The 72,089-nt window shown below is 37.1% G+C and overlaps 2 protein-coding genes across 2 annotated transcripts; both read right to left on the bottom strand.

Moving 5' to 3' along the window:
* Positions 1 to 28,700: 28,700 nt before the first annotated feature.
* On the bottom strand, positions 28,701 to 55,294 carry LOC142349323 (uncharacterized). Its single transcript, XM_075400798.1, has 10 exons — positions 55,020 to 55,294; positions 49,719 to 49,883; positions 38,609 to 38,877; positions 37,807 to 37,916; positions 34,468 to 34,605; positions 34,083 to 34,207; positions 31,179 to 31,298; positions 30,495 to 30,827; positions 29,832 to 30,034; positions 28,701 to 29,455 (listed from the first exon to the last, which is right to left on the bottom strand). Exons 1-10 carry the CDS (start codon positions 55,211 to 55,213, stop codon positions 29,031 to 29,033), a joined length of 2,082 nt encoding a protein of 693 aa, XP_075256913.1. The 5' UTR covers positions 55,214 to 55,294; the 3' UTR covers positions 28,701 to 29,030.
* Positions 55,295 to 55,738: 444 nt separating this feature from the next.
* On the bottom strand, positions 55,739 to 59,098 carry LOC142349322 (calcium homeostasis endoplasmic reticulum protein-like). The gene is made up of 2 exons (XM_075400797.1): positions 58,177 to 59,098; positions 55,739 to 57,562 (listed from the first exon to the last, which is right to left on the bottom strand). Exons 1-2 carry the CDS (start codon positions 59,063 to 59,065, stop codon positions 55,890 to 55,892), a joined length of 2,562 nt encoding a protein of 853 aa, XP_075256912.1. The 5' UTR covers positions 59,066 to 59,098; the 3' UTR covers positions 55,739 to 55,889.
* Between the last annotated feature and the right edge of the window lie 12,991 nt (positions 59,099 to 72,089).

The following is a 72,089-nucleotide window of genomic DNA, read 5'->3' as shown; positions in this document are numbered from 1 at the left end:
GGAAAATTCAGAAAGCAAAAATCACGGTCGTAGCTGATGGTTTTCGACAAATTCTCGGACGAGACCTCTTTGATCAATTAGGCATAACAATATCACAAAAACCTTGCCCGAATACGGAAGTCAGTAATATAGAACCACCTTGTGCAATTAAAAAATCGCTAGCAAAGGAATTTCAAGAATTAATCTCCTGAATAGGTAAATCTAAACATCACACGGTCAATTCAAAATTCCACAAAAATTATCGAGTTACACATCAAAAAGGAAGAAAAGTGCCAATTCAAGTCCAACAGAAAGTGAAAATTGAACTTGAAAAATTGCTAAACGAAGGATATGTTGAAAAACTAACTTACTGCTCTGATCAATTTTTTATTTCTCCAATAGTCATTACGGTCAAAAAGGATCAATCAATCAAAATAGCATTAGATTCCAAAATCCTGAATAAAGCCATTCACAAAAACAAGTATCAAATGCCGAATATAGACTCGCTAATTCAAAAGATTTCTCAAAAACTGTCAACCGCGCAGCAAGAGACGGCTTATTTTATGACTCTTGATTTGCAGTAAGCATACAGCCAGCTCAATTTACACAGTGATACGGCCCGCCATTGTAACTTCAACCTCGTATGCGGAGATATGACCGGCACATATCGTTTTAAAACTGGATTTTACGGCCTTACAGATATGCCGACTGAATTTCAAAAAGCGATTGATTGTATTCTCGCAGGCCTGGATAACACTTTCTGTGTTTTGGACGATATATTAATAGTGAGCAGAAGAGGAATAGAAAAACATCTCGATTTAGTACGAAAATGTCTGATAAAGTTAGATCAAGAAAATCTCCAAATCTTGCTAAATGTCATTTCGCAAAAGATAAAATTGAATGGCTCGGACATAATATTACACAAACAGGTATAACACCATTGTCGAATAAAACGAATGCAATCGGAAAATTATCAGCGCCTTCCAATCTCAAAAAACTCAGATCCTTTATGGGCTCAGTTCATCACTTGGGAAAATTCATTCCAAACTTGTCGCAATTATGTTACCCACTTCGACCTCTGCTTAAGAAAAAAAAAACAAAATTTATTTGGACGGATGAACATGAAAAACAGTTCACATTGATTAAAGAGAAGATTGCAGAAACAACCGAAAATAAGCATTTTAACCTGGACTTAGAAACACGTATAAAATGCGACGCTTCACGTAAAGGTTTGGGGTGTGCATTATAACAACGAACCCCAAATGATTGGCATACTGTGGCATTCGCATCGCGATTTTTGAATTCTGTGGAGGACAGATATAGCATTAATGAGCTCGAAATGTTGGGTGTTGTCTGGTCCGTTGAACATTTTAAATATTATTTATACGGCAAACCAGTTACCGTAATAACTGATCATAGGGCTCTTCTTTCAATCATGAGAGAAAATAGAGCTAACAAATCCTACAATATTCGATTGACACGTTGGGTAGATCGACTACTGCCATCTGATTTTACAATTGATCATCTCCCTGGCTCAAAAATGGGATTAGTAGATTATATCTCTCGCGACCCGCAAAGAAAAGCTGTTAATATATCTGCATATGACGAGCAGTTTTTAGTAGCAAAATTTGATGTGATTAAACGCAGCGCGAAATGCTTCTTATTAAATGCGGAAAATTACGTCGATTTCGCAGCCCGAAATCCGCTTACAGTACAAGCCTCAAATACTCCACATTCTACTAACACATTATGCAGTGAATTCGCACCGCGAAATACAGAATATTCTTCAATTACGGATAGTGATAACTCGATTAACAAACTAACACCAAATAACTAAAATTCTAATATCCAAATCGAGACAGCTAACATTCCTCATTCAATTTTTGCCTTAAATCGCCCTACCGATAAGTTGCTATCTCAATTGAACAATTTTCAACGAATTGCCAATAAATTTAAATTAGTCTACATGATGTCACACTCGAACTCAGATGAAGAAACTTTAATGCAAGTCAAGCAATCGACGCCCTCCAAAGTGAGATTTGCGGACGAGGCAGGACCATTGACAGCTCCAGCGGTACCAGCAACGCCAGTCATCCCTAATACAGACACAACGACAGTAACGTCACCCTCAGTAGACGACCTCTACCTGGATTCATTTAACTTCGCCCTTTCGAAGATCTTTTCTTGCACGCTAATGGCCAGCCTCACCACCAAAGATGCGATTTTAAAGGAGGTACGGGACTGCATCTTAACTGAAAATGAAGATCGCTGCAAACAAAGATCGCCGTACGTACACTCATTCTGGAAAGATCTTCATGACAAGAATGGATGTGTATGCATCGACGACAGGATAGCTCTCCCTCATGCAATCAAAGATGCATACGTCGAAGCCATACCTGCCACTCACCCTGGAACATGGGGGATGACAGATATGGCAACCCATGCATGGTGGCCGTACATGCACAGGGACATAATCACAAAGACGGCAAAGTGCAATCCCTGTGTAAAAATTGATTTGGAGACAGTCAGATAGGAGGAACTAATCTCCGAAGAAAACTGGGACAACGAGGAAAGGAGCGACACAGAACTCGAATTGAAAAGAGATAGATTAAGCAAGGACGCAGCAAAACGGAAGAATGAGGACCCAAACAAAGATTCCAGAGTGATCCCCCACCCAGAAGTCGGACTGTCGGTGCCACGAACTGAAGCCTCGCTGGAAATTAAGCTCGCCAAAAAGAGACCATGAACGAAACGCTCCAAGAAAAACCTAGACGGGCTATATGAAGTGTTAGCGCCCGGTTCTTCGGTGGTGAAGACAGATACTTTTACATCAGTGACAAAAGAGCCTGGAAAAAGAGATGTGACCATCCGTAATTCAAATTTGGCTAAATTTGGCAAAAAGGCCGAACGCCAAACTGAATTACAATTGTATGCGAATCGTCGACCGAATACACCAACGGGTAAGATTACTGAAGATCTTATTAGTCACCATGCAAAAGAGACCAGGAAAAATTTAGAAGGAGGCAAACGAATGAAACACCGAAAACTCGCAGACGATATCAGTGCGGTCTCCTCGATACGTTCAAATGTAACTCGAGCTCTTCAAGTACGAATGCCCACAAAACCAAAACGAACAGTTATAACAGCGCCGCCAAAGCCACCGGAAGAAGAAACAAGTGATTTCGCGGTGCCAATGGAGATGCCGTCGGCATCCATTGTAATCGCGGAGCCCCCTGGTAGACCGAAACGAAAAGCTGCTACCAAGGCTTCAGCGGCACTGAATTCGTTAAAAAGACAACGCTCAACGCCTTCAGTAACTGAGTCAGACGAATCACTTGCATCTGTGCAAACTTGTCCCCCCACAGCTTCAAGTTCCAGTGCACCCTCGCGAAACAAAAGGAGACAAATTTTTAAGCAAACACAGATCAAGAACAAGTCAATAATTTCAGCTATAAAGACGGCCGCAGCTCAGAGTCAGCACAACGAATCATATTTTACAGTCGGCCCATGCTCTCCTGCACAGTCTTACCCCATACAGTACTATATTTCGCCGAACTACGAGGGACCAGAGGCATCAATGATGGTCGGCGAGGCGGAAAGATTTTATGAGAGTGACAGTGATTAAAACTTGCAGAACGTTAAACTGCTTTGACTAAAACTTTCTGAAATTAAAACATTATAGTAGTAATTATGGTAACCAGTACATATGTTATTAATTTTATGATAAATAACTTCGTCATTTATTTTGTCGAGGGGGAAATGTGGTACAGTAGTACATTACATTCATTCTGGGGCTATTGATTTGCTATAGCAAATCAAGTTATTTTAGTTAAATTTAATTTAGTTCACTTTCCTTCGCCATTTAATTTTAATCATAATTTTAGTTCTTGTTTGAAGATCAAATCTTGAATTTTCACGTTTTAACAATTTGTTTATATCCTGTGCCTGATAACTTTGTCTGTTCATATTGTTCATGTCGTCTTGTGATCTTGAGTTGTCGCAATTGCAATTCAATTGTCGTGATCAAATTGTCGATCAATTTCAGTTATTTTAATTTTATTTCATTCTGCTCATTTTTTTAATTCAAATTAGTTGTATCTCTCTTAAACTAGAATTGGCTCCGCCAAAGCATTAATTTGTATCAGATAAAATTGAGTCCTATTTCGCTAAGCGAAATACCAGTCTAACAATAGAATTAACTTTCGCTCCGCCAAATCTACGCATATTCTGCATTCAGAATATTGAATCGTTCAGCTACAAAATTAATAGTAAATTCGCCCCGCGAGTTAACAAATGAATTTGAAATAGTAAATTGAATAAATCGGCACCGCGAATCAACTCAGATTACAGATTGCGAATCTGTATTACAGGAGTGATATGCTGCTCAATGACTATTTGCTTGATTACCCAAGATTCAATTCACCAACTTAGATATTTTTTATCGCTAATGTGTCGGAAGCATAAAATTTGTAATTTAAGTTTTACCAGTTTTAAGCGAAAAGTTCACTTCAAAAGGCCAAATAAAACTACATCAATCATTAGCGAAGCGACAAACTATTCAGGACTTCTCTACTGTTGAATCGTCATCAGTGGCCTAAAACATATTGATATAAAGGAACCGATGCTATTGGAAGATTGATAAAACATCCAGAACATCACAGAAATTTAGAAGGAAATGAACAGCGGAACAACAGACCTCGACCTCTGATTTTGGAAAAGCTGATCGGCTAGTTGAAAATTTGCGTTTTCAACTCATTATTGTCAGGCAGCTAAAATATGAATATCGAGCGTCCCAGACTTTTGATGAAAAAGATTTTAAATTACGCTCGCCAGAGGCAAATAAAAATTACGCCCGTCAGAGCCCGCCAGAGGCAGCTGATGTCTTTTCTAAGGTTTATTTGTTGTCAATGGTCAATTGTATCTTAATTAATAGTAACCGAGGCTATTAGAACCTTTATCAAAAGGTCCAGAAATGGCTAGAAAGTACTAAAATGACTAAAGCTGTGGAATAACAAATTTTGATCTTTGATCTTCGGGAAACTGACCGCCTATAAAAAAATTCTTGCTTCCAGGTGTAATAAGGTCAAGCATCTAAAGTATCAGACTCCACAGAGGTGGAGTCACAAGACAATCGGAACTTCCCTGCTGTTATCGGTGGATAAACGAATCTAAAAAACGATTAAAAAAACTATCAAAAATGACGGACACCATTGGAAGTGTGAAACAGATGTCAACAATGACCAGAAAACAATAAAAACGGATAGAAACCAGGCAGAAAGTTCTAATATTTGTACAAAAACCTGACTGACTACTTTATAAAAAAATGTTTCCAAGTTCACTTTTGCGGGGCGGCTAAATTATCAACATCAGGTGGTCTAAATTTTTGAAGCAGAAAAATAATTTAAAGAGCTCAAAAACGAAACATACTAAAGACGGAGCCACAAGCGAATTGGCTTCTATACTGTTGAATTGTTAATGGCGGTCATATACATTTTTTGAATAAAAAACAACTGAAGTGACTATATGCACAAGCAAATCTTCCAGTAAAAACCAAAAAAACTCAGAATATAGGAATACCAGAATTCATGTTTTGAATTTCAGGAAATTTAGCGGCACTCTAAAAGTTCCCATTTCCAAGTTCAGGTGGCTTGATTATCACCATCCGGTGGCCAAGATTTTTCAAGCCAAAAATTAACTTGAGGAGCTGAAAAAGTCTGCAAACATGAAAATTGGGGCCCAGAAGAGATTAAGTACTTCTTCACTATTGAATTGTTTTCTGGTTCTAAATGCACGTTGAAAATGCAACCGAGGCGATAAGATACATTTGGAAAAGGTCGAGAGATCTCCAGAGAAAACAAGAATGAATGGACAATAGCACGGCCGGGTTTTGATTTTTGATCTCTACAAAAATGATAGGCTCACAAAAATTTCTTATCCGAATCCAGATTTTGTGTTGTGACGCCGTTTCTAAATCAAATCATTATTGGCAGACAGTTTTCTAAATTTTAATATGACTACAACATTGGAATAGCACAATCTGGCTTATAATTGTTGGAGTAATGATCAGCCTGTTAAAAATGCTTGCTTCCGACTTTGTACTGTCAGTTAACTGGGTTATAAAAGGAATTAAGGTAACGGTTTCCAAGTTCTGGGCGCTGCGGTTGGTTAAAAAAGTTTGTCGCTTCCTGTTTGAAGAGGAGAGTTCAAAAAATTTAATCTATGCTGGACAACTTACATCAGCTCAACGAAACTCAATGTGCATTAGGTAACCTTCGTTAATTTTTGGGAAAACCGAAACTAGTATACTCTTTATGAACTAACACTCCATCAAACGAGATGCTCGAAGTAATGAAAAGTTTCGATGAGGGCCAAAAAAAAGTGTTTGCTCAAATTGTTGGCTCACTTATTGGTGGTGACGCATGGAAAAAATCTTTCTTACCTATCAGTTTGTCGGGACTAGGAGTCAGACAGCCAAAAGAGCAATACAAAGTAGCGTTTGTGGGCTCAGTTATAGCCTCAGACGAGATGGTCAACAAAATAACAAGTAGGCGTCCCTCAGAAAGTGACACTTTTAAAGAGTTACACCAGAATCAGAAACCGTTCAATCTACATTCGCACACGCAAAAGAAGATCTAAGAAGCAATTGATACAGATAAACTTGCTGCCCTAAAAAGAAATCAAACGTCAACCAGGGAAAAAGCAAGATTCCAATCACTATACCTGCCAAATTCTGGCGCGTGACTTGCTGCGCCTCCAATTCCCGCTCTAGTTCTACACTTTTCGGCTAAAGAGTTTCAAGCCAATGTCAAGTACTGGCTCGAGATCAAGGTTTATGATCAAGCAAGAAAATGCCTTTATTTCTGGAGAAGTTAATTGGACACATTTGGTAACCATACAGTTGCCTACCATGGAAGGGGAGATGCGAATTCAATTTACGATAAAATTCACGATTGCATAGTTTCCGCCTGTTCAGCAGCTATTTTGAACCCAGTAATTGAAAAACGCAATCTCATTGCAAAAAATAACTCACACCCAGGAAACGTCTATATGCCTATTTGGAGGTCTGGCCAATCTGCTTCTCTAGACATAACCGTGATTTCCTCTCTGCAACCGAACACTATCTCCCAGGCGGCAGAGAACTCTGGCTAAGCAATTGAAGCTGCTGAAGATCGAATATATGCTCAGTAGGAAAATTTTCGTGGTCAACAAGGAATTTTGTTCGTCCCCTTGGCAATCAAAGTTTTGGTTGGTCTGTCGAGGACCCTGAAGAAGGCCTTACTGCGCATGTCGTTGTTAACTGATGGCAGAAACTATCAGTCGGTGGGACATTCCATTACCTTCGATAGAGCCATTCAGTCACTCTCTGTTGTCATTATACAAGGATCAGCTGTTTTCGTGAGCTCTGGAGTTGAACGCAGCAATTAATTGAGCTTGTCTGATAATTAGTGACCCGATTATGTGGGACGCAATATGAAGATAACTTTTCCAAGACGCTTGTGTTGAGCTGAATCAATCTGCTGGTGTGTTAGAAACGGGCTCAAAATCATTATTGAAATCACCCAATGAGAGGGGAGCCTTTTACGCAATGTCTTCCAACAGGAGGGGACTTGTGCTCATTTCAAGTTCATTAACCCGAGAAAAATAAAAAAACGAGGGTTAAAAGGCTAAAGGAGAGAGGAAGAAGCATCAAAGATCGGGGAAAACTTTAAGATTGGCAATACGAAATAATCAGCAAACATTTGAATTTTAGATCAAGATAAACCAAGATTATTTAATAATGGAGACCACGCCGATTGCAATTAAATATTACCGCACTAAAAAACTAGGGTATCAATATCTAGTGGCCTAAATCGCTAAGCAAAAATTTCCTTCAGGAGCACAAAAAACCATACTCACCAGAATCGGAGGCACTTGTTGATAAAGATTTCTTTACCGTTATCGGTGGCCGATAATTTTTTGATTTAAAAATCAGAGACAATAGGAAGCACGAACAAGACCTCCAAAAAAGACCAAAGATAAAACAAACGAATGGAACAATGGAATATCATATTTTAATTTTTGTTCAAAAAAATAAATTGGTTTTCTGAACTATGGTGCTTCCAAATTTAAAACTGTGACGCCGTTAAAGTACCAGAGTCGGGTGACCTGACTTTTGAAGCAGAAAATTAAATTTAAGAGCTTGAAGATCTACACACTTCAGTACTGTTTAGTTGTTGTTTGTAGCCACATAAACCCTAATTAAAGCAATCGATCCTATTAGTAGCATAAAAAAGCGTTCAGTTGAGACCCGAAAAAACAAAAATGAAATTACAGATTTTGATCTTGGAAAAATTGATTGCTTCGTTAAAAGTTTGAGTTTCTTATTTTCAGTATAGTAACGCAAGCAAAGAAACGAAGGCCTACAGATTTTAGTTGAAGAGCTCAAAAAAAGTACAAACATCAGAAACAGTGCCAAAAGCGGTTCAGGACTTCTCAACTCATGCGCACATAATTTCAGCGTAAAACAGTCGTAATTAAGCATCTCAGTTGTTTATCAAATGCGGTCGAGCATGCTCTGTTCGCTGCTAGAAGACAAAAACTGGGTGACCAGTTAACGGGTCATTATTTTGGCCAAAATTAATGTTTTATGTGTGGAAAAAACCGTGCAAACAGGTCGCCTGGCGCCCCGATTTTGAGTTGTTGGTTGCAACAAGACTCTTTCTATTGTGAGAAATTAAAATGTCTACAGACCTCATTTTGAAGTTTTCACGAGTAGAAAATAGTGCTGACTTAAAGACTGACTGTCTAGGTTTTTCTCCAAAAAGATGGAAATCGCAAAGTTTTTGCAAAGTTTTTATAGCGAGACAAAATAGCCCAGTTTCAAACAAGTCTCGTGACTATTTGTCTCTATTTTAAATTTCATTTTCTGTTTCTCGACCCATCACATTGAGGACACAAATTCTGGAATTAAAAAGAAAATGAGATTTAACATACTAGTTGTTGCATATTTTTTTATAGTTTCTTCTGTTCATTCCGACAAGAGATCGCAAAAATCGGAGAAGTTAATTAAACGAACAGGCGTCTTCCATTATAATGGCCAAGGCGATGATTCTGCCAATAACGCAATCATGGATGGACGCAAAAGGGAAGAAAAAAGAATAGGAATTTTTCGAGTTACTGGCCAAGGCGATGATTCTGCCAATAACGGAATCATGGATGGACGCAAAAGGGAAGAAAAAAGAATCGGAATTTTTCGAGTTACTGGCCAAGGCGATGATTCTGCTAATAACGGAATCATGGATGGACGCAAAAGGGAAGAAAAAAGAATAGGAATTTTTCGAGTTACTGGCCAAGGCGATGATTCTGCTAATAACGGAATCATGGATGGACGCAAAAGGGAAGAAAAAAGAATAGGAATTTTTCGAGTTACTGGCCAAGGCGATGATTCTGCTAATAACGGAATCATGGATGGACGCAAAAGGGAAGAAAAAAGAATCGGAATTTTTCGAGCTACTGGCCAAGGCGATGATTCTGCTAATAACGGAATAATGAGCGGACGCGAGTTTGAATGACACATCACAAGAACCGGCATTTATTTTATTCATGGCAACGACCCTTGACGCATACACTCCAATAACATTCTTGAAAACCCTGAGATGAACCTCTACGGTTGAAAACGAATTGTTCTAGATTGGTATATGAGGGGTACTTGATTAATTGATATATCAATTCCCTCTGCTATATCATAAACAGAAAAAAATCTCCATCGTTTTTTGTTTTAAACTTATGATAACCATTATTTAGCTGTTTTTTCCACGTTAGAAGACAAAAAAGACGAAACGCCTTACGTATCTCAGGTTTATACGGAATTTATGAAAAGAAAGCGGATGTATAATTCGGAATTTATAGTTTTCGATTGATAAGACTGGCCACACTGAATCACATTTACTTTTAGAACAGAAATTCTACATATTTATAATTTAAATTTGTTTGCTTTTTTGTTCCGTCGCTTAACTCCGGGAGCCGCAAAGTGTCTATCAAATTTACATTTTTAATAAAGCGACAGCAAAACGGGTCGACAGTGATAAGCTTAAAGGGTTGAAACACCAAACTGGGCAAAATTGCGGACACTGCGAACATGCTTCAGTTGTTTTGACCAATGACGTAATTTACCTTGATAAAATCCATGTTGCCAAAGTCAATGAAACCTTAAAGACCATTAAGATGATTCAAAAAACCGCCAACTATGCAATATGAACTTTGACTCTTTTGTCCAGCAACTTAAAACTCAGACGTGCTCCTAGAATAAAAGAATTGACTAGATAAACGTTTTAAAACACGTTTTGGCGACCATCCGCCTAGATAAAAAAAGGATACAGAAAAACTTCTGAATTCAATTTAATTTTTCTGAAGTCAAGAGGGGGCATGAGCGCACCCCATAACTAAAACCCAAGACTACGACCGTATCCCCCAGGAATTGGGAAACCATTACCAGCAAAATTTGCCCCTCAGCATCAGGAAAACCACTTAGACGTTTTTTTATTGCAGACATCACAACAGAGGAGGAAATTTTTGTTAGCAGACGTCATCAAAGACGAGGCTTTTTTCAGGGGTTCAAGACGTCACCCTATCAAGAAGCCCCGACAATGTTTGGTTCCAGACGTCACCAGAAGAACTTTGCCCGAGGTTTCAGACACCACCTCAGATGTCCCACTCCCGATAAGTCCACAGTCTCAGAAGTTGCCGAAAAAAGTCCCTTTGTCCCCGTCGTTCTCAGTAGTCACCAACCAAAGACAAAAGTTTTTTGGTCTCTGAATAGACAAAGTAAAAAAAGCGATCAATAGTTGGCAGAAGTTACATATTAGAAATCAGAAATACTTTAATGATAGCAGTGGTTTTTAATTTCAAAAAAAAAGTTTAGAGAAACATTATTTTTCATTAAGAGCCTCAAACGAGCGGAAGCATATAAATAATCTTCTCTGCTTGTCTGGAGCTCACGATGCCTTGTCAGTCTGCAATCTAAACTTCCAGATTCAGAAATGTACCAAAAATGGAAGCACTTTATTAGAAAAGTTCTGTTACATTGATTGTGATTAAATAAAAACTAAAACTTAAAGAGGAAGCAATCAGAAGTCATATTTGTAAGAAAAATCGAAAGCAATTATTTAGTCCTGTTCAACAAATCACCGACACACGCGAGCAAAAACTTAGCTTTTCCAAACTTTTTTTTAAAAAACGGGTAGATTTAGCACATTTAGAGCCCTTATTTTGTGAAAAGCTGCGTTGCTAATTTTGAGCAAAAAAGATAGGCTGATTAGCCTACTTAAAGAATGGAAATTTTATTTTAGCAAAAAAATCGTCGCTCCACTAATTTCAAAACGTTTTTAACTTTACTTTATATAAAACAGAAAAGAGCCAAGTCGACTACAACCGGTTTATTAAGATGACAAAGAAAACACCCAAAGTCTACAATACAAGTTCAAATTGAATAAGCTCAACAAGAAAAATCAGCTTCATTCCTCGCAGACACCCCTTTGGCAGTGGAAAAGATTCCATACTTTTTCGTATTTCACCAACAAAATCATGGAGAGAGTTTAAGGGCTAAAGACAAACCTCGACAGAATCATGATGGAAAAAGTTAGCACTAGTAGCATAAACTCAGTCATAAAACCTAACTCAAACTTGATCTCTTGTATGGAGAACTTGGAACTAGATGTCAACAGTCTGAACGATGATTGTTTATTGAGTCAATCATCAAATCGAACACGCCATGACCTTAGCAGCGATTCACAAGATTGACTCCTGTCTCCCAAAATGCAATAAAGGAGACATGACAGTAAAGAACTCCGACAGCGACGTCTCCACGCCAGTGCCACCGATACCGACAAAAACCATATTTTTTTCCTTCCAAAAAAGTAACCAAATCTCAAAACTCCTTTAGAACAAAGAAAAAAGCTCAGGTTATCAGAGAATAGCCTGAAGCAGGAAAACTCTACGACAGTGAAACGCATAAATCAACCAATGTTTTTGTTAACAGACCCCACGCCGAATAAACGATAAATAAACAGAGCAAACAGTTTAGACCGATTTGTTTTGAGTAACCTAAATCCTCAGAACACAAAGTTGTGCGCAGAGTACCTGAGAACACCTTCAAACAGTTTACTTCGTTCCAACAACTCACCATTCTTTTGAAAAAAACTGCGGTCTTACTTCATGTTGAATCCATTGGTAATCAGCCGGAGTTATTCCAATAATCAGTTGGGGAAAAAATTCCGTTTTGTACTTCAAAGCTGATTACGAAACCCAATATGCCAACGCATCAACCAGTAAGTGCCGCAGTTAGATTAAAAAAATCTTTTGTTACATTGATAAACAGCACAGAAGGTCAAAGCATGCAATGTCGCACATACCAAAACACATTTCAAGATAACTGCTCAGCTAACAAAACCAATACAAACTTTAATTGCAGGCAAAGTAAAGGACAAAACACTTCAATCTTAACTTCATTCTGAAATTGGAATAAATATACCGAAAAAAATAACCGTTCCAAATCCACATATTTTTGAAAACAGTGGTCCTATCCCTCAGCATTTTGTCAGTAACCAACTTTCAACTGCTCGAAACGCTTCAAAAGCTCTATTTATAGCTTCTCCAATTGACGAAAACCAGAACAGATTGAAACTTGCCTCAGCAAGGTCATTACCTTCAGTAGTTCAACCAAACAATTCTCAAATTCGAAAACCCCAATATCCAATTGCAGTTCAAATCAACAATGCAAATCAAACCCAAGAACCAAGCGATAACCATTGCTCGCCCTCAAATAAAAAACCGAACAACTGAGGTATCTCTCTTGTTAATCGTACATCATCGCATATACTGCTCTTCCCGCCACCTCCTGAATATTCGTTTACAAACTGCCAGACATTCATCTTCCCCTCCATTGTCCAACAAAGTAGCAAGCCATACGTTTCGGAAAACTTATACCAAATTGATTGTTTCCAATTTGGTTGTTTCTTGGAATCCAGCGGTTTCAGCAATGCACTGAGGTACAAACAAAAAGAACTCTGGTTGCAAACAAATCTAATTTACAAATCACAAAATTATGTACTTATCGTAAAATTCCATTGAACTTCAACCACTAACAATTCCAAAGCATTGTTTTGAATGCGTTCATCAACCAACTGGAAGCCTAGTGTCGATGTCGATAACGAAAACCTTCAACAAATTTTTGTATCATTTGATTTCTTTTTCAAACTGTAAGTGCAAGTCATCAATTATTTAGGCTTCAAAGCTTAATTGCAAAGCTCAACATTGATAAAAAAAAAGCAAACAATCAATAAAAAATTCTGCTAATTTAGACAGGGTATACAATTACATGAATCGGTAATCAATAAAAGAACTTTGATATCACAAAGCTTGGGGTACAAAAACAAGAGCATGACAAAAATCACCAGAAAAAATTTTCGTAAGCTAATTAATAATCCGAACAATTTCGGAAATAACAACGTTAACAATGGCTGCAAAAAACTTCAAGATAAATAGTAGAAACAATAAAGCCCTGAATGAACTTTTCAACAGTGCATCAAACAGTTGGAAACAAATTTCATAGCACTCAAATCATCCCGCAAACCAACATGGTTTATCGCCCTTTCTTCGGCGTAGAGAACAACTCACATACTCGCTACATGCCTTGGATATCAAAACTATTTGCCAGGCCAGCGGAAAATTGTGAGCAAGAACAACCTTTGCTAGAACTGTCAGGTAACAGACATTTTAGGCAGTCCTGTTCGTCCAGGAAACGACGGCGAAAATGTGCAAAACTTCACTACATAATTTCACTGCATGATCCTTCAAAACAAGCTTACGAACAGGACTCTAAAAACAACTACAAATGCAACTAGTTTCATTTGTTAGCGGAAGTAAAAAGTTCAATACCTACGCTTTGATCGATTCGGGAAGTCAAATCACCTTCCTGCTGGGAAAAATTGCAAGCTTTCTTGAACGTCCGTGCAGAGCACAAGCATCAGCAACTCCGAACATGAAATAAAACTGTCAAAAGTAAATAAAACAGTGACGGTAACACTTGACAAAATCAACCAACAATTCAGCGCTATAAGAGCAAACAGCACGCCATTTCTCCACGTATTACCTGCTAACAATCTTGATCTCGATCTTTTATGCAACTCCTTCAAGACATTTAGACATTTATGTCCTTGACATAGCCAGCATTGCAATAGGCGCCTCCTTGGCCTCAAAACGATTGCCTTTACGTTCTCAGAGAATGTATTCTAAGGTTTAAAAAACGCATCCGTTTAGCGTCAAAACAAAGCTTAGTTGTTGGACTCTCGCTGGAGAATACTAGCTTTTTAATTGAACCCTGAACAAAAACAACAATCAAAAAAAACCTTAAACAACCTGTTAAGCATTAGTTTACCAAGTCTCGCTGAAAGATAATGAAAAACCATTTGGCGAATTGTTTCAAAAATTTTTGGAAAATAATGGCTGGACGTACTAAACTCAAATCAAAGGACTCAGCTCAATAGACAAAATAGCAGTGCGAGCAATGCGGGACTCAATCAGCCACCACGGTGAGAGCTAATAAATTGGCCTTCCTTGGAAGCCCGTGAAGAAACTGGAGTTCAATTACTACTTATCAGCAGTAGGTCATTTAAAAGTCCTGCCAAAAAGGTCCGAAAAGGATCCAAGACTCAATCAGAAGTAAAAACAGAGACTCCAAACAGATTTGGACAGAATTTTGTGTCAGGCCAGCCGAAATGCACGAATTATCCCCCAAGTCAAAATGGTACCTACATAATCATCCTTTCACAAAATCAAACAATCCGGAAAAAGTGACAAGATTTGTCAACGCAACATCAAGACATCGTGGGGAATCATCGAACTCAAATCTTCTAACTGGTCTTAAATTGCTGAATTACTCAGTTGGAGTTTTGTTTTGATCCAGATAACACCGGATTGCTGTTCTATCAGATATCGAAAAGATGTTCGAGCAGATCGACGTGAGACAAGTACACCTGCACTTAGGTTCCTTTGGGTGATAGACGACAATATTTGACAATTCCAATTCAATGGATTAACCTTTAGTCCAACTTTTTTTTACCTTTTTGCGCAATCTATCTGCTTCATAAGTGGGCAGAAGATTTTGAAAAACTGAATTTCCAGCGGCCTTGAACGCCACTTAACGCAAATTTGATATAAATGACTACATCATTAATCTGCAAACAACTGAAGAAGCAAAAGATGTCATTTCAGAGACAACAGAGTGTCTAAAAAAAGGTGGCCTCAGTTTGACAAAGTTGGTTTCAAACGAACCAGATGCTCGCTGAAAATCTTGATGATCACAAAGACGAAACAAACGTCCTTGTTCACAAATGGAACATAAGATCCGATGAACTTGCCATGTTTCCACTACACATTTTCCTAAAATTGCAACAGTTTACACAAAGAGGAAATTAATTAGTTTGACATCCTCAATCTTTGATCTTATTGGTTTGTTGTCCCTGAGACAATTAGAATTAAAAGGGTTCGGCAGCAGATTTGGAAACAGGGAAAAACTTCGATGAACTGATATCACTAGAACTACAACTACAAAATGCGCTCCTGAAATTTCTGAAAAGTTACTTTGTCAATCCAAAATGTTGATAATCATGTTTCATAACTTGAGCAAAAACACAACAAGCCAACTTCACATTTTTGTGGATTCGTCAATGGCAGCAAGGATCACCGCTGCTGGCCTCTGTATCAGACAAACTAGTTAGCAACCAGCGCGTTTCAGAAATGATCAGAAGAAAATCACACTGACAATCAAGCATGTTCTTCTCTGGTCCAATAACCATTCAGATTGGAGCTGGATAACTTCAAAAAAGAAGCAAAAATTTTTTGTTTCAAACAGATTGCAAGAAACTCAAAAAATTCTTTCAATCAACCAAGGGCATCACATATCACCGTATTTGAACACCACTGATCAGGGAACTGGTGGTCCTAAAACGATTGAAATTCAGCTGATATGATTGCCAACCCGAAAATTGGTGAGCCAACCCAATTTTTTGCTAATAATGAGTCGTCATGGAATGAGATGGACAAACCACGAGCAACATTTTCCGCGGCAACGAGGAGCTCCAACACGCGTAAACCAGTAGTCCGTTCGAGCCAACTCTCCAAATGGAACAAAGCTCTTCTGACAATTGCAGAAGTGTACAACCTAATTTATCGCGCAACGAAGAAGTGAACAATCAATTAACAGTTCAAAATTGAAGAAATTCAACCATCGAGAAACTATCTCCTGAAACTATCAGAATATTTTGTCTCTCGGCAATTCAATCCTAACGAGGAACAGCACTGAATTTCAAGTGCAAAATATGAAGCTTAAATCCATTTTTAGATAAAAACGGAGTAGTATGCTCCTATGGTTGATTGCGGTATGCACCAGCACAACTGGCGTTGGAAAAACATCCAACAATTAAGCACACCAAGGACAGAATTAATCGTTTATACTTGGAAAACGCTCAACGCTATGTGTTCACCACTCCACAGAAGCTACAACAACCTTGTGATTGCTCTTCGCAAAGCATTAGCAAGGATAAGATTTCATTGTTTCTCATGTCGACATTTTGACACGAAAAATCAACCAGTTTCTGCTTCACTAACCAGTTTCCATTAGCGCAGCTCCATTGTACTAATTCTGCTGTAGATTTCTTTGGACCCGTCTAAATCGATTCTATATAACCAGATTCCAAAAGTAAATTGAGATATCTAAATCCATTGATCGATGCGAACGGATTCCTCCAATCATGTGGTTGATTATTTTATGCACCAACCCACCCTGATTGGGACTCGAATCAAGAAAAAAAATTTGTCAGTACTTCAAATATGCCCAATAAAAACGTTTTCACCAGCCTGGAGAGCTAACGGAAGCCTTCAAGCAATCTTAACAATTTTATCATTGAATTGATCTTCAAAAAGCTTTTGAAAGCGTAAGATTTCACTTATGTCGACGCATTGACACAAAGATAACTCAACCAAACATGGCAAAACCAGACAGTTTTTGCTTTCTAACAGCAAAAACTATTTTATTTCGCTTCTTTTGGAGCAGATTCCTCTGGAACTTAGGTCTCAGATTTCAAAGGCGTTGTAGAAAAACTTTGTGATCAGTTACTTGAATGGTGATGACTGTAATTCACTTATAAACGTGTCCAGAACAAAAATCAGACGAGTTTCCCAATGCCTTCAGAAGACTCTGGCAGTTTTCGACGTCAGCACCGACTTCTTTTAAGCTACAATGGAAAAACCTTCCTTGTGGCGCGCAGGAACTGAAGAAAACATAGCGATGAACACGAATTACAAATCTTAAGCAGTAGCCAATACAACGTGGAAATTCAGTCTACCATTCTTCATTTTGGTGGTGTCCAGGAGTGCTTGATCCGGAGCGCCAAAAAAACGCTGCGCCTCATTATTTGATCAAGAAAACGATCTTTTGACACTTTCGTCACAACCATGGTGGAAACAGAGTCAACCCTCCACTCCAGAGCACTGACTGACATTGTTGCTCAACCCGACAACGAGGAACGCTTGACTTCAAACGAAATTCGTATCCACCTTCCCTTCAATAGCTTGCCAACAGGACAGATTGGAGACCAACAACCTGCAAGCCTGGAGATCTGGAAGAACACGAAGAAGTTGATGAGCCATGTATTGGCGGCGATTGGTGAAAAAGTTTCTGCACGCCTTTTACAGAGAACCAAAATGATCAGATAGCAACAATCCACCCCTTAAAATGTACGATATCGTTTAGGCGTTGATAGACCAAACACCAAGAGGCATTGGGCCCCTAAGAAGAATCAGTTAAACGGCTTAGGGCATGTACGTTTGTCCCGTTTTCGGTCTTGCACGCATTTTCTCTCCGTAGTTTTTTTGATAACTCTCCGTTGTATTTGACTCTGGTTTTAGGCAACGTGAGTTACGAAATGTCCGTTTAAAGCATCAGATCCAATATTAAAGATGATGAAAATTAATTTCAGTGAGCTGATGTCTCTGAACGCCCTTGATGCCACTACGTGATTTTGCAGCATGATGCCAATGTTGTTGCAACATACAAGACTATTCAAAAACCAGCCAAAATTCGAGTTTGAAATTTGACTCTTTTGTCTAGTAACTTAGACGTGCTCCTATAATAAAAACAAATGCTTTTTTGAAGACATTTCTGGTTTTTGTTGATGTTATCGGTTATCATTGTAAGACGCGTGTCTTTCTCGCTTATCGACAAAATATTGTATTCATATCTCTTTTGCTAATTTTGCAAATAAGATAGTCAACTTAAAAACCCATGTGCCGTGAGAAAAATCTTTACTGATGAAATAACGTGTTTTCTCTTGGACTTTCGAGTTTTCTCATATTCCACGCAAAGAGGAACAAATCATCCTGGGTGAAGGCAGTAGGTAGTGGATTAGTAAAAATTCAATGAAAAATTCCAAACTTTTCCCTATTTGCAACCTCCGAATAATTTGATATCTACCGGTTTGTCAAAAACAAATCAGAATATTTTGAAGGGCAAAAACTTTTTTAAGTGGAAGACAAAATTAATTTTATTTTCATTGAGCAAAAATGAGTGATCATAAAACTTGCATAAACGTTGTATGGAGAAAAATTTTAATATTTTCCAGCTAACCAATTGATGAGATTTAATATTTAATGAAGAGTTAGCCAGCAATGGAGCAACGAACTAGATTCAAATATGAAACAAAATCAAAATTTTTTTCTGAGTTTTCAATAAAGTTGAAATTCAGTTAATTCCTATTCAATTTTAAGCTAACTGCTAACCCTAATTCCAGATTGAGAATTCGATCGAACCATACACGTGGAATAGAAGGAGAACGAAGAACGAAATCAGGTTGGTATTTTCATAAGACATTTCAGCAAGTACGATGCCTTCAAAAATTAGAAGAGATTTTATGCCCTTTGTGTTTGGGTGCTAGGTTGGCAACAAAAGAATTTTTGTTTATTTTATTTGGATTTCCCTCAAGATGATGCGGAAAATACCTAACAATGTAGATGTTCTGTCTTTGTCATTTTTTTAAACATTGATTGCGAGTGTTACAATTGACTTATTTGGCATCAATTCGAAATAAAATTTATAGGTTTTGTTTCAACTAAAGATTTTCAAAAGCACCGTATAACTTCCAGGATTGATAGTTTTTTTTTAAATGGGGGGCTTTTATTAAACAAATTACTTGTTTGGTTGATAGCACGCTCGACAATTCAGAGAGCCGTTTTTCCTTGTTTTCACTGGTATCCTATTGTTCAATAACATCACTATGAACTGACCAAAAATGTCGTATGAATTGGTGCAAGGGTTTTCATAACGTCTTCACTCAAAAATGGCACGCATACAATTCAAATCCATCCTCTGTAAAGTTTCAGCACAGCCTTTTTAAGGCGTTCAGAAGTTCTTATGCTAACGGCTAAATTAAGTTTTGTTTCAACTCAAAATGGTCAAATTTCAGTATTCTCTTGTTTCCGCAGAGCGGCTTCAAGCGAAAACATTTACGCCGCTAAAAGAAACAACAATTGCTCCTGTCGGACCAAAAAAATTCGGCTCTTTTATGTTGCAAAACAGAAAATCAAAGCGTACAATGTTCTGCAGCCTTTCTTGCACAACGCATTGAAGAATACTTTTCAACTGTCAAAACCTGTACAAACAACACTTTCAAATTCACATAGTAGAAATGAAGAAACGCCGCTTGTATGGCAATTAAAGATAAGGATGCCCAGCGAAACCTATCACAGCACCAAACGATATCTTTTTGGAAAAACCAAATTAACAGTAAACAGATGTCGAAACTTTGAGCTCTATTTTTCACAGCTCTTCTTTTTATTCGAAATCAGAATACAAACAAAATTGTCCCCATTATCTAAGGTAGCGCCACCAAACAATTTTGAAACGCACAAAACACGACTGCAGTTCATTTCAATGCAAAAACCAAACACAAGTGCCAAAAGATGGGGTTTCATTACTCTCTAAAATAACACTCAACAACCAGGGTAACACCTAAACCAATTTCTAATTTGTTGCTTTCCCGGAAGTTAAAAATTTTAGCCATGAACATAAAGAGTTCCGTTTGCCAACAATTTCAATTCACAACCAACAAACGAAAATTGAATTTAACTTGCACCAAAACCAGTCCAGAATTCAGAGCAATTATACTAAGTACTTTGTGTGGACGAACAATTGTCCAGTCTTCTGCATGACAATACCAGTTTAACGGATACAGGCCGGACATTCTGGTAAAAGTGTTGTACGAGAAGCCATGAAAATATTTGAAGTTGACCCCGCATACTATCCGATTACTAGAAAAACTTGTAAATCTCTTTGGATCCAAACACTCTTGTGAACGCTTTGATCAATCAACTGTAAGCTTAGCTGTTGTCTAAAAACTCCAACTAACAGAACTTTGTATAAAACAAATTGTTGACAAAGACACTGTTTGGTTATCAACCAAAACTTTCTGCATCCCAAAAATGATTTCAAGTAAAAGTACAAGTGTATAATAAAAAGGTTGAAAAAATTCCAGAAGCCGCTCGAAAATTAGAATAAAAAATACTAGAAGCTACAACAGCAAATACTAAAAGTGAAAACTAACTACGAATTCAAACTCCAATAATTCATAAGAGAAATTGGAACCAAACTTCATTGCTCTCAAATGGCCCTTACAGGTTTGAAGGTTTTTTTCTCCTTGCAAAAATGCTGATAAACCACCCAAAACTCGAGAAACGCCAAGGAAGCCCGATGTTCTCTAAAAGTCTTGAGTATCACAATTGTCTGTCAAACCAGCGATATGAAATTGCTAGCAATAACAATTTTTCCTCGCATTGCATGAGCAACAATATTTTTGAGAAGTACTAGTCTGCAAAAAGATGGAAAACGTTTATGAGTTTACATCGAAATATTTTGCAAGATCCTGAAACGAGTTAACTGGCCATTTTTATAACAAGCAACCTTATTAGGCCCAAACGGTAATTATCACCCCAACCAGCCGTTCAACAGCCAAATTAAAAGAAATACCTAAAAGATGATCGATTAAAAGAGCCAACACAAAACATATGGTCAATCGTTGTCCGGTAAACAACAATGCTAGCAAGAAACTAATCAACGTTCTGATTCAAATTATTTGAATGCAACCCTAAACTTTAGTATCAACCAAAACAATTTTTCCTTCTAAATTGTATTAACGACAAGAGTTACTGCCAGTTTCTTCTGCTAGCGGCAGAAAAGCAATCGATACCTTTGCTTAAATTGATCTTGGCGGCCAGTTCACCCTGCTGTTGGACAAAAACTAGCTTTCCTGAATTTCCGTCCAAAGCAACAGCATCACTAATTCTGCATTACCTCAATATGGAACATGAAATGCAATTCCGTGTTAAGACAAGAACAACAATGCAACAAGAGCTTAATGCTACATGTGTTAAGACATCTCCCGAAAACATTCGTGATTTCAACTAAATGAGGCAAGCCTTCAAGGAACATAATCGCATTTGTTTCACTGACAAAGAAAACGATGCAACAGACGCCCTCCTTGGCGTCAATACTTTTACCATTACATTCCCAGTGGATGCAATCCACGCGAGCATATCGCATCCATTTGGCGTTAAAACGAAGATTGGCTGCATTCTGATTGGATAATACGAGCTTTCTCATAAAAACAATTGCAAAAATCAATGAGTGGCAACCACTGCTTTACCATGTGTCGCGAGAAGACATTGAGGAGTAACCGTTTGACGAATTGGTTCAAACATTCCGGATTATAGAAGCTGAAGGCAGTTTACGCGATGGAAATGAAGCACTATACAAGACAGTAGTGCAAACACTGGGAAAATCACTATTTCATAACGGTGAACATCTAGTTGGCTTTCCTTGGAAGCCAGTGAAAAACCTTGTGAATTTTTACTGCTCAGCAGTAAATAGACTTAAAACCCTACAAAAATTTTTCCAAAAAAATCCGAGTTTCAATCAGAAGTAAAACCAGCCACTCTTTAACACTATTGGATATTTTCTTTTGTCAAACCAAATGACATGCGCTGAATGATTGAAAAAAGATCAAACTCTCCGCTGACGCTGAATCACTGATCTTAAAACTTCTAACTGTGCCTGAATTGCTGATTAGTTGTCACATTTTGATGAGAATATTCGGTTGCTGTCTTGTCAGAAATCAAATGAACGTTTATAAAATTCGTGTGCAGAAGATTAAACAAAATAAGTAAATAATAATCAGACTTTAATGCCCTTAAGCACCTTACGCACTCAGTCATAGTGAACAAAAGCAGAAGCGCAATAAATTGATTCACAGAGTAAAAGTAATGAAGAGGTGGTTTTAGGTTGACAAAGCTGCTTTCAACAAACATCTTTTCTCCGAAATCTCAGCTTATTATAAAAAGGAAACAAAAGAGATCATAAGAGTCCTCTGTCACAAACTGAACATAATTGCTAACTAATTCACCTTCTTTCCTCCAAAATTGTTTCCGAAACACGCAACAGTGCACACTTATAAGAAAATTTTAGATTCGTATTCTTACTCGTTGTTTCACTTGGTCTGTTGCCTTCTCTACTAAATAGAAACAAATTTTCATGTTGATTTAGAAGTTTGGAAAAGAATGAGATAAAATGATACCACGAGATCAATACAACGCCCTCCTGAAAGTTTTCATAGCAATTCTGAGCAATTGATCCAGAAATTAATGCTATTAACAAGACGTGACCTGTTCATACTTGAGCAATGGAAAATGCAGCCACTTTTATGTTCTTATGGATATCTCAATAGCAGCTAAGGCATCTGTTGGTATTCTCCGTAAAACTGAATTTGAATCGTCAGCTAAAATCCTCTTTTCTCATGCAAAGCCGCAAATTGCTTCCAATAAGCTAAAAGCGCGTCACACAAAAAGTAGAAGCTTCTGATTTAGAAGTCCTCCTGCTACCAATCAAACAAAGTGAAATTAACCAAAGACAGTCAACTTAATTTTTTCTGTTCCGACAACCAACTAGTTTTTGGCTGAAAAGTTTGTAAAGAGAAGCAAAAAATTTTTGCTTCAAATAGATTGAACCATGTTCAAAAAATTTCTTCTCATTAGCTACGGCATCTCTTCTTATCGATTGTCAACCCAGCCGATCACGGAACTCGGGCTCTTGAAAATTTCAGCGAAAATTATTTCAAGGAAGATGAGTCGTCACCGATTGAACTGAACAGATAGCGAGCAGAATTTTGTACCGACACAAAAATCCAGGACGAATAATCCAGTAAAAGATTCAAGCAAATTCTTTGCATGAAACCAACTTTTCGTTACATTTGCAACAGTATTTAACCTATTTTATTGCACAAAAATCCTAACGAAGAATCACAAGTACACAATGAAGACCTTTAATCACCAAAATATCTGCTATTATCTTACGTCAATTTTCACAATTTTGCAATTTATTCCTCTCAATGTGAAATAAAAATGGATTCCAAATGTAAATAACAATGCCTACATCAATTGTTCGTTAAGAACAGATTCCTCCGATCTTGTGGTCGATTATTTTATGCACCATTACAACTAGATTCGGACGCACACCAGGAATAAAATTTTCTGTCCGTACTTGAAATATACCCAAAAATACGCTTTCACCAGTCTACAGAACCAACGGAATTTTTGATTTGATTGATCTTTAGAAAAATTAGCAGGCGTAAGATTCCAATGCATTTTTTTGTAAGATCGATCAACCAAACGTGGCAAGACCAGTAAAATTTCGCTTCCCAACAGCAGAGTTTTGCTTTGCTCATTCCAGATTTCATTGGAACTCGTCTCAAATTTCAAAGGCTCGGTGAAAAAACGGTATGGTCTGACATTCAGATGCAAAGTGACGCGTGCAATTTATAACGAAACGTTTTCAGACGTAAAGACAGAAGCGTTTCTCAATGCATTCAGGAGAAGTTGCATAGTCAATGCCAGCCTCATTTTTCATACAGCGAAAGTTACAGATACATCACCATTAAGGTAGAAAACCAGTCAATCTTCAATTTCGGGCAGCTGACTAGCTTTGTTGAGGAGCCCAACATCTGGCAAACGTTGACTTCAAACCACTTGCTCATCTAGCGTTCCTTCAAAAACTTCCCAACAGGACAGTTTGAAGAACAGCAAACTGCAAACTTGAAGACATGGAAAAACACGCAGAAGCTGAAGAACTATGTATGCCGGAGCTTGGTGAAAAAGTATCGAACAACCCTTCGCAAGAAATCAGTATGACCAGACAGCAACGATCTGTCAATCAAGGAGAAACACATCAATAGTGCGTTGACAGAGCAAACGCCATGAGGCATTTGGCCACTGGGAAGAGTCATAAAGACAACTTTCGGAATAGATGGAAAAACGAAGATCTTACAGGTAAAATTGCTCATATCACGTATGTTCGCAACGTACGTTCACTTCCTGTCTCGATCAATCTTTTTTCTGCAATTTTCTAATAATTTTCTCGATCAAGATTTAGGCAGCGTGATATATCTTTTTCTCCTGTTGAATGCAGTTATGAGATTGACACAAAATTGAGCTATAAATTTCATGGAGCCACTTTCATAGAAGATGACAAACGACTTCCATCAACTGACACCTCAGAACGCCCTTGATGTGCTTTCGCTCCCTTGACAGCACAATGCTAATGTTTTTTCAACATTCAGGAACATTGTGATAAAGAAGCAAAAAAACCGCCAAATCGCATCAAAAATTTTAAAATTTTTGTTCAGTTACAGAGAACTCATACGTGCTCTTGTAGCAAATTAAAACATGATCTTTACTTGAATTGAACCAAACCGATTTGTAGACTAATCAGAAAAACCTGAACTAAATTAATCATTTTTGCTTCTTGGCTAAAACCCCTGTCGGCCAATAATGCTGGATCCACTTAACTATCAGTAAATCATGTCTGTTTGTTCAAAAAAACCAAGAGAACGCTAGCTCGCGAAAAATAAATTAATGACACAAAAATTTTGTCAGCACATGTAGCGCTCTTCTTCCACGTCATGGAAATTAGAATTCCTACTTAAGGCTGGTTTGTAGAAAAAAGTACTCAAACTTGGAATCGTGACATTCCAATTAAAATCTGCATTTTGGTTATCTGAACAAGGCAATTTTAAACTTATGTTCACTTGAACGAAAAAATTTATTAACATTTGCTATATGACGGTAAAAATTAAATATCAACTGTTATTCGACATGCATTTTTGGCAAAAGAACAATTAGGAATCTGTTCATAATCTCAAAACTAAGTTAAATTACTTTGTTTTCTTTTGGAACATAAAAATTCGGTGATCAACCCCGTCTATTTTTGAGGTTGCAAAAAGATGGAAAAGAACAACCCCCTGAGACAAAAATCCGCGCTCGAAAAATTGAATTAGAAATGGATAAACTGGTTATTAGTGGAAAAATACCGCAAAACAAATTAATTCCTCGAGCCAAATTCTGTTATGTAACGGTTCTAATGAACTACTTGCTTGTTCATTTAACTACGGTTCACCTAATCCTTATCTTATTTGATTACGATTTCCCCTCATGCATACTTGCATTAAATTGTAAACGCTCAATTTATTCACAGGAAACCACTTTATTTGTTAAGTGGCTGTTGTGTTTGTACCACAATGGAACAAATGATTTAAAAAATTTTATTTACTCAATTGCTGATATGTTATGCTCCAATTACATTTGTTTTTGCCTCCACTTGTTGCCTCTTATATTAGCGACTCTAAATAATTTTCATTAAGGTTGATACAACCTCAGTCGACCTCACCTCGTTTTCTTGAAAATGATTTTGTATGACCGAACAATCACGCGAATGATCAGGCAAACTAGCTCCAAAAACTCAAAATGTTGAAAATGACGTCACTCAAGCAAGTGACAGAAAATGCATCCATGAATAAACGAAACGCAAAATTGAACTGACAGCGACGTCATATAGTCAAAGCAAAAATCCTGGCTTACATTCAAAGATTTTCCTTGACTAAAACAGACAATCAGACCTAGAATTGACACGCAGTTTTTTAAAAAGCCGAAAAAACTATATAACAAGACGAATTGCAACACGTGAACAAAAATCACAATCGAGACAGAATTTTTTAAACATAACCGCCTAACGTCGGGCGAATTGCTCTCAAACGACCGGCGGGCAGTTGCCTTCGTCAACAGCTAGCCACGGTTTAGTGTCCTCAGGGCGCTATCTCTTTCTCCCGTTTCTGAATACGATGGTCAAATGAGTCAGACGAAAAATTGGCCAAGCGAAAAATTGCATAAAAAGACAAACAGGATTAATATATTTGCTACAAATTGCTTTTGAGAGCAAGTAACAAAGGTTTCCTAAAAGTGCCTGTTAGATCATTTATGATAAGAAACATTTCAACAATAACTCATTGATAAGGAGGATCAGCGATGGTGACATTACGCCACATAACAGCAGCTGAAGTGCGGAATCAACAGAGAGAGAGAGGGAGAGAGAGAGAGAGAGAGAGAGAGAGAGAGAAAACGTGAACGAGAAAGAGAAAGGAACCCCAACCGAAAGAGAGGAGACAGGAATATCTTCCATGATTGGATTCGACACTGCAACTTCTAGTCCTCTAACCTTAACAATAAATAAATCATAAGGCAATAAATCTGAAATAAGGCATAAATAAAATCTGAAAAAGGCAAAATTAAAAAAGTTTTGAACTCCGCAATAAAAAAAACAAAACCATTTTTTGTCTCAAAAAGTTCTGTCAAGTAACCCATTGCCGAGACTTGAAAACAAATTGTTGGCTAGTAATGGTAGTTAAACTCAAAAGTATAACTCGAAAAGGACAAAAGTATTGAAAAAATTTGAAAATTGCAAGTTTTAACAAAATCTTGCTAACACTAAAAGACATTAATATCTTAGAAACATTTCATATTCTCAAGAGACTATCCCGTATCCCTGTTTCAAGCCTGAAATAGTTTCACTGGCTCATAAAAATCCATACGCTTGGAACAAAAATTTTCCAAAACTTTGAGAAGTTTAAATTTTATTACTTTAAAACTAAAAGTTTTTAAATATTACTAAAACTGGAGTCATAAAAATGTGAATCACAATCCCATTAACTCTAGAAACTATGCAGCAGTTTATTATCTAACCTTGGAGGAGGTCTCAGGGCCTCTGTTGCCGGAAAAAATTCAAAAACATGAAAAATTGCAAATATTTTTAAAATTTGCTTAAATTCGTGATATTAAAATCTTGAAGAACATTTTAATTGAAGAAGTTTTAAAAAAAATTGCTAAAGTTGATATTAGAAAGTTGAAAATTAATCCATGGCCAACAAAAATTTTCAATAACTTATTATCAAACCCTAACGGAGGCTTTTTTGACCCTAATAGCGGCTCAAAATCTCTGAAAAATGACTAAATGGAAAAAATTGTAAAAAATGGCAAAATATTTAAATTATGATAAAATTCGTGATGTTTAAATATTGCAAGACATTCCATTTAATCTAAAAAATAATCAGAAACCTATTTTTAAACCCTAGAGGAGGTTCCTTGGCTCTTAAGGCTGAAAAACTCTAAAAAAATACAAAAAATCCAAAAAAAAACATTAAAAAAAGCAAGTTTTAAAAAAAAAATTGCTAAAACTTGCGACATTAGAAAGTTGAAAAACTATTCCATTAACATTAAAATTTGTAAGTAACTTATTATCCAACCCCCTGGGATGTTTTCTGGTCACTGGGTCTGGAAAGACCTGAATAGGGAATCCACAAGAAACTACGCAGTAATCTATTATTAAAATCTAAAGGAGGTGGGCGTGTCTTCAACCTCTAAGATTCGCCCTTCACACCATAAGTATAAGTATGAGTCTCCAAAACAGTTTGAGCTGAAACAGAGCTGAAAGGCTCTAAGAGCACTTAATACACGCTGGGCGCTACCTGTTTATCCCGTTTTTGAGGACGAAAAGTCAAAAGCGTCAGACGAAAAATTGGTCAAGCGAAAAATCGCATAAAAAAGACCGACAGGACTAATATAATTGCTACAAACTTCGTTTGAGAGCAATTAAACATTATTCTCTTTCTACTTTATAATTAGATAAAACAAACTTCACGCCAAAAAAACCACTCGATTTTTTTATCCAGTTCTTTATGTGGGCTTGATCAAAATCAGCACTCCAATTTGAGTTCAAAAATCTAGAAAGTATGAACAGCTCCCCAATGCAATTCAAATTGTTTGCACTGTAAAAAAAGAACGCCAATAATAACCCCACCCATCGCTTTGCGGCTTCAAAGTACCATATCGAAAAAAAAACAGCTAAAATTGGTTAGATCCATGCACTTCCCTGACGGCACGACTATTCAAAATCAAAGGAAGCACAAACAAGAAACTTCGCTCAGCAAAAAGTAGTTAACATAGTGATTTTACTCTTTCGCGTTTAGGTCAAAACACCGCCTGAACATATAGTTCTTCCTCTAAAAAGACCTTGGAAAAAGTCTTCCTCTAAAAAATATAGCTTCACTCAGCTTATGGTTTTGCAGCCCTAATTATATTTGCGTTTAAAAATATTTGATCTTCCGAAGACGTTTTCGATTTGAAGTTCAAAATTGAGGGCGAAAATTCCCCCAATCAGATATCAAACGCGAACAGCATATGAATCTACTGTACTGTTCTTTAGTTAGGCATGCAGCGCATTTTCTAATCCAAATGTCAATTAAATTGCCAAGAAACTTGTTTTAAACTAAATTCTCGCTATAAATACAATGAACATTAAATCTACTTCATAATGGAAAATCATTTGATAATAGTACTATTTCACGAGACGGATTAAAATTAACGAAATCATAATTTGAACCTATTGTTGCCTTCCCCAGCTTAGTGGGCATACAACTTATACAGCCTCTACTCCACTACCACGCTGTTTTTACATGAAACAATGAATAAATGAACAAAAAATGAGCCGGGGTAGTAAACGGTGGAGGGAGGGGGCGGGGGTATGGTGTGGACACAATAGATTCCATAATTATATAGTTACTTCATATATAGGTTATGCTTGAGTATCAAATTCTCTGCCCAGTTCGCCCTTGTCTTACGTCGCCGCTTTGTACATACAGCTGTTGATTAATGGGCACACCTCTAGCAGTGCCCCCACTACTGTTAGAACTGGTCGATACCCTACCACGAGTCACAAATTGCTGCTGCGACTCGCGATCTCTCACACCCCCAAGACCTCCTCCCCCTCCACCGTAGGGTTTCAGGGTATTCAAGTTTGACTGTGGTTGAGGGGGCTGCAGCCAATCAGAGGGGTGGGCACTGATGGTACAGACTCCAACGATTCCCCATTTGAGGTTGGTCAGCATCATTCGACATGCTTTAGTCCACATTTCAGAGGAGGAGGCTCGTCCGGGACAGACCGAGTAGCCGATATCCGAGTTCTGCTTCTCGTATATCATCTCACCCTTCATTGGGTAGGGCAATCGGAATTCTGAAAACTTTTCCTTGCAACAAAAAACTCGAAGCAGATTCACATTACCGAACAGCCAGTATTATTTTCACGGAAACATAACCGGCGATAGTTCGGATTCAGTAAGCCTTAATCAAAAAATTGACCAATCAGTGGCATTATTTACTTTAGGGCCGAGATAATATCTATAATTGAATAATGTACAAAAATGTAAAGGTATATAAAAACTAATCGTTGGTTCCATCTTTTTTAGACTATGCAAATCAATCACTACAAACAAATGTATTCAGCATCGGTACATTTCATGCTTACAGTAATAAATCCACTTTATTTAGCGCGATTGCCACTTAACCCAAACTTGAAATTCAGTCTCAAAATAATTTTTAAAAATTGTCACCTGAATTTTTCTGTTCAAGAGTAGCCCTGAACTGATCCAATACATTTAGGAATGCCTTCATGGCACTGTCAATGCTGCTGTCGTAGAAGAACTTGTTTCCACCCTCGCTGTACAGATTCAATTTCTCCCTACTCACTCCCCCTCCCCCGGCTGGAGAGGGGTGGGATGCTTCTATGTAGGACCTGGCTCCGCAAGGCACCAGTCTGAAAACAACCAAAAAAACAGCTTATCCAAAAAGTAGACAGACCACAAACTTTTGGCAAATGGCAGTTTACAGTTTTTCATTGCCATACTTAAACAGTAAGATTAGCGAAACCAAACTCTGGAATAAATAATAGACCAAATATTATTCGGCCAAATTTCTTAATTTTAGCCGCGTGAGTTGCATGATCCAAAATTTGTGAGTGATAATAATGAATTGCTTCTTATTATTTTATCCGAGTACACAAAAATTTTTTTAACCTATCACCGTTATTGAGCATAACGTAGCTTCATCAAATTTCTGAAATTAATCTCGTTATCACTATGGTTGGGCAGGGATAAAACTTAAATTGAGCTCATAAGAATTACTCTAAAAAGGTACCATGAACATGATAATGTACTATGTACAGTAGAATGTACACAGATGTACACAAGTTTTCTCAAACAGGATGCAAATCTTACGTGTATATGTTGGGCTGGAAGTTGAGTTTGGTAATGAGGCAGTGCAATAGCAAACAGGACTGTCCTAGTGCCATGTTGATCTCACTCCATTCCACCCTTCCACCCATTCCAGACCCCGCTTGGGAATCGCTGTTCAATTTGCCCAATCTGAATCCATTTATGGTTCCGAATTTGTTGTCGTGGTGCCAAATATTGAAGACCAGATTGAACACATTTGTCTTTTTCAGTGCATTGAAATGGTCCTCTGAGAATTTGAGTTGCTCAGTCACACTTTTGAGAGAAGTCTCCAAATCGTAAATCTCTTGTTGCAGTTGGTTGTTTTCTGTACTCAGTCTAAAAAATTGACACGTAACAAAATGGTTTCAAAACAATCCAAACGTTATCCGTAGCACAGAACACGGTAACATTTCTCAGAAAATTACACTTTAAAAGTTGAAGCAAACTACAACCTCATTTTGACCCTCCCCCATAATTGGAAATGCCAGAGGTTCTGTTATAAATAGCCAGAAGTTGCTTTTCATTCAACTTTCAAGCCTGCTATTTTTGACAAAGTAAACGCCGTGCTACATAGAAACACAACTTGTAAGTGGGGTCATTAAAACACTAAAGGAAAGGGGGACAGACTAAACCCAGAAAAAACAAATTTAATTTTCTTCAATTATATAATATTGTTGTGGTACTAACTCTGCTTCCTCTTGCATCATCCTGTGTTCTTCTGCAACTAACTGTCTGTTCTCTCTCTCCAAATCTTCCCTCTCTCTTTCCATCTCTTCTAACTCTTTCAACAGATCAGCCTCCTCACTTCTAAAAGCCATCAATATATTCCACAAACACGAACCAATCGAACCGCGAACCAATTAAACATAAACCGACTAACACCGGACAAATTGCTCTCGAACGACAAGCGGGGCAATTTAATTCAGAGGGACAGTACCCTGGATAAATTTTGACGGGTGCAAAATATTCCAACTAAGGAGAGGTTCGAACCCTGGCCTCCAGCGTTTTACACTCCAAAATTAACTGCTCGGCTATCAGAGCCTGCTAATATGCTATCTTACAATCGCTTTTGTTCTTATCAAAAGGATTAATTTCTGAATAAGAGCGACGCAAAAAAAAAAACAAGACGAGCGTGAAAAAGTCACTCGTGAAGTGAAATGAAAGAATATTCCAGAACAAAAGCGTAAAAACTGTCAAGCGAAAACTTTGAATTTAAAAACATTGCTAGAAGAAATCTGGAAGCACTCTCGAAGCATCGGAGATTCACAAGCAAAACCATAACTGCAGCCGAAACCATTATCCTTTTACCTTAAATATTTTTTCTTCGCCTCACCAGATTTAGTTAAAAACTTTGGCAAAAAATTACACTTGTCATAACGAGAAAATTGTGCGCATTGACATCATTGAAACAAGCTAGCAAAAACAATTACATCATGCAAAACCCAAACAAAAACGATTTAAAAAGATTTAAAAACAAAGATTTAAAAACAAAAAAGATTTAAAACTCAATACAAATTTGACAGAAAACACCTTGAAATCTTGATTCCGCAAAATTTTGTATTATTAACAACATATCTAGTTACATTGATAAATGAGAAATCTTAGCATGGACATACTCATAGACTCAAAAAACCAACCCGGCTAAAAAAATACCAAAAAACTCATGCTAATGGTATTAGCAACTTAGAACTTAACAATTAACTCTGCGACCCAAAAGGCACATTACGAAAGCATAAGGTAGATTATGTTCTTAGAAACTGAACTGAATTAATAAAAGAAAAATAAAATTCAGGACTCAAGCAAACACTATACTTATCGTTTTGGCTTCACAGCAAATGAGAAAAATAAGATATTACACACAAAATGAATACGAACTATAGCAAAAATTAAATTCATGAGAAAGAAACATAATAATCAAAAAATAGAAATCGTTATTACTGATTTCTAGCCACAAGAATATTTGGAAAAAATAAATATTAGTATAAATATTGTTAATTGAGAGCAATGCCAAACCAAAATTTAGGAAAAAAATAGAAAAGGCTAAAAGCATTCAATTTTTAACAACTAAAGAAGCTGAGAAAACAACTGTAGTTCTACTACACAGATAAATAACAATGCGTCAGCATTAGCCGAGGAATACCACTATTGGAAAAAACACTTTTGGCAAAAATAGTACAGCAAAAATTTCAAACTGACGCGCCATTATCATTATCTCATTGAAACTAAGGAGACGACTATTAATTGCTAAAATCTGATAAAAGTATACCTAACGTTTAATCATCTATCAAAGTCACAGATCTCGTATCACAATTTTTAGATCTCAACTTAACTCTCTGAATAATTTTTCCCTCGGTCAGCGATAAAGAGTCTTGACTTTAAACAGAAGTTTAAACAGACAGAGCGATTGATAAAGTTAAGACGAGCTAAGTTTTCTTACAAAATATCAAACATACCCGGCAGATTGCCGGAAAATAGCCGCCGTTGATTCCAATAAGCATGATTGGGATTGAAAGAAAAGAAGATATTGAAAAAAAATGTTTTTGTACAAAAACATTTTTAAGTCCGATTTATTTTGATGGCATTTTGTAGTTGAACATAAGGTACTTCTGTTTCTTAGAGAGAGGCTACAGGGGCCACTATCAACACCAATAAGCATAAGAGATGGTAACTAAGACTTATAGGAAGGACGTTCAAATAGCGGGCATCTAAAATTGGGCTTTATCCCGTTTCTATTTCTGACTTCAATTTTTTAATACTGAGTCTGTTCATTTTGAATTGCTTTGCTGAGCAACTGATGTTCAAATTCACTTTTTGCAGAATGAGAGAAGAGAGAAACTAGCCTACAGAAGTCAAAAAGATTTCACGCAAAATGTCGAAAAAGCGGCAAAATGGTAAAGCGAAAAAAAGTTCGACGAAGTAAAAAAAAATAGGAGCGCAATAATAGCCGTCTGAGAAGATGAGGGCGGCTATTAAAAATTAATTAAACTGCAAGTAAATCGCAAAGACATGACAAACTCATGTTCGCCTATTTAAGGTCGGACAAATTGCTAATAAACTATGGCCGCTGGTCTGACTAAAGTTTTACGAGCATAGACTAAGAAAAGGTCAGCCTAACTGGGTAAAGGGGGGAAAATGGGGAGGTCAAGGGCTTCCTTTTTTTCGAAAACATGACTGCCTATTGTTTGGCAGAATGAAAACAATTTCGGCGCACGCTAATTAAGCTCAGGCGCTTAAAATTGTGCATCAGAGAGAAACTTAGATTGCTCACGATTTCAGAAGTGAAGGACGCAAAAGTCAAGCAAAGCAAAAACAGTCAAGCAACAATTTTGCATAAACAAGACTCACAAAACATTCAATCAACTGTCGCTGATAGTGACAAGTTCATCACTTATCGATTAAATTTTTCGAAAGCGGCGAAAGTCTGCTTTGGGCTTATACTTCCTTTTGCCGCCACTTTTCATTTAGTAACAGTTTCGAAAAAAATGTCTAAATACAGTGGTTTAAATCATGCAATTGTTATTAGAACGAGAGTTGGTATATATTACGCTATGACACTAAAAAGGTATTTGATGGTAGTAGTGTCTGACTCACTCTAATTGGGCAATAATAGCGTCTAGAGGGTCGCCATGTGTATCTGGATCATTCTCACCAGTCACAGTCACTCCATTCAGCTGAGAGATCTGGTCCAACATTTGTTGCTCCTCCAATCTCTGCTCCTGTTCAATCAACCATTACAATTGATTTAAGTCCTCATTTAGTCAAAGCAGTTCATGCGTAGGTTAATTTTGCGGGGTGCGTCCTGTTTTTACAGCTCTATTCTTTTCAACCCATAGAAATGGTATTGTCATTATGCTGCATTTTTGAAAATGACGAAGCACAAAATGACGAATTCAGGAAAACGAACGAAAGACCGACAGGACTAAAAAAATTGCTTAAGTTTTCTGAGAGCATTTAATCTGTAGACACAATTGCTCACCAAAAGGGCACGACATTCTTCGGTTAATTTTTCACCCTTGTCATTCAGTTTACCAATCAGATAATCAGCACACGGACAACACATGGGGAAGTCTAAAGCACTGCACTCGCTCAGTGAGTCGAAAACTGCATCCACCACCTGAAACAAATCTAATTGTGCTTTGTTAGGGTGGTCTTACCGGTCGCAACTACTGCGATAATCGACCAACACTGAATTCAAACAAGCATCTCTTCCTTAAAAGCCTGGTGTGCTAATAACTATTACACCAATTGGTCTTAAGCTCTAAACCTAATGTTTCTCCTAGAAACCGTTTTCTAGTTTTTAGGTCAAGGCTTCATTTCTCAAGCAAAGTTCAAGCTGGACAAGTTGAGGTTCTTGTCAAGCTTACCTTATGTACAACTTGCATTAGTTTGGTCTCTCACAGCCTTTTAACATACGTCATCAGTTCTTTGGGCGCCTCATTATTTAGATACCCGTCACGCCTCATCTAGATAACCAAAATTATTGGTTAGCATAACGAACTGGTTAACTTATAAATACTATTAGTACCTATTCTGATGTTATGGAACTATGGGTGTCACAGATTGAGAAATGCAAAAAAAGAGAAATGCAACTCCCCGCCGTAAATTCAGCTTTAGAAATGCATGAATAAAACCTGAGAATTATAGGGTCAAACTCCTTTAAGAGCCTCACTTCGAACCATGGATTTATGTCGCAAAAACAGTTTCAGTGAATCTCTAAGAGAACTTAAGGCCCTCCTGGCGTTACCTGTTTGTCCCGTTTTTGTGGACAGAAGTCAAAGTGTCAGACGAAACATTGGTTAAGCAAAAAGTCGCATAAAGAAAAGACCGGAACAAAAATCGTTCGTGAACACAAATCCACTATCGAGAAAGCCAATTATCGTTCAATTACAATTCTCTCGCTCTAAAAAATTAGGGTTACAAAAATTCACGCCACAAAACCAATGGTTTTCTCGCCTTGCCTCTTGATTCGGTGTGACCAAAAACACCAATCCAACTTGACGTCAAAAATCATCAAAAATGTGAAAAGAGATCTTAAAAAACATTCCAGAAACAAATCGAAAAAGGAATTCCGGAAGCTAACCGAATTAAGAAGCTAACCACAGTCACTGACGTTATTAACATAAAACGCATAAATTTGATGCCGGCCGAAAATTTTTTACCGCAAAAAGAAAAAATGCGAACTTCTAAAAAGCAAAAAATAGAATTATATATAGAATTTTATATTTTGAAATAAATGCTAGTCCTTAATCTGCTATGAACAACTAAGAAATTAAAAGCTAACTCAAGATCAATTCCAAACCCAATCAATTGTTCCCCAAATTTTCAAGCAATCGGCAATAATATATGACAAAAATTGCTTTAGTTAACTTTGTAATGACAATGATGCCTGAAGCTAACAAAGGGAATCAACCTGTCTCAAAAAGCATCAGAGGGAAATATTCTGGCCTCTAAAAAGCTATCAAAGACCCACAAATGCCTACAAATCAACTTCAAAGTCCATTCCGCAGCCTAGTTGAAACAATCAGGAACGAAGAAATCAGCTCAAACAAAAACCGACCAACTTGCTCGGAAATAATTGCTCTCGATTGACAGGCACGGTAATTTAATTCAGGGCTGTAGCCCAAATAGTTTAGAAGGGTGCAAAAAAACCGATTATGGAGGGATTTGAATCCTGAACCTCCGGAGCTTTCGACAGAACCATTAACCACTCGGCTAACTTGCTTTCCTATCTTATAGCAAAAACTGCCTTTAAACTGCCACGCCCAAAAACGAATCTCTCGCTACGCGAAAATTTTTTCACACTCGCTCTCACTCGAAAAAGTCGCATGGACAGTAAGCACCTCTCTTTTCTCTCTGCTCCTTTATTTTGTTCAGCAAATTGACCAAAACACTTAGTTTCTACGTCAGGCATTTCGTTTCAAATACACTCCAAACAAAATTACCGATTAAAAAATGCTCCACCAATACTCCTCTATCGAGTCGCAGAAAGCACCCTAGTATAATTCAAATTCTTTCAATTGTAAAAACTGCAATAAGATCAATTATGAGTTCACAGCTATTAAAAAATAATCACGGAAGAAGTTCTCAAACATAGCTGGCAGATTGCCAGAAAATAGCCGCAATAGATTCGTAGATCAGCAGTCTAAAAAACAGTAAAAAAAGACAGACCAAAAAAATTCGTCTTTTCATTCAAGGCTGATCTGTTATATTTTGATTAAAAATCTGTATAAGTTTTTGCTGCCTCTATTAGCTGCTCTCAAATAACCTTCATTTAGAATGACAAACACCCATTTGACCTTATCTTTTTGAATTGAAGTAAATAAAAGTCAACTTCAAAGTGAGGAAGTCATTTTTGAGAGTGAGGTAAGTCAAGTGTGACCAAAAATTTAATCACGCGCATGAACAAAAAACTCGCTCCACTAAGAGCGAAAAATGACGTCACACATGCAATTCAGTTGAAATTGCATGTACGAATGAACAAAAAGTGGCTGTGACGTCATATGGTCGTAACAAAAATCATGACGACGAAATAAAAAACATAGCAGGACAAGTCCTGACATAAAATTCAAAGAATTTTCATTGACTAAACAGAAAAACTAGACCTAGAATGGACTATGAGTGAATTGAGAAAATCATTTTAAAAAAAATCAGAACAAAAAAATAAGAAAAAAAAAGAAAATCAATATCAAAATGCCGCATGTGAACAAAAAACCACTAGCGAGAAATGAAAACTTAATTCAAACAACAAACTAGGTCTAGAATGAGCTGTGAATGGATTAGGAAAACCATTCAGACAAAATCCGAAAAAACAGTAAAAATCAGAGTGAAAATGCCGCATGTGAACAAAAAACCACCACCGAGAAACCGAATTTTTGTTCAAACACCGTTTTCTCATTCTACTTTAAAATTAGAGCGAAAAAAATTTACACCACAAAACCACTCGCTTTTTCGCTCCATTTCCTGTTTCGGCGTGACCAAAATCACTACTCCAATTTGACTTCAAAAATCATGAAAATGTGTGAACAGATCTTAAAAAAAGACAGCGCCCCAATACAATTCAAATTTTTTGAATTGTAAAAATTTAGGAGCGCTATAATAGCCGCCTTGAATTGAGGACGCGGCTATTAATAACCATTACACCAATTGGTCTTAAGCTCTTTCTTTGAATTGTAAAAAAACCAAGAGAAGGCCAATAATAGCCCCAGCTATCGCTGTGCGGCTATTAAAAAGAAAAATAGTATTATGGGTATATTATTTGTGATATTATTAGATGCTTCAATTTTATTAGTTTAAGCATCGGGAAACATGGCCTCACCTCCTTTGAGTAGGGGAGGAGATTCAAGTTCTCATTTTGAGCTGGCGTTCTCTCACTCGTGAACAACTGAGGTGGTAGCTGCTCTTGTTCCTCTGTCTTTTGCACTACTCCTGAAAAAAATTTAAATTAACGGAAGATATCATTTCTCAAAGCTAGTTGATTATTAGGGTTTTTGTCACCCGCTATTTAATTTACATACAGACCTACTGTAATTTTAATCATGTCTCGTTGCGATAACAGCGTGGCATTAACTTACAGAAGAAATAACTTGTAAGCGCCCGATGAAAGCTACAAAAATCCGAAAGTCGTGAAACTCTGTTTTTGTATTTAACTATCTTTATCCGCCATTCTTTTCTCAACTGTGGCCATACGAAGAGTGGCAGAAAAAGGTAGTCTAATCAGTTACAGTGTGGCGTAAGTTATCCTACTTTTGTATTCACAACTAGAGTTGACTCATAATATTACCACACGGTTGCTATCGCCTTCTCGAATTTATTCTACAAATCGGCTTCGCCTCGGGTAACTTCTCAATGACTCTAAAAACCATGCGGTAATATTCATGAACATTCGACTAGAAAACAGTTTCCGAGTTCATATTTTGCTGATTTGAAGAAAGCCTTTAATCAGCAATCAAAACAGCATGCATATGTATCTGCTGTTAACTTCAATCAACCTATGAATTCAAGAGCACAAGTCTTATTTTGGTATCAAATTGGTCAGTTTTAGAACCCACGGTCTATCCTTGTTTCCTATATTCTTCTTCACACCAATCAGATATAGTTCCTAGCATCCATTTAGTTACCTGCAGCAATGTTTGTTGAATTACTAGTAGCACCATTTGAGTCATCGGTCATTTCTTCATTATCATTATCCGGATCCACAACTTCCTTCCCTTCTTCATCTTCACCAGGATCCGGTTCAGTTGTGAACTGCGGTCTTGAAGTCGCTTCTTCGTCTTCCTCGCCCGGCTTGTCAGGATCGCCCTGGCTGTTGAGAGGCATTAGGATCAGAGGGTTAATAGATGTCACTCTTAACTGAGGGTTCCCTTTCGCTTCATTTTCTTTCTCCAGTCTGAAACAATTTGATTAATTTCTTTATCACACCAAAAGTTTTGCAGGAACCCAACATATGTTTTTCAAAATTTTTGTTGAGCATTCCGTTTAGCCCACGACTATTATATACGAAAAAAACGACAATTTCTACTTAAAAAAACTGCCAGAGAGCTCGGAAAGAACATGAACGATAACTCTTTTTCACAATAATACTCATAACAAGAAACTACTATTTACAATACATAGCCGGCAGATTGCCAAAAATAGCTGCGAATTAGACTTAAGCCCCGTCGAATACAGATACAGCTACAGATCTAAGTTGATGGCTTGGACATTCAATTGGTGAAACCGACCTTATTAGAAAATTCTTTTTTTTTAATTTTAGACAAAAATAAAAGTTGACTATTTCATACTGACCGATCTGTATTGGTATTAACAGCCTTAATAACTTAGTTCTTTATCAACCTTCATAGAATTGAGAACAAACTCGAATGACCTTAGTTTTAGTACCAAAAGGCATTTAGAGAGAGGTAAACTCTTTTATGGCCAAAATTAATCACTCAGCGCAAAAAAAGTGAGTGGGGGCGAGCGTGTGGGGTTGCTGGTGGAATGAGGTGGAGCGGGTGGGGGGTTAAGTGGGTGCGGGAGGGTAAAAAGAGGTGGTCAAAATCTAAGAACCGCCCTTCCCATGAACTTGGCTCTTAAAGTTATTGAAACTGAAACGACTACGAAAATTTTTTTACTGATCAAAAACAATTGAATTGAACTTCTTTTTTTCTGTATTATTATTGACTGGACAATGGAACCAATCGACGCAGAGGATGTAGGCAATGGTATCTTGAGTAAAAACAACCCACAAACATCACAACTACAACAGTTACAAACGGAAGTTATCTAATCTAAGCTTTGTAAAACTATTGTCAAACAATACCAAAAAGGCTGAGAGCACAGGAACGGTACTCGAGGAAAGATAGCGTTTTAATCGTTAACCCCCCATTTGATAGTCGAAGTGAACAAGACGTTACCCTCGAAACATTGAATTTTTTGATAAATTTCATGGAGTGTACCTGGAGAGACCAAGCATCAAAGCTTGTCAAATTGTACCGAGCCAACAGAAGTACAACAATATGCCTACTGTTATTTGCAAGTTCATCTATTGCTGACCAAAAAAACGAAGAAAAGACGAGCCTAACGCAACAAGAAAAACACAATCAATGGAAATGATATCTACATAAACGAGCCACTTCCGGAGTGTGAGGCTCAAATCAAAGCAAAGGCTACGAAACGCAACTTAATTACAACAAAATAAAATTGCATTCTTTCCGTGCTTGTTGCGAACAACAAAAAACCTCAATTCGTTCGGGTGAACGAAATAGAAGAATTAGACAAGCTTACAACCATTGACAACGTAATGCTAAGGACGGTGATGTATAATTCAGATCTCCCGCTGCCAAACAACAGAAAGAGTAAAAAATAAGTTGAGAACTTGAAAACGAAAACATAACAATCGCTCTTCCTTTATTTTGAAATGTGCTTTCTGTGACCATAACTCAAAATTTCCCATCATGTTCAACCGGAAGAAAAATTTTATCTTAGTATTAGTATTAGTATTGCAGCTGAAACTGCAGAAAACCACCAGCTGATTAAACTCTTTGGTTAGCAAAGTTCTCTGTCCTTAACTCTGCTTGTGATGTCCGCACGTAGTCTTTTCGGACTGTGATATACGCATTCTTTTGAAAGGACAGGGGTTAAGGAAGATTAAACTTGTGATCAGTGCTTTTTTCTTCCTCTGATTATCGCGGGAACCAATTCCATTTGATACTACTAATCTGCTGAGTCTTTTTTTGCTTTTCTTTTGCGTTTTTCTTTCTTAATTTAAAACATTTATAAACTTTTGGTATTAGGCTGCTTCTGGCGGCCTGAGTAGCTAGTTAGTTAATTAGTTAAAACTTAAACTATTATCGAAAAACATGTCGAACTGTTTCCAAATCATGCTTCAAAACATTCGTTCACTACCAAAAACTTTGATGATCTACAAGTGTTCCTAGAAGACCTAGGTGAGAAATCGCCGGCAATCTGTCTAACGGAAACTTGGCTCAAGGGCTTTCATCACAAAATCAATGTTTCTAGACGGTTATAGACCTCTCATTAACATCAACAGAAAAAAAGAGGCAGTGGAGTTGCAATTATTATTAAAAATCTCGACAAGCGAAAGTTCTCGACAAGCGAAAGTTGAATGTAAATTAAATGGACTTCATGCGCTCACTATGAGAGTTACTGGAACCGTCGAGACTTTTACCTATGCAACTTGCATGTATATACCTTCAAATTCAGTTAACACGGAAACCCTTACAAAAATTGAAAGTTACATTGACAGTTTGTTAATAGAGCCGCTATCTTTTAATATGGTGTGTGGTGACTTTAATATCATTTTTAAAAGAACAATCAGAGACATTTAAGAATTTTTCCAAAAAGAAATCTTAGCGGAAAGGAGCGGGAAAAAGTAAAAAATCTCAATCAAAAGGAACCAAACGATTTCAATCACTTCTTTGCAACAATTGGCAAAAATTTAAATAAAAAATTTAGACAAGGTGAGTGTTCACTAAAAACTCAACAACTTCAATCTATGTTTTTGATACCAACGAGCAAAAAAGAAGTGCTTACAGTCATTCAGGAGTCTAAGTCAAAATAGCGAAGACTCTATGGGTCTAAACTATATCTTTATAAAATCTGTAGCAGCCTCAATTGCGCATTACCAATCCAAACCGATTTATATATGTTCTCAAGAAGGCATTCTTGCAGACTTATTGAAAATATCATCAGTAAAACCTCTACATAAAGAAGGTGAAAGTGAACCCAATAATTTTCGCCCAATCTCTCTCTTACCAACTCCTGGTAAAATTTTAGAAAAACTTATACTAGATGGCATTTCTAATTATTTTAACGACTTTTGAAATTTTAAACAATTCAGCTTTAGGGAAAAAAGAGGAACTGTCCACGCAGTTAGCAATTTGGTTGAGTTGATACGAACATAAAAACATTTTAGTACGGACAACACTCATTGCACATTTTTATATTTACGTAAAGCTTTCGACACTGTTGACAAAAATTCTGCTTGACAAAAATTGACAGAAAGTGTAAAATAAATGGACTAAGGGGTCCTGTATATACAGTTTTCGAATCTTATTTGAAAAATAGGTAACAATTCGCACAGTATAGACAAAGGAAGTCGAAAATGACAAAGTCAAATACGGGGTACCACAAGGGTCTATATTAGGCCCACTTCTTTTCATTATTTACATAAATGATTTGAAAACGATCAGCCCGTACTCAAACTTCATTTCCTATGCCTACGATACTACAGTTTACACTAAATCAAATAAAGCAAATGCTCGTCACGAGCATCAACAGATCTTATACCAAACAGAGAACTGACTAAAAGCGAACAACCTTACACTGAACACGGATAAAAGTAAGACCATAACCTTTAAGAATAAGCACGACAGAAATTATTTCTTTAAGAAGAACGGAAAGCCCCTTGAAAATCAAAATTTTTTAAGTTACTTGGGCATAACGATTGACGAAAAACTAGATTTTAGGGAACACACGAAACGGGTAGAAAAGAATTTGGTACAATTTTGCGGACTTTTCTATAAATTGATTAAAAATTTAAATCACAGCCAAATTCATCAAGATATTCAACAGTTACGTTAAACCAGTGGTTCAATACGGGATTCTAATCTATGTGACTGCCACAAGAGCTACGATGCACAAAATCGATGCAAAAATTAATAGAAAACTGAGAGTAATATTTTTTATTCAAAAGTTTGACTCAGTTTCTCATCAGAGAGAATTACAAAGTTTTTCAGCTTCACCAATACGCAGTTTTTAAGCTGATGACTAGAAGAATTGAGACGTGAAAATTTTATCATGGACATGAATCATTTCATTACACCAAAAGAACTGTCAAGACTGTGCTCATGCGAAAAACAATTTAAATCTGTCACCCTTAATTCATTTTTTCCCGAAAACAGTCTATCAAATAAAATCCGAAAACTCGAACGTTTTTCTCAAACTGGATTCTAGTTTTGTAACAAAAGTGAAAATATTGAGAGGTCCACAGTTTAAAACTCTTGCTCACAAAAAAATAGAAAACTAACTTTTACTGACTCACTAGGTTAATCTATGGCTTATATTAGAAACTTTATTCACCAAAAACTGGCCAATTTGAAATCTTTTTAATACTAACTTTTGAATTAAGTATCAGGAAATTTCTCTTCCGACTAAGAGACGCCTGAAAATGCACCTTATTGTCTAATGGCGATCTTTCTTGTGCTCTTTTTTATGTATTGATCAATTGTGTAGGTGCTCTATTTATTCCGTAACGACACGAGTAAACAATTTATTATAAACTAGTGAGCCGTAAGGCTCCAACATAATTTAATGCCCTCAGGGCTTCAACTGTTTATTACGTTTTTGAGGACGAAAAGTCAACTGGTCAAACCAAAACAACGACCAGATGAAAAAACTGGTAGTACAAAAAAAAACGCAAAAGAGCAGCAGGACTAAAATAATTGATACAACTTCGTTTGAGAACAATTACTAAGCAAAGTAGAGATAAAGGATATTTTCCGTTGTGCCCCCAGTACGTTATGGGCCCCCCAATTACAGATCACGCACCATTATATAGTAAATCGAGCAATTTGTGAAAGGAATCAAAGGCTTCGTGTGAGCTGCGCATTAAAAATTCCGCTCCGACAAGGAGTGCTTGGGATCCACCTTCCGTCAATTGAGCGGCACTGCTTTCACCACTCTTCAGTCCACTGCCAGCTGGGGACACCACTCTATTCCCGCCTCTGGAACATATTCAAATTGTGGGTAGTCACAGTCAAAATAAACAATGAATTTACCATGTCACATCTAGACTTCACGAAACCCTCGCCCTTTCAAAATTTTGTACCTCTGGAAACCCTCGCCCATTCAAAATAGAATACAGAGAAAGTGAGTCTAAGTCAAAATAGCGAAGACTATATGGATCTTAACTATATCTTTACAAAATGTGTAGCAGCTTCAATTGCGCATTACCAATCCAAACTGATTTATATATGTTCTCAAGAAGGCATTCTTGCAGACTTATTGAAAAGAGTATCACAAAAATTGACAGAAAGTGTACAATAAATGGATTAAGGGGTCCTGTATATACAATTCTCGACTCTTATTTGAAAAATAGGTAACAATTCGCACAGTATAGACAAAGGAAGTCAAAAACGACAAAGTCAAATACGGGGTACCACAAGGGTCTATATTAGGCCCTTTTCTTTTCATTATTTACATGAATGATTTGAAAACGATCAGCCCGTACTCAAACTTCAATTCCTATGCCTACGATACTAGTTTACACTAAATTAAATAAAGCAAATGCTCGTCACCAGCATCAGCAGATCTTATACCAAACAGAAAACTGACTAAAAGCGAACAACCTTACACTGAACACGGATAAAAGTAAGACCATAACCTTTAAGACTAAGCACGACAGAAATGATTTCTTTAAGATGAACGGAAAGCCCCTTGAAAATCAAAAGTTTTTAAGTTACTTGGGCATAATGATTGACGAAAAACTAGATTTTAGGGAACACACGAAACGGGTAGAAAAGAATTTGGTACAATTTTGCGGACTTTTCTATAAATTGATAAAAATTTTAAATCACAGCCAAATTCATCAAGATATTCAACAGTTACGTTAAACCAGTGGTTCAATGCGGGATTCTAATCTATGTGACTGCCAGAAGAGCTACGATGCACAAAATCGATGCAAAAATTAATGGAATACTGAGAGTAATATTTTTTTATTCAAAAGTTTGTAATTCTCTCTGATGAGAAACTGAGTCAAAGTTTTTCAGCTTCACCAATACGCAGTTTTTAAACTGATGACTAGATGAATGAGACGTGAAAATTTTATCATGGACATGAATCATTTCATTACACAAAATGAACTGTCAAGACTGTGCTCGTGCGAAAAACAATTTAAATCTGTCACCCTTAATTCATTTTTCCCCGAAAACAGTCTATCAAATAAAATCCGAAAACTCGAACGTTTTTCTCAAACTGGATTCTAATTTTGTAACAAAAGTGAAAAATTTGAGAGGTCCACAGTTTAAAACTTTTGCTCACGAAAAAATAGAAAACTAACTTTTTCTGACTCACTAGGTTAATCTATGGCTTAAATTAGAAACTTTTTTCTTCAAAAAACTGGCCAATTTGAAATCTTTTTAATACTAACTTTTGAATTAAGTATCATGAAATTTCTCTTCCGACTAGGAGACGCCTGAAAATGCACCTTATGGTCTAATGGCGCTCTATTTAGTAGGTGCTCTATTTATTCCGTAACGACACGAGTAAACAATTTATTATAAACTAGAGAGCCGTAAGGCTCCAAGATAATTTAATGCCCTCAGGGCTTCATCTGTTTATTACGTTTTTAGGACGAAAAGTCAACTGGTCAAACCAAAACAACGACCAGACGAAAAACTGGTAGTACAAAAAAAAACGCAAAAGAGCAGCAGGACTAAAATAATTGATACAACTTCGTTTGAGAACAATTACTAAGCAAAGTAGAGATAAAGGATATTTTCCGTTGTGCCCCCAGTACGCTATGGGCCCCCCAATTACAGATCACGCACCATTATATAGTAAATCGAGCAATTTGTGAAAGGAATCAAAGGCTTCGTGTGAGCTGCGCATTAAAAATTCCGCTCCGACAAGGAGTGCTTGGGATCCACCTTCCGTCAATTGAGCGGCACTGCTTTCACCACTCTTCAGTCCACTGCCAGCTGGGGACACCACTCTATTCCCGCCTCTGGAACATATTCAAATTGTGGGTAGTCACAGTCAAAATAAACAAAGAATTTACCATGTCACATCTAGACTTCACGAAACCCTCGCCCTTTCAAAATTTTGTACCTCTGGAAACCCTCGCCCACTCAAAATAGAATACAGAGAAAGTGAGTCTAAGTCAAAATAGCGAAGACTATATGGATCTTAACTATATCTTTACAAAATGTGTAGCAGCTTCAATTGCGCATTACCAATCCAAACTGATTTATATATGTTCTCAAGAAGGCATTCTTGCAGACTTATTGAAAAGAGCATCACAAAAATTGACAGAAAGTGTACAATAAACGGATTAAGGGGACCTGTATACACAATTCTCGACTCTTATTTGAAAAATAGGTAACAATTCGCACAGTATAGACAAAGGAAGTCAAAAACGACAAAGTCAAATACGGGGTACTACAAGGGTCTATATTAGGCCCTTTTCTTTTCATTATTTACATGAATGATTTGAAAACGATCAGCCCGTACTCAAACTTCAATTCCTATGCCTACGATACTAGTTTACACTAAATTAAATAAAGCAAATGCTCGTCACCAGCATCAGCAGATCTTATACCAAACAGAAAACTGACTAAAAGCGAACAACCTTACACTGAACACGGATAAAAGTAAGACCACAACCTTTAAGACTAAGCACGACAGAAATGATTTCTTTAAGATGAAAGGAAAGCCCCTTGAAAATCAAAAGTTTTTAAGTTACTTGGGCATAATGATTGACGAAAAACTAGATTTTAGGGAACACATGAAACGGGTAGAAAAGAATTTGGTACAATTTTGCGGACTTTTCTATAAATTGATAAAAATTTTAAATCACAGCCAAATTCATCAAGATATTCAACAGTTACGTTAAACCAGTGGTTCAATGCGGGATTCTAATCTATGTGACTGCCAGAAGAGCTACGATGCACAAAATCGATGCAAAAATTAATGGAATACTGAGAGTAATATTTTTTTATTCAAAAGTTTGTAATTCTCTCTGATGAGAAACTGAGTCAAAGTTTTTCAGCTTCACCAATACGCAGTTTTTAAACTGATGACTAGATGAATGAGACGTGAAAATTTTATCATGGACATGAATCATTTCATTACACAAAATGAACTGTCAAGACTGTGCTCGTGCGAAAAACAATTTAAATCTGTCACCCTTAATTCATTTTTCCCCGAAAACAGTCTATCAAATAAAATCCGAAAACTCGAACGTTTTTCTCAAACTGGATTCTAATTTTGTAACAAAAGTGAAAAATTTGAGAGGTCCACAGTTTAAAACTTTTGCTCACGAAAAAATAGAAAACTAACTTTTTCTGACTCACTAGGTTAATCTATGGCTTAAATTAGAAACTTTTTTCTTCAAAAAACTGGCCAATTTGAAATCTTTTTAATACTAACTTTTGAATTAAGTATCATGAAATTTCTCTTCCGACTAGGAGACGCCTGAAAATGCACCTTATGGTCTAATGGCGATCTTTCTTGTGCTCTTTTTTATGTATTGATAAATTGTGTAGGTGCTATATTTATTCCGTAACGACACGAGTAAACAATTTATTATAAACTAGTGAGCCGTAAGGCTCCAAGATAATTTAATGCCCTCAGGGCTTCATCTGTTTATTACGTTTTTGGGACGAAAAGTCAACTGGTCAAATCAAAACAACGACCAGATGAAAAACTGGTAGTACAAAAAAAACGCAAAAGAGCATCAGGACTAAAATAATTGATACAACTTCGTTTGAGAACAATTACTAAGCAAAGTAGAGATAAAGGATATTTTCCGTTGTGCCCCCCAGTACGTTATGGGCCTCCCAATTACAGATCACGCACCATTATATAGTAAATAGAGCAATTTGTGAAAGGAATCAAAGGCTTCGTGTGAGCTGCGCATTAAAAATTCCGCTCCGACAAGGAGTGCTTGGGATCCACCTTCCTTCAATTGAGCGGCACTGCTTCCACCACTCTTCAGTCCACTGCCAGCTGGGGACACCCCTCTATTCCCGCCTCTGGAACATATTCAAATTGTGGGTAGTCACAGTCAAAATAAACAATGAATTTACCATGTCACATCTAGACTTCACGAAACACTCGCCCTTTCAAAATTTTGTACCTCTGGAAACACTCGCCCATTCAAAATAGAATACAGACAAAGTGAGTCTAAGTCAAAATAGCGAAGACTATATGGATCTTAACTATATCTTTACAAAATGTGTAGCAGCTTCAATTGCGCATTACCAATCCAAACTGATTTATATATGTTCTCAAGAAGACATTCTTGCAGACTTATTGAATATAGCATCACAAAAATTGACAGAAAGTGTAAAATAAATGGATTAAGGGGTCCTGTATATACAATTTTCAAATCTTATCTGAAAAATAGGTAACAATTCGCACAGTATAGACAAAGGAAGTCGAAAATGACACAAGGGTCTATATTAGGCCCACTTCTTTTCATTATTTACATAAATGATTTGAAAACGATCAGCCCGTACTCAAACTTCATTTCCTATGCCTATGATACTACAGTTTACACTAAATCAAATAAAGCAAATGCTCGTCACGAGCATCAACAGATCTTATACCAAACAGAAAACTGACTAAAAGCGAACAACCTTACACCGAACACGGATAAAAGTAAGACCATAACCTTTAAGACTAAGCACGACAGAAATGATTTCTTTAAGATGAAAGGAAAGCCCCTTGAAAATCAAAAGTTTTTAAGTTACTAGGGCATAATGATTGACGAAAAACTAGATTTTAGGGAACACACGAAACGGGTAGAAAAGAATTTGGTACAATTTTGCGGACTTTTCTATAATTTGATAAAAATTTTAAATCACAGCCAAATTCATCAAGATATTCAACAGTTACGTTAAACCAGTGGTTCAATACGGGATTCTAATCTATGTGATTGCCAGAAGAGCTACGATGCACAAAATCGATGCAAAAATTAATACAATACTGAGAGTAATATTTTTCATTCAAAAGTTTGACTCAGTTTCTCATCAGAGAGAATTACAAAGTTTTTCAGCTTTACCAATACGCAGTTTTTAAACTGATGACTAGATGAATGAGACGTGAAAATTTTATCATGGACATGAACCATTTCATTACACAAAATGAACTGTCAAGACTGTGCTCATGCGAAAAACAATTTAAATCTGTCACCCTTAAATCATTTTTTCCCGAAAACAGTCTATCAAATAAAATCCAAAACTCGAACGTTTTTCTCAAACTGGATTCTAATTTTGTAACAAAAGTGAAAAATTTGAGAGGTCCACAGTTTAAAACTTTTGCTCACGAAAAAATAGAAAACTAACTTTTACTGACTCACTAGGTTAATCTATGGCTTAAATTAGAAACTTTATTCATCAAAAAACTGGCCAATTTGAAATCTTTTTAATACTAACTTTTGAATTAAGTATCATGAAATTTCTCTTCCGACTAGGAGACGCCTGAAAATGCACCTTATGGTCTAATGGCGATCTTTCTTGTGTTCTTTTTTATGTATTGATCAACTGTGTAGGTGCTCTATTTATTCCGTAACGACACGAGTTAACAATTTATTATAAACTAGAGAGCCGTAAGGCTCCAAGATAATTTAATGCCCTCAGGGCTTCAACTGTTTATTACGTTTTTGAGGACGAAAAGTCAACTGGTCAAACCAAAACAACGACCAGACGAAAAACTGGTAGTACAAAAAAACGCAAAAGAGCAGCAGGACTAAAATAATTGATACAACTTTGTTTGAGAACAATTACTAAGCAAAGTAGAGATAAAGGATATTTTCCGTTGTGCCTCCCCCAAGTACGTTATGGGCCCCCTAGTTACAGATCACGCACCATTATATAGTAAATCACTATGTAAAAATATTGCACGTGCGTCTGGGGGGGGGGGGGGGTGCAAATAATATGCGCCCACTAAGCCGGGGGGGGGGGGGGGGGGCACAAACGGAAAAGATCTGAGATAAATTTAACTCACTCAATGAGCACTTTCTGAAAAGAATCGAAGACTTCGTGTGAGCTGCGCATTAAAAACTCCGCTTCGACAAGGGGTGCTTGGGATCCACCTTCCGTCAATTGAGCGGCACTGTTTCCACCACTCTTCAGTCCACTGCCAGCTGGGGACACCCCTCTATTCACGCCTCTGGAACATATTCAAATTGTGGGTAGTCACAGTCAAAATAAACAATAAATTTACCATGTCACATGTAGACTTCACGAAACCCCCGCCCCTTCAAAATTTTTAGCTCTGGAACGCTGTCAAATTTTGGGTAGTCAAACAGTCACTAAAAACAAAGAAATTACATGTCGCGCTTGGAATTCGTGAAAGCTCCGCCCCTGCAAAATTTTATCACTTGCGTATATGTTATCAGCATGCCCCTTTCCTGATTATTGTTCCGACCCCACTTTTGGGGGGAGGAACTATATACTCAAATGGGTTTTTTTTGTTCAGTCAATTTTGGCCGATCGATATAATCATTGTAGAGAAAGGTGAGTGGTATCATTAAAAAGCTCGTCCAATGTAGAATTCAAAACTGAAAAGAATTTCTTTGAATTTTGATTGTTTCGAGGAGTTATCGAGGATTGAAGTTTTGAGTGAACATTGGATATTTGGCATGATTTTATTCAAATTAAGATATTTTTTGTAAAAAATATTAACTCAAAATTACATTTCACGCCACAAAATCAATCAATTTAAAGTTCCTAATAGACAGAAGGTGATAAAAAAGACTAGTTCTGGTCTCATTGGGAAGTTTACTATAAAAAAATTCGAATTCTATTTGAGAGCTTTTTTTTAGAAAACTTTATATATTTTTTGTTTTCTTAAGTCCTATAGAGACTAGTCTTTTTTCATATCGAAATTCCGTTAATGATAAACCTGGTTTACAGAAAAATGAAGCCCAATGAACTAATGATTCGTTTTCAAGCAATCGCTCGTGTTTTTTTTTTTGGCTTCGACTCTGAGTTTTCGTAATTTTCAATGAAAATTTGATTTTCTTTTTGAGGTGTTACTAATTTCTTGGAGTCCTATGGCATAGACTTCTTGACTAAAAAGTCAATAGTTTTCGTAATGAGCGTTAAGTGGACCCATCTAGAGCCTTGAGTGGAAAGCTAATGGCTGTTAAGACTTTAAAAACGATTTTTCGAGAAGTTTTTTAAATTTTAACCGATCATAAACTTACTTTTGAAAATTGTAAAACAGTATCAGCAAAAACAGGACCCCCTTCTTTTTCTACTTCAACCAAAATGATTCTAGTTAGCGGTTATAGCTTCTAACAATTCGTGTTATGAATTCCATGTTCCAGTTTTCATATTTTAAAAATTTTTGAAACTTTTTTCAAAAATTTGGTTCCTTTTGGAATCTTAAAACAATATCTTAACATTGGTTGTTGCATTGGCATGGAGATGACGTTCATTTGATCATACATAAGGTTTTCAGAGAAAACCTTATGGTTTACATGGCTTGGACACTTTCTTCTATCAGTTTTCTAATTTTTTGATTTTCGGTATTTGTTGATGTTTTCATAGTCAATGACTTATAGTAATGTCTTATTGATTACTTTTAATGGAAAATATCCTTGTCGTCCAATCAATGCATAACTGAGCGTATTTATTCACTTCCGTTGAAAGATTGATTTTAATGCTGTTAAGACTTAAAAAATGAAATCATTGTTTGAAAATTAACCAATCTTAAACTTATTTTCGTTAACTGTAAGTCAGTCTCAGTAATGACCCGAACATCTTCCTTTCTAGCTTAACAAGAATTAATCTAGTTAGTGTATTTATCTTCTAACTATTGTTAAGACTTCCATGCACGAGTTTTAAAAATTTAAAAATTTGGAAATTTTTCGTAATTTTGGTTCCTTTTGGAAACTTAACATATTACTTAAAATTGAGTGTTGCATTGGCATAGAGAAGACGTCCAAAGGTTCGTAGATAAGGCTTTCAGAGAAAACCTATGGTTTAAAAGGATTCGACACTTTCTTGCACTTTTCTATCGAAGTTTGGTTTTTGCCTGTATTTGTTGTTTCCATAGTCATAAGAATTATAGTAATGTCTTAATAATTATATTTTCATGGCAAATATCCTTGTCCACCAGTCAGGGCATAACTGAGCGTATTTATTCACTTCCGTTGAAAGATATTGATTTTAATGTTTAAAAGACTTGAGAAAAATTGAAATCTTTGTTTGAAAATTAACCAATCTTAAACTTATTTCCGTGAACTGTAAGTCAGTCACAGTAATGAACAGACCATCTTCCTTTCAACTTCAACCAGAATTATTCCAGTTACCGTATTTATCTTCTAACTAATGTTATGACTTAGATGCACGAGTTTTCATAATTTTTTTTAAAAATTTGGATATTTCTTAATTTTGGATCCTTTTGGAAACTTAACATAATACTTAAAATTGATTGTTACATTGGCATAGAGACGTTCAATAGTTCATATATTAGGTTTTCAGAAAAAAAAAACTTATGGTTTAAATTGCTTCAACCCTTTCTTCTCGCACTGTTCTACTTGATTTTTTCATTTTTTCTTGTATCTGTTGTTGTTGTTTTTATAGTCAATGACTTGTAATGTCTTATTAATGACTTATAATTCAAATACATCTTTGTTGTCTTATCTAGCTCAACCTAGCGTATCTATTAGCTTCCATTGAAAGCTATTGGATTTAATGGCGTTGATACTACGGGTTTTCTCAAAAATTTCGTGGCTTTAAGGTATTTGTTCATTTTTGTTGATTTACTGGAGTCAATGGAATCCCACTGCTGTTAAAAGATTATTTGAAAGTAGAAAAGTTTTTCATTTTTTAATTCATTTTTCAATGGCTTGGACACTTTTTTTAGTTCGCTGTTTTTGAATGTTTTTTTTGTTTAGGTGGCCCAGAAATGCTGACCGATCTCATAAGCTTGTATTTGATGATTGAATGAATGATGTTACCCGAAGCAGTCAGTTTATACCGAGCAAGCAGTCTCAAAGTTTATGATATACATTTCTAAGATCTGTTACCATTGTTCAATTTTTTCCGTTTTGTTGTTCTTTTCGTCAGCTTGTAACTTACTCTCATCATTGAGAAGTCCCAGACAATTCCTTGTTTTTTAAAAGCCAACATGTTTACTGATATTATGACGTAACTGATATGCATTTCCATAAAAAGTTACGTGAGTTGTGTATTTTTGTTTCTTTAGCACAATCGCGTAAAAACAGATACCAATGATTTTCAAATGTGACCCAATTGAATTTATTTATTCATTCAGTATCACTTTAGCTGAATTAGTATAAATAGAAAATGAAAATACATAATATTCAGAAAACAGCTAATGATTTTAACGGCTTCACTAATGTGTTTTCTCAATGTTTGTAATTTGTTGCTCGTAATTTTTGAGTTTTTCTGCATCTTTATTCCGTTTCAATGGCTTAGTCTAACAAAGACATGTCTTATTGGTTTCATTATGAGTTTTCATTATATTCATCAAAAATTATTTCCTTAAAGGCAAATTATTTGGTTTAAAAAATGTTGATTTTTCAATTTGGCCTCATTATTTCATTTTGTCGATTTGTTACCCAGTCTCATTAAGGAGAAATCCCATCTGCTGCGTAGTTAGGAAAAAGTAAATTTGAGTAGTTAGAGTTCTGTCTGATTGTAATTTGACGTTGTTACTAGGTGCTTTTAACTTTAGATATGGAATTTCTGCCGTGCAATTTTTGATTTTGCTTTTTTCTGTTGTTGTTGTTTCTCTTCTCGTAGTCTTTTTAATGGCGGATCTCGTTGTAATGAGGCATGGCATTATTTCATTAAATTATTAGTTTGGTGGCATAACGATTTTTTTCAAACTGATCTCTTTGTCAAAAATTTAAGTCAAAAGACAGTTAAGTCAAAAATGTAGATGAGCGCGGGTCGGAACATCATGTGCGAACGGACATTACCGAGCCTCCTTGTATTCTTGATCATCAGTTTATAACAACAACAGTTAATATACACCGAATTATCCGATTGTTAAGGCCGACTTTTGACGCTCATCATCGCAGCTTAATTACCCAATTTTCGGATCTATTCTGTTCCCCCCAGTGTTTTTATGACCTGAAATTACATGTTGTTATATAGCACGTTACTATGTAAGAAAATAGCACGTGCGTCTGAGGGTCATAAAAAATTTATGCTCACTAAGCTGGGGGGGGGGAACAGAATAGATCCCAATTTCCTGAAATTCGGATCTTTTTCGGTCGCTCCCCTCCCCCCAGCTTACTGGGCGCATATTATTTGCACCCCCCGACGCACGTGCCATATTTTTACATAGTGATTTAACATGTAATGAATGACATGTGCTCTGTAACTGGGGGAGCATAGCGTACTGGGGGCACAAACGAAAAAGATTCTGAAATTAATTAATTTACTAGACGTTGAAATTACGGGTCTTTCCCATTATAGCCCCCCCCATGAAATTATAGCCCCCCATTATGGTATAATTAACATTATTGGGGGGGGCTATAGGTTATCTGACCACTAAGCTGGGGAGGGGCTATAATGTGAAAGACCCGAAATTACTTCTTTCCTTTTTGGACTCTTATCAATATTATGATGGATCTTTTCCGCTTGTGCCCTTCCCCCCTCCCCCCTCTTGTACGTTATGCACCCCCCAGTTACGGAGCACGTGTCATTACATAGTAAATCATTATGATAAAAATATGGCACGTTCGTCTGGGGGGGTTGTAAATAATATGCACCCTCTAAGCTGGGGGGGGGGGGGGGGTGCAAATAATATGCACCCTCTAAGCTGGGGGGGGGGGGGTGCACAAACGGAAAAGATCTAATATGATTTCTTATTTTGAGGTCTGGTGATAAAATGCCCCAATTCTGTCAACTTGTCTGTCAACCAACACACGGGTTGTCGCTCTTTAATTGTAGTTTGCTTCATCTGGTTGGGATTATCGGGAGCCTGTTAATATATCATTAGAGCCTTCTTTAGACAACTACTCAGATTTAGAAGGAAAAGAACAGAATTTTGGAATCTTTTCCGTTTGTGCCCCCCCCCCCCCCCCAGTACGTTATGCTCCCCCCAGTTACAGAGCACGTGCCATTACATAGTAAATCATCATGTAAAAATATGGCACGTGCGTCTGGGGGGTGCAAATTAATATGCACCCACTAAGCTGGGGGGCACAAACGGAAAAGATCCGAATTTTGAAACACTTGATTACACTTTTAGTAGATAAATGCTGCGAAGTAAGCGGCTTAATTTTGGAAGACGACAAACTTAATTTATTGAGATTTTAACCTGTAGAGATTTCGTTTGTTCGCTCCTTGGCCAGCACTCGCTGAACTTGACTTCTTAAGAGGGGAAGTGTTGTTTGGAGACGTCTTTGAGGAATTCTTGTCATAGTCCAGATATGAAGGTCGACCCAGCACTATAGGAGCATAGCAGTACTGGCATACAAACTCCAGTCGCTCGTTCGAGGCCATTCTGGCCATTTTGAAACAGCGATATGCTAATCCGCAATTTGAATTAACCTCATTCTTTCATCATTGCTAACTGGAAAATTACACAAAAGTCCCGAATATTAGGACATCAAATTTCTCCTTATAAAATACCTCTCGCCCGTGTTCAGCTGTTTGTTTAGCTGATTGGTTTGACACGTGCGTGCAACAAAGGATTTTTCTTTCAAGTCTTAAAGTAGTTATTGTAGAAAATGCGCTGAAAAGTGCCGAGTTTTCAAACAATTCAGCCCTACAACCATACAAAATGCACTGAGAGGCCCAATTTTGTGGTAATTACCAAAAAAAGCAAGACTCTACCCTCACATTTCGCCATAGATACAATTCCATAGATATTTATGTAATTTAAAAAGCTGGAAATTTGAGCAATCAAATTTTGTTAATCATGCATCGCTCCATATAAAAACTCGAACGGACATTGGAATAGCTATAGATCAAATCGATCTTCGGCAATTCATCGTCTAAAATAGCGCTATTAACATTAACTTGTGATAACGAGACTAATAGCAAAAACTTTTCACATTTCTATATTAAGATTATCTATCAGGAACATTAACAATAAATGCAACAGCGTAGAGCAACTATAGAAACAATTTATAGTTCAATGCAAACACAAATTCTTCAAGTCAAAATAAAATGGGATTGGGTTCAATCAGGAAGCGTCGGGAGCTTTGGCCTTCATTAACAATTCTGCAGCTTTGCGCTGGAACTCCGCACGTTTGTCCTCTAATCGCTTGGCTGTTTCTGGAGTCACATTTGCAATTGGAGGTGCAGTTGTTACAGGTGACTCTGATTTAGGTGGAACTACTGTACTCAAACCAGGAGCCGGAACATGACCTTTAAAAAGAGGAAACACGCTACTGTTGCCACTCATCGGGGCCGGTTTTGGCTTTATCGGTTCCTGGATTCCTTGTTCCTCGCGACCAAGACCACTGCCACCCCAACCCATCTTTTTCAGCAACTGGTGACCTACATTTGACTCCTCAAGTTTTGAGTCCTCGCTACGTCGGGTTTTTAGTGGAAGTGCAGATGTTGGACCTCGGCCCTCACTTGACGAGGAAGAGCTCCGAGATCGAGATCTGGAATAAGAACGAGATCTTGATCTGGAACGGGATCTACTTCTTGATCGTCGTCTACTTGGTCTGGATGAAGTCAATGACTGAGGACTTGGTCTCCGATGTCGACTCAAAGGTAGCCTAGGCTTATGCGGTGGCAACTCCATAACGTGAGTTTTTAACATGTCCTCTACATAAGGTGCAACTTTGATGGATTTGACAGGAAGTCGTTTGTCAATGTACTTTGACTTCGCTTTGTAGTACTCTGACAGTCCGCCATGTTCCCAGCCGTCCAGATTACGTGGTCTATCGGGTCCAGGTGGTGCGTAGAAAGCGTCTAATGCTGCTAACAGACGGTTTGAAGGCGGTATTGCAGGCGGAAGTCTGAGCTCTTTCGGATCAATTGGTTCGTAATCAACATCTTTCAGATTAATCAGAGGAATCATTAGACCAGCTGGCAGATCCCAATAGGGTGCAATCGGTACCAGACTTTCAATTGGAGGCTCTTTTGGAATTGGAAAGCGGTTTTTTGCCGAGGGTTCAGCCAAAGGTCTGGAGTTCCCATGATCATACTCGTAAATTTCATGCTTTATTTCTGGAAGCTGGTCATCCGATGGTGCTCTAAGATTAGGAGGCACGTTTTCACGTTTATGCTGGTAATCGAAGAACTTTGCATTACTCAACAGAGGTTCAGGCTGTTCCTCTTGAGGGCTCGACTGTTGGCCATTTGTCGGCAGTGGTGGTTGCATGTTTGTGGCCATTTCATGATTCGGGGGATAGCCTCCAGGCATTGTGTTCAGGCCTTGCTGGTTAGAAAACCCGGCAAAATTAGGGACATTAGAGGTTGTATTGGGTGGTTGATGTACGGATTGGATATTTTGCGGGTTCATAAAAGGTGGCGGATTACTAGGTTGTTGGCGTTGCTGCTGAGCTGCAGTGTTAGCGACTGACATTTGCTGCTCCAGGTGTGCAACAAATGAGTCATGCTGTTGCGTCAGTGCAATTATCCGGGCTTGAGTTGAAGCGACAATGCCTTGAATCTCATCTTTGAAGCCTTCAACGTGTTTGCAAGAGAACTCACTCCATTTGAGCTCATTCGTTTGTCTCAGTTTATCAAGGACAGTTTGATGGAAATATTTGTGAGTGGTCCACAGTGTGACCAACTTATTCAGCTTCTGAAATTTGTCATTGTCCTGTTGGGCGCCATGGTGGGCAAGAGTGAATATCGGAACAACCACATCCTCAACCGCATCTTGTAAATCTTTGTTGCCTGAACAAAGACAAAGAAAAAAATCACTTTTCATGGTTCAGAAACAAATTGCTTTTTACCCCCCGCCCCATAAAGTTGAGAAGACAGCTTCTTCTATGGGAGTATATACAAACAGTTCAAATCAGAAACTAGCTGATTATCAGAGATCCGGGTTTTATTTCAAGTAAATAGGCGTCAACAAAAGGGGGTATGATCCACCCAATGGACAGAAGAGTGAGACCCCGCAATGAAACAAATTGTTTTCACCCACTTCCCTACCCCATAAAATTAAAAGAAATTTTCTTCAACGGGAGTACATACAAACCATTCATATAATTGGTTAGAAGGGATTCAAGATTTTTTATTTCAAGTGCTATCTGAGCAATTTAGCCCAAAATTTCTTCCCGAGAATTAATGGGTAATATCAGATTCTAGCGCACGGCCACCTCGGGTCATATTACTAGATTCCTAAATTACCCATTACTAAAATTGTGTATCGTATGCTAGTAATGGGTTAATATAGGAATCTAGTAATATGACATGAAGTGGACGTGCGCTAGATCCCTATATTACCCATTACTCCAAGATATAGACGAAAAACTTCCAGCGTGTCAACACGTTTATTGATTACACACCTTTTCGAAAGCAGTGATGAACGACATCGTTTATCAAATAAATTATGTGTAGTCGCCCGTCAAAGCTCTTCACTTTGTTCAGAACTTGGTCCAGCAAGTAGAGAGACATGAAATTGCAATGAGACTGCGAATTGGCCGACACATTAAGGAAACACTGTTTCCCAGCTGATATTGCATCTTTAGTACAAGACTCAACAATGGGCGAAATTATTCGGTCAATTTCGTTAACGTCAATTTTCATCTCTTTCGACATCGATTCCAACAATTCGCTTATTTTCTCTTCTATCAATAGTCTAATTTTTGACTCTTGCTCGTCGCCCAGCACTTGCTGCTGCGCTTGAAGATTAGAAAGGCTTGTTTGAATCTGCTGTTGAAGAAATTCTACTGGGGGTCCAGACCAAGGCGCGGCACCCGCTGCACTCGTAGGTGGAAGCGGAGGCGGCGGTCGCATGTTGTTCATAGGGGGTAACGGAGGCATTTGATGCTGTAGATGCATTGCTCCTGGAGGCGGCCCGTGCATCGCATTTGGTGACATATTGTGAACAGGATGAAAAGGTGGGGGCTGTTGGTTGGTTCCAGTTTGAGCTCCAGGTGGTGCTGGTGACTGCCGTGGCATTTGGGCAGGAAATGGGGGAGCCGAACTTGGGGGTGGATAACTGGGCGGTTGATGCATTTGCTGTTGTTGTTGATGCATCGTTTGCTCAGCGGCTACACGATATGAATAATAGTCAAAAAATTCTCCGCCAAACAGGAACTGGAATTTAGGGTTGTCTTTCTGCTTTTGCTTTGTCATCCTCTCGAATTCGACGCCATTTCGAGCAACAAAATTAGCTAGTTTATCTATGATATTTTTAAGCTCCTGGTCACGAGGAGCTTGCGGTCCGCTCATTTTTCAAATCTGAAACAGAAAATTACATTTAAGTTTAAAAAGTGAATAGTTTTATGCATGTAAAACACTGTTAAGCAGTTGATTTTACTAAGGAAATCACAGTACACAATGAGAAGCAAAAACTTGATTACGTAAGAGCACTCCAGATACTACATTCCCTTCATTTGCACAAGAACTGCTCTTTTACGGCCCAAAGCACCAGTCAAGTATGTGTTTAAATCGAACTGTTAAAAAACCCATACCCTAAATAGGTAGTCGGTCAAACTCAGGGGTGGCAACTAAAATAGTCTAGGAACAAAGTTCAATAAATCGGCACCAATTTCACTTTCAAAGCCTCAATAGCATCATGGATTTGGAAAAATTAATTGCAATTAATTGGCTAGACAAAAAGAGAGGAGCACTCAATTAATTTATTTGGCAAAACATAAATATCAATCATTGCAATAATTACAATTATTGATCAATTAAATTTGAGTTTCTATTAACTATTTCTGCAGACTTGAAAACAATTTTGCATTGATTCAAAAATGTACGCAAATGGTTATATTATCTGAATTATTCAATTTCGAATTAATCAACGACGAAAACTTTTTTAAAACCAAAATCTGTCAAATAACATACGATCTCTGACAAAAGTTTGTGATCTGGGAACTTTTTCTCTGCGGATTTGCGAGTTGACAAAAAGCTGCTTCAATTTCCGCCAGTTATTGGGCAATTAAAAGAATCGTTCCAATCAATTATGGCAATTAAAATAGAGTAAATAATAAAAATAAGACTTTAGAGCAAAATCTCATGGGTCCTCGGACCCTCAGTTTTAGTAGTTCTAAGCTCTTCATTTGAGAGAAATTGAGTTTCTTTCACTTCTTTGCATTTGGTACATCCGCAAACAATTCTCCATGTACATGGGATAATCTAGTCATATTTATTGTGAAAGTCTAGAAAGCAAAGATGCAAAAGTTTTTTCTTGTAATCTTCTTTAAACAAAATTTCGCTTTTGAAAAAACCGTTAAATGTATTGGCAAAATTACAGGCTCACATTTAAAAATCGTACTCGCACTGAAAATTTCGAGTTATCTACGCTCTTGTGTTTCAGATATCTGATAGTGAGACGTATTTATGCCAGTCAATGTCAACTTCTCCAGACAGTAAATTAGCAAACAAAGGACGACATGCAACTCTTGATAAAGCGATAAAGGTAAAATTTTAAGAATCACTAGACTACATTTGTATGATTGCGTTTTCGAACCAAAAACCCATGCCACTGCTTCCTTCTGCACGCTTTCAAGTTAAATCCGATTTGCTTGGTTTCCATAGTTGTGAATCGTAACTCAGAATGGGCACAATGTAGCTTCTGTAGGAATTTTTCTTTTTGCTTAAGGCTGTGTTCACGAAATTTCGTTTGATGGCAAAAAATGCTTGCAACGACTTTTCTACCCGCTTTTTTGCTTGCTCTGACCAGATGAGGTTTTCTGATACAATAAGACCCAAGTCTATCATGAATGTTGATGCTATCAAACAATTGCCAATAATTGCAATCACAATTAATTTTTTCAAATCCCTGAGCAGCATATCCTTTTTCAATCTTATACGAGACGAAATTGACAAAATTTTTACGTGATTTAGGCAAGAATGATGTTTTCGCTCTGAGGACAACTTGTCTTGAAATGATTAACAGGGTTCTTTAGCTTAGAGCACGAAGTATGATTTTTTCGCTTTGAGCAGAACTTTTAAAAAATGAAATGATGAACAGGGTCGATCACTTCTTGAAGAGATAATGAGGCCGTCAAACATTAGTGGAAAACGCATCAGACAACCTATTCTCTCACTTACATTAACTTCGGTTATGGGCCGTCCCAATCCTTTGCAAAACCAAAAATTATTTAGATAATTTTTGATGCATCCTCTGCTATTCTTTTTGATAAATTTGTCATTTTTTGCAAGTCTATCAATGTAAAAGCAGTGCATTTATCTATTTCTAAAAAACCGTTAAATATATTGGCAAAATTACAGGCTCACATTTAAAAATCGTACTCGCACTGAAAATTTCGAGTTATCTACGCTCTTGTGTTTCCGATATCTGATAGTGAGACGTATTTATGCCAGTCAATGTCAACTTCTCCAGACAGTAAATTAGCAAACAAAGGACGACATGCAACTCTTGATAAAGCGATAAAGGTAAAATTTTAAGAATCACTAGACTACATTTGTATGATTGCGTTTTCGAACCAAAAACCCATGCCACTGCTTTCTTCTGCACGCTTTCAAGTTAAATCCGATTTGCTTGGTTTCCATGGTTGTGAATCGTAACTCAGAATGGGCACAATGTAGCTTCTGTAGGCATTTTTCTTGTTGTTTAAGGTTGTGTTCACAAAAATTTTGCTTGATGGCATAAAGTGCTTTCAACGAGTTTTCTACCCGCTTTTTTGCATGCTCTGACCAAGTGATGTTTTCTGATACAATAACACCTAAGTCTATCATGAATGGTGTGCTATCAAACAGCTGCCAATTATTGCAAATACAATTAATTTTTCCAAGTCCCTGCACAGCATATTCTTTTTCAATGTTTTTGGAGTGAAATTGACAAAATCTTTACGTGTTTTAGACATCACGTAAAGATTTTGTATTTCTTTACCGAACGTTGGGTTATTTCTTTACCGAACATCGTCGCAAAGAAACAATCCAAGAGGAAAGAGAACATTTTCTCTCCCTCTCAGATTGGGTGGGCTTAACATCGCCCTCCCACAAGATTTTCATAAAAATTTTGAGCAATCAATTGAACTCTCAAATCCATTGGCATCATTTAATAATGATTCATTCAAAATTCAACAATGTGAATTTGAACAAACCAAAATTAGTCCCAGAGAGAAAGCAGACATGCAACGTGAACTCATCTCGAATGAATCCAGAATCAAAAACAATCTACCAGAAACGAAGTATACCATCAAGCTGGCCTCGGAGAAAAGAGCATCTAGCTATCTTAGCGTGCTTCCGTTATCAAAACATGGTTTTGACCTCACGAAGACTGAGTTCCGTGATGCAATGGTACTTCGCTACACCTGGGAAGCGAATAACACGCCAGCTATATGCCCATTCGGGAAAGAAATTAGCGTACCCATGCCCTACATTGCGCCAAAGGCGGGTATACGCACCTACGACACAACGAAACCAAAGACGCAATTGCAAACCTGATGGATGACGGTTGCCACGATCTACAGATAGAGCCAAAACTTCAGTCGCTCGATGGAGAAATTTTCTCGAGTAATTCCACCTCTACTGATGATGACGCTCGACTGGACATCAAGGCAAACGGTCTCTGGGGCTCACGCTTTAATCCCGCTTTCTTCGATGTGAAGATTTTCAACCCTCACGTGAAGAGCTGTCTTAAGACCATAAAAGACGCATACAATTATCACTAGAGCATCAAGCGAAATAAGTACGAAGAGCGAATCCACGAAACTGGACACAGCAGTTTCAACTGACTGGTTTTTTGCTTGCTCGGGCGGTGCTGGGCCATCAGCATCGCGCGTTATGAAACAACTCGCAACCAAGATCAGCGAAAAATGCGGAGAGTACGCCGCACTATAAGCTACATCCGAACGAAAATCAGCTTCGCTCTTCTGAGGAGCTGTGTTTTCTGCTTAAGGGGATGTCTTGCCCTCAAGCCTCGTGTTCCCAGTGAGACTTCAATTAGCGCCGCCGTGGAGGAGGGAAGGCTGCACTGAGTGTTCGGCGGCTTAACTTTATTCCTTTGCTTATTCTTTGATATCCTGTTTTTATTTTAATCCTTCATTACTAGTTCCTTATGTGTGCTATTTATATATATATATATATATATATATATATATATATATATGTATATATATTTATGTATAGGTGCTTTTCTCTCCACTTGTTAGTTATTTTCGTGACTGGGCCGTCTTTACATTGTCTGGAGGGGAACAGTTTGGAGTGCAGCATCCGGCTAAGTGCTATTCATCATCCCTTACATCCATTCCGACCCTTACATCCTTTCCGACCTACATCCATTGTTGCCGGATGGTGTACACGGTCCTTTTTATACTTTTTTTTATAGGTAATACGTGATTTAGGAAAGTATGATTTTGTCGCTTTGAGCACAAGCCTTTTCTGACATACCTGATTTTCGAGGTGTCCATTGAAGAGCTGGTTTTACAAAACTTTTGAAAGTTGAAATGATCAACAGTATCGATCACTTCATATAGAGATATTGAGGCCATCAAATATCAGTGGAAAACGCATCAGACGACCTTTTCTCTCATTTAAAATAACGTCGGTTATGGGCCGTCCCAATCCTTTGCATACAACGTTTGCAATTGTGTTCGCAATTATCAATATATGTCGTTTTGGTCGTGATATAAATCTTTAATTTTCATGAACAACATTAATTAACACAATTACCTTTGAATGTTTAGCTCTGCTAAAGGATTTTTTCAGATTTTGTTGCCTACGTCATTTCAAGACCATCGTGCGTTCAAAATTGCATATGTCCAGACTATCGTGCGTTCAAAATTAAATAAGACCAGAATATCGTGCGTTCAAAATTGCATATGTCCAGACTATCGTGCGTTCATTTTTTTCCAGACCGTGTAATTTTGAACGCATGACACACCTTGTGCGTTCATTTCGGTCTGGACCTATCGACTTTCGGTCTGGCACCTCAACCTGGGTAAAAAGACGCTAGTAGCACTTATTTTCCTTGCTTAAGAGAGAGCTCTGTAAACCGGTGCATTTCAACACGTGTTTTTAAACTTTTGTAGGACTTTTTTTCAACTCCTTTATCACTTTGTCATTAAATACCATTTTAGAGCAGCCGGCTCAAAAAAAAGAAAGGCTCAAACAAAAAAACTGAAGAAAGCCATAAAAACATAAAATGCGAAACAAAAATTTCTGTAGAAAAACATAAAATGCGGAAGCCAAAAAGTGGAAGGCTGCTATACAATCCAAGAGTGCCATCTGGTTACCGATCAACAGTTTGGCAACGGCTGAATAGCAGCAACATTATAAAAACTTCCTTTTCAAGGCACATTTTAAGCGTCAACCAGCAAAATTTAAGCATTCTATTGCAGACTCTAATTAAATCCCAGTCAGTGTTTAGTAGTAGTAGTAGTAGTAGTAATAGTAGTAGTAGTAGTAGTAGTGGTAGTAGTAGTAGTAGTAGTAGTAGTAGTAGTAGTAGTAGTAGTAGTAGTGGTAGTAGTAGTAGTAGTAGTAGTAGTAGTAGTAGTAGTAGTAGTAGTAGTAGTAGTAGTAGTAGTAGTAGTAGTAGTAGTAGTAGCTGTAGCCTAACTTGAAAATGGCCCATTTTTGGCCCATTTTCATTTTTGGCTACAGAATCTCAGTACCCAAATTCAAGTGCCCATTTTCGAGTTAAAATCGTCGTACCCGAATTCCAGTTTTGGGATGCCCATTTTCAAGTTTTCAAAATGAGACCAAATTACAGTTTGGCCCGATCCCCATTTTCATGTCTACTCATATGACTAGTATGACTCGACAAAAAAATGGGTATGGTTTATTTTTGTTGCGGCCAATACAATAGTTTAACTTAAAACACTTAAATTTAACTTAGAGAAATAAATCTTTCTCAAAACTAAAATCTTGTTTTTTTAAAAACTATTGTTATTGGACAAATTTTCTGCGGGGCTGTCAACTGGGGAAGATCCCCTATTTTTTGATCCCCCTGAAAAGTTTTTTTTGCTTTTTTAAAACGAATGTTTTATTGCTGAAATTCACACGTATTCAGTCAGGTGATGTACAATGTGGAAATGTACAATGTACAATATCTGCTATTTCTTAGCAGAAAGTAAGTTTTACTAAACTTTATGAAGATATAACTAAAAATTATATTAATAATTGTCTGCAATTCGATCAAAGTCGCAGTTGTTACCTATTGAGTCGAATAGGAGTTGTTTTGAAAAAAAATGAGTGTAAAACGACTTTAAAATTAACCAAAAAAACTCAAATTGAAGAAATTAGAAGCTCATCTCGAGCTGAAGTCTCAGCTTGAATTTGTCGTTACGCAAAAAATACAATTTTAGCTTCTGTCACTTATGTGAGATATTTCTAGCTCAATATGCCATTGAACGTTGTTTTTTTGCGTTATTTGATCCCTATTTATATTTATTTCAACGTGACGGGAGACAGCGAAGCAACTAATTAAACAAAAATTATTTGATCTAAAATAAACACCTGGCTGGAAGTCTCTCGAGAACTTATTATCACGTTCTTGATGCCGACTAAACTTTTCTTTTTAAATTGTGTAATAAATTCAGTAGAAATGCGGTTTTGCTGTTTTAAAAGCATGGAAAGGCCAATAAAATTGACCATTTACGATTTTCAACTTGAATATTCCAACTTTATAATTTTGGATTATAATCAATTCCTGCAGGGATCCACTATTACAAGGGATGTTGCAAAATTCAGTTTTTAACAGAAAGTGTGCTGAGTTTTAAATGGTGTTTTAAAGTGTGCTTGAAATCCCATTTTATGTCCGTTATTTTAAGCCCACGTTTGTTTCCGGTAATTAATCCCTAAACAGGCGATGGACTTAGAGAAAATTGAAATCCGCAAAAATTTTTAAAAAACTCCGGTTTTCGCAACTCTAAAACACTTAATTTTTATTATACTGTGATACCAATCTTCTCCAAGCCGTTCACAGGCAGAATTGTTAACTATCCCGTGGATGAACAGGTGTTTTGAAAAAAAATGGAGCGGCCAAAGACTTTGACTTTAAGCAAAAAAGATCAATTTGAAAAAAAAAATAGGGGATCATCTCGAGTTGAGGGCTCTGGCCCTTAATTCGGGATGATCCCCTATTTTTTTGACCCCCCGAGAAATCTCATTTTATGTCCGTTATTTTAAGCCCATGTTTGTTTCCGGTAATTAATCCCTAAACAGGCTATGGACTTAGAGAAAATTGAAATCCGCAAAATTTTTTTCAAAAACTCTGGATTTCGGAACTCTAAAACACTTAGTTTTTATTATATTGTGATACCAATCTTCTCCAAGCCGTTCACAGGCAGAATTGTTAACTATCCCGTGGATGAACAGGTGTTTTGAAAAAAAATGGAGCGGCCAAAGACTTTGACTTTAAGCAAAAAAGATAAATTTGAAAAAAAAAATAGGGGATCATCTCGAGTTGAGGGCTCTGGCCTTCAACTCGGGATGATCCCCTATTTTTTTGACTCCCCGAGAAATCTTAATTTATGTCCGTTATTCTAAGCCCATGTTTGTTTCCGGTACTTGATCCCTAAACAGGCCATGGACATAGAGAAAATTGAAATCCGCAAAATTTTTTTTAAAAACTCCGGATTTCGCAACTCTAAAACACCTAATTTTCATTAAATTGTGATACCAATCTTCTCCAAACAGTTGACAGGCAGAACTTTTAACTATCCCGTGGATGAAGAGGTGTTTTGAAAAAAATGTAGCAGCCAAAGACTTTGACTTTAAGCAAAAAAAATCAATTTGAAAAAAAAAATAGGGGATCATCTCGAGTTGAGGGCTCTGGCCTTCATCTCGGGACGATCCCCTTTTTTTTACCCCCCGAGAAATCCCATTTTATGTCCGTTATTTTAAGCCCATGTTTTTTTCCGGTAATTAATCCCTAAACAGGCGATGGACTTAGAGAAAATTGAAATCCGCAAAAAATTTTTTAAAAACACCGGATTTCGCAACTCTAAAACACTTAATTTTTATTATATTGTGATACCAATCTTCTCCAAGCCGTTCAAAGGCAGAATTTTTATTTATGCCGTGGATGAAGATGTGTTTTGATAAAAATGGAGCGGCCAAACACTTTGACTTTAAGCAAAAAAATCAATTTGAAAAAAAAATAGGGGATCATCTCGAGTTGAGGGCTCTGGCCTTCAACTCGGGATGATCCCCTATTTTTTTTGACCCCCCCAGAAATCTCTTTTTATGTCCGTTATTTTAAGCCCATGTTTGTTTCCGGTAATTAATCCCTAAACAGGCGATGGACTTAGAGAAAATTGAAATCCGCAAAATTTTTTTAAAAACTCCGGATGTCGCAGCTCTAAAACACTTAATATTTTTTATATTGTGATACCAATCTTCTCCAAGCCGTTCACATGCAAAATTGTTAACTATCCCGTGGATGAAGAGGTGTTTTGAAAAAACTGGAGCGGCCAAAGACTTTGACTTTAAGCAAAATATCAATTTGAAAAAAAAAATAGGGGATCATCTCGAGTTGAGGGCTCTGGCCTTCAACTCGGGACGATCACCTTTTTTTTACCCCCCGAGAAATCCCATTTTATGTCCGTTATTTTAAGCCCATGTTTTTTTCCGGTAATTAATCCCTAAACAGGCGATGGACTTAGAGAAAATTGAAATCCGCAAAAAATTTTTTTTTTAAAACACCGGATTTCGCAACTCTAAAACACTTAATTTTTATTATATTGTGATACCAATCTTCTCCAAGCCGTTCAAAGGCAGAATTCTTATTTATCCCGTGGATGAAGAGGTGTTTTGATAAAAATGGAGCGGCCAAACACTTTGACTTTAAGCAAAAAAATCAATTTGAAAAAAAATAGGGGATCATCTCGAGTTGAGGGCTCTGGCCTTCAACTCGGGATGATCCCCTATTTTTTTTGACCCCCCAGAAATCTCAATTTATGTCCGTTATTTTAAGCCCATGTTTGTTTCCGGTAATTAATCCCTAAACAGGCGATGGACTTAGAGAAAATTGAAATCCGCAAAATTTTTTTAAAAACTCCGGATGTCGCAGCTCTAAAACACTTAATATTTTTTATATTGTGATACCAATCTTCTCCAAGCCGTTCACATGCAAAATTGTTAACTATCCCGTGGATGAAGAGGTGTTTTGAAAAAACTGGACTGGCCAAAGACTTTGACTTTAAGCAAAAAAAATCAATTTGAAAAAAAAAAAATAGGGGATCATCTCGAGTTGAGGGCTCTGGCCTTCAACTCGGGACGATCCCCTTTTTTTTACCCCCCGAGAAATCCCATTTTATGTCCGTTATTTTAGGCCCATGTTTTTTTCCGGTAATTAATCCCTAAACAGGCGATGGACTTAGAGAAAATTGAAATCCGCAAAAAAATTTTTAAAAACACCGGATTTCGCAACTCTAAAACACTTAATTTTTATTATATTGTGATACCAATCTTCTCCAAGCCGTTCAAAGGCAGAATTCTTATTTATCCCGTGGATGAAGAGGTGTTTTGATAAAAATGGAGCGGCCAAACACTTTGACTTTAAGCAAAAAAATCAATTTGAAAAAAAAATAGGGGATCATTTCGAGTTGAGGGCTCTGGCCTTCAACTCGGGATGATCCCCTATTTTTTTTGACCCCCCAGAAATCTCATTTTATGTCCGTTATTTCAAGCCCATGTTTGTTTCCGGTAATTAATCCCTAAACAGGCGATGGACTTAGAGAAAATTGAAATCCGCAAAATTTTTTTAAAAACTCCGGATGTCGCAGCTCTAAAACACTTATTATTTTTTATATTGTGATACCGATCTTCTCCAAGCCGTTCACATGCAAAATTGTTAACTATCCCGTGGATGAAGAGGTGTTTTGAAAAAACTGGACTGGCCAAAGACTTTGACTTTAAGCAAAAAAAATCAATTTGAAAAAAAAAAAATAGGGGATAATCTCGAGTTGAGGGCTCTGGCCTTCAACTCGGGACGATCCCCTATTTTTTTTTACCCCCCGAGAAATCCCATTTTATGTCCGTTATTTTAAGCCCATGTTTATTTCCGGTAATTAATCCCTAAACAGGCGATGGACTTAGAGAAAATTGAAATCCGCAAAATTTTTTTAAAAACACCGGATGTCGCAGCTCTAAAACACTTAATTTTTTTTATATTGTGATACCAATCTTCTCCAAGCCGTTCACATGCAAAATTGTTAACTATCCCGTGGATGAAGAGGTGTTTTGAAAAAACTGGAGCGGCCAAAGACTTTGAATTTAAGCAAAAAAAAATCAATTTGAAAAAAAATAGGGGTCATCTCGAGTTGAGGGCTCTAGTCTTCAACTCGGGATGATCCCCTATTTTTTTGACCCCCCGAGAAATCCCACTTTTTGTCCGTTATTTTAAGCCCATGTTTGTTTCCGGTAATTAATCCCTAAACAGGCGATGGACTTAGAGAAAATTGAAATCCGCAAAAATTTTTTTAAAAACACCGGATTTCGCAACTCTAAAACACTTAATTGTTATTATATTGTGATACCAATCATCTCCAAGCCGTTCACAGGCAGAACTGTTAACTATCCCGTGGATGAAGAGGTGTTTTGAAAAAAATGGAGCGGCCAAAGACTTTGACTTTAAGCAAAAAAAATCAATTTGAAAAAAAAATAGGGGTCATATCGAGTTGAGGGCTCTGGCCTTCAACTCGGGATGATCCTCTATTTTTTTTGACCCCCCAGAAACCTCATTTTATGTCCGTTATTTTAAGCCCATGTTTGTTTCCGGTAATTAATCCCTAAACAGGCGATGGACTTAGAGAAAATTGAAATCTCCAAAATTTTTTTAAAAACTCCGGATGTCGCAGCTCTAAAACACTTAATTTTTTTTATATTGTGATACCAATCTTCTCCAAGCCGTTCACATGCAAAATTGTTAACTATCCCGTGGATGAAGAGGTGTTTTGAAAAAACTGGAGCGGCCAAAGACTTTGACTTTAAGCAAAAAAAATCAATTTGAAAAAAAAATAGGGGTCATCTCGAGTTGAGGGCTCTAGTCTTCAACTCGGGATGATCCCCTATTTTTTTGACCCCCCGAGAAATCCCACTTTTTGTCCGTTATCTTAAGCCCATGTTTGTTTCCGGTAATTAATCCCTAAACAGGCGATGGACTTAGAGAAAATTGAAATCCGCAAAAATTTTTTTAAAAACACCGGATTTCGCAACTCTAAAACACTTAATTGTTATTATATTGTGATACCAATCATCTCCAAGCCGTTCACAGGCAGAATTGTTAACTATCCCGTGGATGAAGAGGTGTTTTGAAAAAAAATGGAGGGGCCAAACACTTTGACTTTAAGCAAAAAAAATCAATTTGAAAAAAAAAATAGGGGATCATCTCGAGTTGAGAGCTCTGGCCTTCAACTCGGGATGATCCCCTATTTTTTTTGACCCCCAGAAATCTCATTTCATGTCCGTTATTTTAAGCCCATGTTTGTTTCCGGTAATTAATCCCTAAACAGGCGATGGACTTAGAGAAAATTGAAATCCGCAAAATTTTTTTAAAAACTCCGGATGTCGCAGCTCTAAAACACTTAATTTTTATTATATTGTGATACCAATCTTCTCCAAGCCGTTCACATGCAAAATTGTTAACTATCCCGTCGATGTAGAGGTGTTTTGAAAAAACTGGAGCGGCCAAAGACTTTGACTTTAAGCAAAAAAAATCAATTTGAAAAAAAAATAGGGGTCATCTCGAGTTGAGGGCTCTAGTCTTCAACTCGGGATGATCCCCTATTTTTTTGACCCCCCGAGAAATCCCACTTTTTGTCCGTTATCTTAAGCCCATGTTTGTTTCCGGTAATTAATCCCTAAACAGGCGATGGACTTAGAGAAAATTGAAATCCGCAAAAATTTTTTTAAAAACACCGGATTTCGCAACTCTAAAACACTTAATTGTTATTATATTGTGATACCAATCATCTCCAAGCCGTTCACAGGCAGAATTGTTAACTATCCCGTGGATGAAGAGGTGTTTTGAAAAAAAATGGAGGGGCCAAACACTTTGACTTTAAGCAAAAAAAATCAATTTGAAAAAAAAAATAGGGGATCATCTCGAGTTGAGAGCTCTGGCCTTCAACTCGGGATGATCCCCTATTTTTTTTGACCCCCAGAAATCTCATTTCATGTCCGTTATTTTAAGCCCATGTTTGTTTCCGGTAATTAATCCCTAAACAGGCGATGGACTTAGAGAAAATTGAAATCCGCAAAATTTTTTTAAAAACTCCGGATGTCGCAGCTCTAAAACACTTAATTTTTATTATATTGTGATACCAATCTTCTCCAAGCCGTTCACATGCAAAATTGTTAACTATCCCGTCGATGTAGAGGTGTTTTGAAAAAACTGGAGCGGCCAAAGACTTTGACTTTAAGCAAAAAAAATCAATTTGAAAAAAAAAATAGGGGTCATCTCGAGTTGAGGGCTCTAGTCTTCAACTCGGGATGATCCCCTATTTTTTTTTGACCCCCCGAGAAATCCCATTTTTTGTCCGTTATTTTAAGCCCATGTTTGTTTCCGGTAATTAATCCCAAAACAGGCGATGGACTCAGAGAAAATTGAAATCCGCAACAAAATTTTCAAAAACTCCGGATTTCGCAACTCTAAAACACTTAATTGTTAATATATTGTGATACCAATCTTCTCCAAGCCGTTCACAGGCAGATTTGTTAACTATCGCAAGGATGAAGAGGTGTTTTGAAGAAAATGGAGCGGCCAAAGACTTTGACTTTAAGCAGAAAAAAATCAATTTGAAAAAAAAATAGGGGATCATCTCGAGTTGAGGGCTCTGGCCTTCATCTCGGGGTGATCCCCTTTTTTTGACCCCCAGAGAAATCCCAGTTTATGTCCGTTTTTTTAAGCCCATGTTTGTTTCCGGTAATTAATCCCTAAACAGGCGATGGACTTAGAGAAAATTGAAATCTGCAAAATTTTTTTTAAAAACTCCGGATCATGCAACTCTAAATCACATAATTTTTATTATATTGTGATACCAATCTTCTCCAAGTCCTTCACAGGCAGAATTGTTAACTATCCCGTTGATGAAGAGGTGCTTTGAAAAAAATGGAGCGGCCAAAGACTTTCACTTTATGAAAAAAAAATCAATTTGAAAAAAAAAATATGGGATGATCTCGAGTTGAGGGCTCTGGCCTTCAACTCGGAATGATCTCCTTTTTTTGACCCCCCGAGAAATCCCAGTTTATGTCCGTTATTTTAAGCCCATGTTTGTTTCCGGTAATTCACCCCTAAACAGGTGATGGACTTAGAGAAAATTGAAAACCGCAA

Source organism: Convolutriloba macropyga, chromosome 11 (assembly GCF_964194025.1).
Source record: "Convolutriloba macropyga chromosome 11, txConMacr16.3, whole genome shotgun sequence".
NCBI classification, from domain to species: Eukaryota; Metazoa; Xenacoelomorpha; order Acoela; family Convolutidae; genus Convolutriloba; species Convolutriloba macropyga.
This window is presented reverse-complemented; position numbering and strand designations above follow the sequence as displayed.

Bases quoted from the DNA above. Each gene is read 5' to 3' on its own strand.
- LOC142349323 (XM_075400798.1), bottom strand. From the start codon at position 55,213: ATGGCCAGAATGGCCTCGAACGAGCGACTGGAGTTTGTATGCCAGTAC. The intron at 30,828-31,178 runs GTTAGTACCACA...TCAATTTTTTAG, and splicing joins ATGATGCAAGAGGAAGCAGA to ACTGAGTACAGAAAACAACC. The intron at 30,035-30,494 runs GTAAGATTTGCA...GGTTGTTTTCAG, and splicing joins TTCCAGCCCAACATATACAC to ACTGGTGCCTTGCGGAGCCA.
- LOC142349322 (XM_075400797.1), bottom strand. From the start codon at position 59,065: ATGAGCGGACCGCAAGCTCCTCGTGACCAGGAGCTTAAAAATATCATA. The intron at 57,563-58,176 runs GTGTGTAATCAA...GTCTTTGTTCAG, and splicing joins TCATCACTGCTTTCGAAAAG to GCAACAAAGATTTACAAGAT.